Here is a 72,089-nt window from a genome sequence, read left to right as displayed (position 1 = left end):
AGGTGGAGGAAATGGCTCCTTTTCAGACAGACAACCTGTCACAGGTGGGGTCCCCCAGGGATCAATATTGTGCCCAACGCTGTTTAGTATCTTCATAAGCCATCTGGATGATGAGATTAAGTGTACCCTGACGAAGTCTGCTGATGATACCAAACTGAGTGAGAAGTGGACACTGGGGAAGGGAGACCCACCCTGCGGAATGACCTGGATAGGCTGAAAGAGTGGGCTAGCAAGGACCTTATGAAGTTCAATAAGAATGAGTGTAAGGTCCTGCACCTGGAAGTGCATACATAATTCAGGAGTGCAGCACAGGCTGGAACCTACCTGGTGGAGGAGCAGCTCTGTGGAAAGTGACCTGGGGGTCCAGGTGGGGAACAAACACAATGTGAGTGAGCAGTGTGCTGCAGTGGCAAAGAAACCCAACAGGATGCTGGGCTGCATCAACAAGTGCATCACCAGCAGAGACAAATAAGTCATTATCCCACTCTACTCAGCATTTGTCAGATCTGTTCAGTTTTGGTCCCCACTACACAAAAAAAAGATGTAGACAGGCTGGAGAGGGTCCAGAGAAGAGCCGCAAAGATGACTAAGGGACTGGGATGGCTGCCATATGAGGAAAGGCTGAGACAATTGGTTTTGTTCAGCCTTGAGAAGAGAATTCTTAGGACAGACCTTATTATTATGTTCCAGTATTTAAAGGAGATGGAGACTTCTTTTTCATAAGGAGTCATGTGGAAAAGATGAGGGGTAATGTGTATAAGTTACTTTTGGGGACATTCCAATTGGACACAAGAGGAAAATTTTTCACAATGGGATCAGCCACTGGACTAATCTCTCCAGGGAAGTGGTGGATTCCCCAACATGGGACACTTTTAAGATTCAGCTGGACAGGATGGTGGGGCATCTTGTCTAGACCATGCTTTTGCCAGGAAAGTTTGGACCAGGTGATCCTTGAGGTATTTTCCAACCTCATATTCTGTGATTCTATGAAATGCACCTTTCTGGGGCAGGTGAGATGAAGACTGAAAAGGGAAAGCGATCATTTTGAAATAAGACTTTTCCAGACTGATAGGCTTATGTGCAACTGTGTCTGATGTGGATGTGGTCTTCAAGAACTTGGTTTGCACATCCATTTAGCTTTTGCACAAATTGTGCTTGTCTGCTTCTGTGATGGTAATAAATTTGCATGTTTGCCTGTCAGAAAGAGAATTTCGAGGAAGCAGCATTTTCCTAGTTTAGAGACTGATCTAAAATCAACTGAAATGAAAAATGTGTCCCTCCTGACTTCATCAAACAAGGAATTTAACAATTAAACTCTATTTTTTAGTTGCTGTAAGGCCCCCAAAAGAACAACTATCTGCTTGTTTGCTCACATTTTGAAGTAGATTTGTTTCCAGGTGTAATTTTTATTTATTTTCTCTCTGCCTTTGTAGTTTTGCAACTAGAACAGTCTACTCTGGTTGGCAGAAATGATACCCGTCTTGTGCACACGAGAAAATAAGTCATTTGAAAAGAGGAAAAACATTAAAATCCTCAGCAATCCTGGCTGACCAGGGAGGTCCCGGCAGATTGGAAATTGGCCAATATGGCGCCCATATATAAGAAAGGTCAGAAGGATGATCCTGGATATTGTTTAGTTTAACCAAGTAACAAGCATAGGATAAGAGGGAATGGCCTCAAGTTGTGCCAGGGAACATTTAGACTAGATGTCAGGAAGTGTTTCTTTCCAGAAGGGGTTGTTAGGTATTGGAATGGGCTGCCCAGGGCAGTGGTGGAGTCCCCATCCCTGGAGGGGTTTAAGAGTCGGGTTGACACAACGCTGAGGGATCTGGTGGAGTTGGGAACTGACAATGTTAGGTTGATGGTTGGACTGGATGATCTTCAAGGTCTTTTCCAACCTAGATGATTCTGTGAGTGGACTCCCTATCTCAAGACATGCACAACTCCAATAACTCATTAACCATATCTGCCTTTTGGCAATATTGTGTTTGCAGCTGAACATTGTTTTTGTAATATACATACAGATATAACGATGCATACAGTCACTCCATAGGCAAATAATCTTAGCAACTTTCTCTGCTGGTGACAAAACTACAATAAAATTCATTTCGTGCTGAGGTGGGGTGCAGTGTTTATTGACTGCCTTATGTCTAATGATAAGTTTCTTAGATAAGGCTCATTTGTACTACAAGGCAAAGATTTTCTAGTTCCCTTGCTCTGCTACACCCACTCTAGTATCTTGTTGCAATGTATGTTTATTTTCTTAGCCCTTCTCCTCAAAAATAACAGCAGTAAACCATCTCTAATTTCACAGTCCAAGATGAGATTGTTTTGAGTCACAAACAACAGAGACAGAGATAGATCTCTGAGAAGGAACAGCCCCAGTCCTCTTGTTTGAAGGATGTAGGATTTTGGTCCTCGTGCACAAAGATCAGGTCCCAGAACACAGACAGCGAAAATCTAGGGTTTGGAGGGAGAGGAGGGGAAATGCTCCGGGTCCTAAAAGCACTTAATAAACTAAAAGCTCAAAACAAAAATCAAAATTACCTTACAATCCACTGTTGAATAGAATGCTGCATAGGGTGATGGTGACAGAGGAGCCAAGGAAGGAAATGTTCTTCTCCACATGATTTCTTAACTGCTTGCTGGGGTAAATTAATGTCAAGGAACCTAGCTGTTACTTATGAGAAATAAGTTTGTGTTCCCTTTTTTGTGAAGAGGTTGTATTCTTAAATAAAAGACATTTAATTATGTCCTTTGTAAATGACATTTTGTCACATTTCTGGTTACTTCTGTAAGAATTATTTTTTTCCCAGCAAAAGGAAAATTCACCAAGACCTTTCATCAAACAAAAATTACTGCTTTCAGCTTTGTCTACCGAAATAGAACTGGACAATTTGTTTGGACCAGGAAATACAAAAGAGCATCTGGAACTGCTCTTAGCTGGAAGAAATAAATTACTAGTAATATTATAAATATTACAGAGGAATGTCTTCTCACTCACAAAACATGCCTCCTTGTAAAAATGTCTGTTCTGAAAAACAATCACAGCTTTTATTTGCAAAAGTTGAAAAATTGTATGCAGTGATATTTATCAGCACAGGACACCCCTTGTGTAAGATAAAACCTACTGCTAAGGATTCACTTTCTCAATCTTCCCTTTTCTAAAGTAAATGAAATTAAAAACACCCTCCCCTGCCCTCCTCCAAAGATGAGTCCAAGTCTGAGAGCTCCTTCAGAGAATCATGTTTCTGCCTTTCACTGAAACTCTTGGCTCAGTCCTCTTGTAACATGGTCATGCTTGACAGCTTATGTACTAAGAAAAAAGAAAAGAGATAAGCAAAAATTTCCATTCCCTAAGTGTTATTGTAAGTCGTCTCCACCAGTTAAGGTCTGCAAGGCTGCCTCAACAGGGTGGAGTCATACAGTTGCTATGGCAGCTTTGCATATCATCCTTGCCTTTCCATGACAAATGGCAAGGCAGAAAACCCACTCATGGCAATGTTTATCTGTGATGCTGATGGTGCATCATGAAAGCTTTACTGGGTTTTCCTTTCTCCCTGTTCCCCCACACTAACATACATGTGTACAGAACCAGATGTCTGTGATTGTGTGAGGCTCTTGTCGTGTTTCTATTACAGTGAGTGTATTGGCTTTATGCGGCAAGGTTTGGCAGCAGTTGGGTTGCAGGGATGGCTTCTGTGAGAAGACATCAGGAGCTGCCCCCATGTCGGACACAGCCAATGCCAGACAGCCCCAAGCAGACTGCTGTTTACCACAGCTGAGCCCATCAGTGACATTGGTAACACCTCTGTGATAAAGTGTTTAAGAAAGGGGAAAAAAATGCTGTGCAGCAGCCATGAGACAGGAGTGAGAATATGTGAGAGAAACAGCTCTGCAGACACCAGGGACAGTGAAAAAAGAAGGGGAGGAGGTGGTCCAGGTACTAGGTCAGAGATTCCCCTGCAGCCCCTGATGAGGCACGTTGCACCCTGCAGCCATAGAGTTCCATGATGGAGAAATTATCCACCTGCAGCCTGTGGAGGACCCCACACCAGAGCAGGTGGATATGCCCTGAAGGAAGCTGTGACCCCACAGATACCATACACTAGAGCAGGCTCTTGGCAGGACCTGTGGCCCCATGGAGAGAGGAGCCCACGCTGGAGCAGTTTTGCTGGCAGGACTTGTGACCCCGTGGGGAACCCATACTGGAGCATTCAGTTCCTAAAGAAGGGAAGCCCCAGGTTGGAGAAGTTCATGGAGGACTGTCTCCCACACGTGAGACCACACACTGAAGCAGGGGAAGAGCATGAGGAGGAAGGATAATCACAGACAATGAGTGATGAACTGACCACAATCCCCATTCCGCATCCCCCTGTGCTGCTCGAGGGATGAAGGTAAGGAAATCAGGAAAGGAGTTGTGCCCAGGAAGGGAGGGGCAGGGGGAAGTGTTTTGTGGTTGTTCTTATTTCTCATTATCCTACTCTGACTGGTGATAAATTAAATTAATTTCCCTAAACTGAGTTTGTTATGTCCATGACATGTAATTGCTCAATGATCCCCCAGACCCTATCTTGACCCATCAGATTTTAATTATATTTTCTTCCTCTCTCCTGTTGAAGAGGGGGAGTGATAGCACCTTGGTGTGTAGCTGGTGGCCAGCCAAGGTCAACACACCATATATAAAATAACATATAAAGCAAGTAATCTGACACATTATTCGCCAGATGGGGAGAGTCCCATTGTCATGAGCAAAGGAATAGAGAGGTCACAGGATACATTCTTCACAAGCACCAGATAATCTTGGGAAAAACAATTCCCCTTCCGCGTACTTCTTAACGCAAATCCACACCTCACTTCAGATGTTTTTAATATATTTTTGGGAAAAGAACATAATTCCTTCTTGTTTGTGCAGTATCGAACTCTATCAAGCTGAGTCTTGAATAGATATGCTGTCCATTGCAGGAATAAAAAACTTTTTATCAGTAACTACTGAAGAGGAGTGATATACAAATTACTGGCTGTTGTGTTAGGACTGAAAAGTGCCAGAAGGAGTGTCTGTCAGACAACTCATGCAATGCCATGGGCAGTGTTCACTCTGTCAAGTTTTCAGCTTTATAAAAATTAAATTCCAGTACAAGTTTATACACTTTAAGAGGAATACAAATCAAAACAGAGAGGAGAATAGAGGTGGAGATGAAGAAAAATCCTTATAGTGCTCAGCCAGTGGAAAAACATTATGAGCGATCACCTGCAGTCATTTCTAGAGAAGTCCTTAAATTGGCTCAACAGAAGAAACACAGACCCTTAAGCTATTTTACCAGTATCAGGCCAGAGCCTAAAGCAGCTCTAGAATTTATAAAGCTAAATTTATATGTTGATTTATATAGTAGTAGATTAAACTAGTGTCTTAAATACATTATACTTACCTCTCCATTCAAGAAGATGAAACAAATCACATAAAAACCTATTTCGACGACTAAATTAAAAAGCCAAAGACTAGCAAAATCTCCAGGTTCAGGTGGGAGTAGATATTAGCAGTGACGAGGGATTGCATGTCATCTGAATTAAATTCTGTGCTATACCTGTAGGTGAACCAGTTTGAAGAATAACAGTTTCTGGGAAGGGGCTCTAAGTTAGCCATTGTGACCCATAAAAAATAAGATACAAATGATGCACATAATTATCTAATACCCAGTCGTGTGGGTATTTTGTTTGAATGATACAAAACAAAACCTCTATTTTCACTTTTACCTGTGCAGAAAATTTTGCTTGATTTGTTTATACCTTCATTGAAGCAAATACTGTTCTTTTTTCACATGTGGTTTCTGAGTGACATGAGTATGACTATACATAAATATACAGGTGATCAGATTTTTCATGCACAGCTGTGTGACTTATGAGTCTGTCACAAACAAAAAGGACTCAATCTTCTTAGTCATTTTCAAACATGTATTTCTAAAGTCTAACATTTGTCTGTGATCTGTATTCAAGAAAAAAATACCACTGACTTCGGTACGAAGTATCTTGCTACAGCTTTTACAGAGAATTTGATTTTCACATCTCAGCATACAGAATACACAGACTGTTCTTTTGAATGTCTAGTTAAAAGATATAGGACCCTTTAGAAAACCTGATCCTTATTTAGGTTCTTAAATAAGGGAGCTGAAAAAATGTACTTCATCAGCAGTGGAATACCAGTTTCAGCAATGAAACCTCAAAGGTTGCAGGTCCATGTGACAGCTGACAGTATAAATTTACAAATGCAGGAAAACCTCTATACAGCAGATTATGTAGAAAATCAGAGAGGCGGTGTAGGAGTGGGGATTGAGGTAGGGAATATATTTTGCATTAAAGGTGAGATTTGTCAAATTTTAGTCTGACTTGTTTTTGCCATTCCTTGTATGCTTCTCATTTTTGTTTGCTTTATAATCCAACAAGAAATGTTCAAATTGTGCCCATTTTGCAGAATAGATAGGAGAAGCAGCACAGGCTAAGAAGTCAAACCCCATTCACACATTCCCTGTCCAGGCAGGGATTCCTGGTTTGGCCACAGCTGAGGTGAGGAAAAAGGCCCCCAATTCGCAGAAGCCTGGCCAGATACAGATTTTTGGGTAAGATTCCCATAAGGACACTCATTTACAGGACAGACAACTACTTGCTACTGACTGAATATAAGCAAATATTGTCCAAGATGTGCAGGTGCTCCTTTACTGGCTGAAGCAAGGTCCTGATAAACTGTGTGTCACTTTCATGAGGAGTAAGAGCTGCATTACAAAGAAGGAAAACCGTTTGCTCAAGTGAACCTTAATATGGGAATGTCTTCTTGGCATTCAGTAAAATTTTATTCCTGTAGAGTATTTGTAGGGTGGCAGATACTTCATTCTGTCACCGAATGGGATCAATCATCCCACAACAGTGACTGGTCTCCATTGACTCCATAGGGCAGTCAGGTGATGTCTTCAAAAAAAGCCATTTTTGGTCTGCTGGGGACATCTGAGAAGAAACCACCCATAAATTATTTCAGAACTGTTTTTATGCTACTAAACTGCTTTAAAATGTAAGAGACTTTGTGCCTACCTCCAGTCCTGCAGTTTGCATGACAGCACACCCCTCAGCAGCATAATATTTTTTTTCCTCTCTCAGGACACAGCTGAGCCCCATAGAAGCCAGAGTAATGATGAAGCAGTAAATCCAGCAGCAGCTCTGAAAGATCAAGATGTGAAATCATACAGGTCAGAAGGTGGGAATAGCTAATATCTGAACCTGGTTATATAATCTCTATTAAAATATAGTTTAGATTACATAAACAACGTGACAGAAGCTTTGTGTATACAGCAACTAAAACATCTAGGAACAAAGTTAGAGCTTCTAGCAAAGGTCAGCCACGGACATTTCAGTATGATGATAAAGTGTGAGGTAGTGATGGGAAGGGGAAGGGAAAGGAGAAGAGAAAGAGGAAGGAAGAAAGAGGAATAGAAGAGAAGGAGGTGAAGAAAGACAAGGAAAGACTGAGGCTGAAGCTGTGGTTTAACATTTAGCGCTATCCAGATTTTGTAAATATGTCTGTTCATAAAACGTGTTTGGTAGGTCAGGGTATGTAAGACACAACAGACATCCAACTTGGATGAAAGTGTTATTAACAGCAAGGCTTCATCCAACGAATGATCCATGTGGGCTGATTCTCTCCATCCCCTGCAGCACTTCAGAAATGTCAGTGAAGCCTCCATAGGTGTGGGGGTGAGTCAGACCAGACAACTGGATCTGAGCATGATGACTTTCTCATGACCTATTCTGGTGGCAAATGCATATTTGAGAATTTATGGTATAAAATGGGATTTGTTTCATAACCTTTTAACCATGAAAAATGGGAACAGATATAGTTAGAAACCAGAAATTGCGTGTATTGCATTGTATTTTCAGCCTGAGGTGTGAAAACTGTTTGCAGCATGATAACACCAATTTTAAAATGTGTCAAGATGTAGTAGATTAGAGTCACATTTATATCTCAAACCTTTATCCTCTTGCTACAAGCCAAGAAATTCTTCATTTTCTCCAAGGACTTTTCTCTTCTAATCTCCAATAATTATTATATTAGCAGGGTTTATCAGCAGTTTATCATTACATTCTCCAATTGTTATGTTCTTCACTGACTCTAAAATATTTCACCTTTTTCACAGTGAAATTGTGTCAGACAAAGACTACTACTATTATGAATATTCTCTCACATGCAGTGTAAATAAGCACCTTCCCAACGTAATCAGTTTTCATGAAGATGCACAGTACTATGTAATGAGTGTTGTGCTATCATTTACAAATGAATCATGCAATATCTGAACATGTTGAGACTATGGAAAAATATATGACCCCTTGAAGAATTTCTTCAGCTAGTGAAAAAATGCACAAAACAACTTTAAAAATGGGTGATGCTTAATCAGAGTGATTTTATACTTATTGAGTATAAAGTACATTCAAGAAAAGAATCTGCTCTTATAATGTATATGATGAAATTTCATAGCTTAGTCAGACCCTTGAAAAAAACCATTGCAGTCATTGGAAATGTTATTTACATCATAATTCTTCAAATGAGACCAGGAATGCTATTGCTATCTATACATCTTTTATAGACACATATTTCTTTGCATGGATCAAGAGTTTCAATGCTTTAGCTTAAGAGGGAGTGTTTAGGATGAGGCCCAGCAGCTTGCATGAAACTCTGTTCAAATTATTTTCTACTAAGCAGGATTTTAATAGGAAAGTAGTTTTTTATTAAAATATTTGTTTTCTTTTTATTAAAGACACCAAAAGCCATCAAGCACCGATTTATAGGTCTCCATGGACCTTCCAACCTGAATTATTCTATAATTCCACATCCAGAGACTACACCATGAGAAAATTCACACCAAAAAAAAAAAAAAAAAAGATAAAATGTAGCAAAACAGATGTGAGGATACTCTGGGAGCCTAATCAGATGCCCTAAATCACCACTAAGTACATCTTCAGCAAAAATAATTTGTTAAAAATTCAACAGCTTCCATGAAAGATAGATTACAATTTCTTTTCTCCCTTCATCAAACCTTCCTGTGTAAATGGAGGGAGATGTCCTTGTAACTGAGAATTTTTGCCCTTCAGCAGCTCCTGTTTCCACTCTAAACAAAAGATTATGTACTACCACTTGTCATCATAAATGAAATTAAAACTGCCTTCGTGAACTCAGTGTTAGCAAAGTCTACCCTCCTCCTGCCCCTCACATCTCATAAACTGTCTGAACAATTCCCTTTCTGTCCCAACTGTCTGAGATGAGTGAGGGCTTCAGGAACACAGGAGAGAGTGAAAATTGTGCATACCACCATCGGTAGGAAGATTGTGCAGCACTTCCAAAGGACTGTTAAACTACAGTTTTGCCAATGGATGATCTTAGAGGACACTGTGCCTCCAGTTCACACAAGTTTCATTGTAAAGTTTGTGTTCTGCGTGGCTTGAGTGGAGGAAAATCAAAAATTGTAATTTATAGACTGAAATTCAGTTTCTGGTGTAGCTGGATTTGCTCCATTACTTGCTTTGAAAACAGAATCAAAGCCTTAAACTCCTAGCAGACGCTGACTAGCAGCCAACGCAGACTTAAACATGGCCCAGATGTGTCTGCAGCATGCTAGTCCAAGGAAAAAGCCAGGAACAAAATCACCTTTTATTGCAGATTGAGTTTCTATGTATTATGGTCGTCACAACTGACTGTGGGGTGAGACACGGTAAGTGAGAAATGGTGGACATGTGAATTTTAACAGCTACCTCCTTCTCCAGAGCGAGGGATAATGCCAGACCAAAAGCTGATGTTCAAAGTATTCATGGTATTGGAGGTGACCAGTCTGTCCTCTCACAGTCAGGGTCTTTAGGTCTTTATATGCTACTGAGGGAGCTGCACGCCTTCCACAAAATGTGTTGGCCAGCTCTTTGAAATGATCCTGTTTACAACCAGCATCTTTTTCTGCTGCTCACACCAGCTGCTTTCCAAGCAGGAGGTAATTTTGTGTAGGCAGCTTGACAGCTTAGTGGCAGGAACGATTACATCAGTGGAGAATAAAATACATAGCTGAGTGGTATCAACCTGCTGTCAAAAGCTGCATCCACAGTCCGTTATCTCTTCCAGTTGTCTCAGACAGACGTGGAGCAAGTGGCAGGAAAAGCACTGATCCAGGCAGAGAAAGGAGAAGGAAAGGTAGTAACCAGTCCTTGAGCTCCTGGGAGAAACAAGACTCATCCAAAATAGGACCTCTACAGTGTCATGGACATAAAGTGATAAACCCAGTGTCCTCTGAGTGAGAGCAGAGCAGTGAGTGAATATGGTGGAAATCTGACAGATAAAGTGCAAATTGTCCTTTGGTATTTACAAAACCATACAGCTAATGACAAAAAGGACAAAACAGCTCTGCGTCCGCTCACATGGTAGTGGGAGCTTTGCTGTAGTCACTTGTGTCACCTGGAGACAGGTTGGTATTTGAAGAGACTTTTACAGTCATACAGTAGCTATGTGTGACTTTTCCAGGTTAAGTTCCACAACAAATGTTAGAGCAGAATATTTGCAAGCACAATATTGGTTAATCTACTTAGGAGAGTGCTGAGAGAAGTATATTCTTGTTATTGCAGTGTCTTCCATATACTGTACAGGTAATGACTTATATTTATTTTGTGTTTTGAATATGCATTGTTCATACAGAATGATATATGCCTAAATACTAACTTTAAGTCCTGCTTGGCACAATGCTATGTAATCAGTCAGAAATATTTAACAAGGAGTGATATTAGCTTCAGGCTTGATAGCACGGGTTGCTTAAAGTAGGGGATGAATAACTGTAACTCATAATAAATTCCACTCTTACCAGTTGCAGTTTGTCTTTCATCAACACTGTTGCACAGAAATCACTTATTTATAGGAAAGACTAAATGAAATTCCTTAATACAGATGAGAATTCTGTGATTCAGGCTGATTAAAGGGGGCGTGTTCTGTTATGCGGAAAGACAATTTAAATGACCTGCATGCATTACACCCTGGAGGAGGCTTTGTAGTTAAGAATCAAAAGGAAAAAAGTTCTCTTAAGAAATACCTTGAAGGAGCTCTTTGTATAATCATGTAAGATACACCAATATTGATTTCCATAACTGTACATGCACTACAACCATTTGCATGACTTAATCTGGCCTGCAATTTTGCGCTGCAATTCCAAAACCTAATAAATAATCCTGTAAACAATGAAGGAGAGCAGAAATACCAATATTTCTCAACAACCTTTTGCGTATGGAAGGGCCATTTCATTTATGCTCTCTCAGCTGCCAGCCTAAGGTCTGCTGTGCAAACACTTAGGACTACACTGAATCTTATGTACTTCTTTTCTCTAACACCAGCACAGATGCAAACCTGGTATATAATGCTCCAAGCCTCACACTGATTTACCCTGATGCTACTTTACAGTGCTCCAGCATGAAATTCACTTTACCTGCTACTTCAGTTCCCTCTGCATTACCAAAGCTGAGACACATTTTTTCAGTGGAAGCTAAACTAGTGCCTTGCTATCTGGATGTGGTAGTATTTTACACTTGTTGTGCAAGATAAAGAAGAAGCAGATTTGTTCATATTAACCACTGCAGTTAAATCTTTAGTTAGTGACCAAAAAGAAATTGTTGATTTAAAAAGTAATTTTGTCTGAGGTTTTTTACTTTTAGAACAAAATGTGGTCTGCTGACAAGAGTGAGCCTGTCCTTGTGACTACAAAACTCCGTTAAATAATGAACAGACTGTCACAACAGAGGTCACATTTGCAGAATGAAAACCTACCATGCCATTAACTTGTTGTAAACTAAACGTAAGTGACACAGTTCTTCATCCTCAGCAAGGACTTGCCATTGCAAAGATGTTATTAACATACAGAGCTCTTGTTTACAACTTGTTGTTAAAATGTCAGTTAGTCAATCAACCTTTATTCTTCTTTGCCTTTAGCTGTTGCTGCTGAGCTGCTGATGAGAAATGAAGAGACACTGGCTTAGGGTAAACAAAGGAGACTTTCTGATGGGTAGAAACTTCCTCTTTTCTTTTCCAATTACATTAGAAGGTTTTGTCTTGAATCTGTGTGTCAGCAGCTGCAGATATGATGAGTTGTGTTTGGCCATCTACAATTAGGATCTGAATAACCCAGATTTTTACTGCTCTAAAATCCAGAGGTTTTAGGCAATGACGTGACCTTCAGGAATACAGAACAAAAAGGAGAAAGGAATTTCTGGAAAATGATAATAAACAGATTGTTTTACTATGCTTAAATAGATAAGGAGACATAAAAGCTCATAGAGCATATATAACTGATGTAAAATTAATTAGAAATAAATATTTTATTGTAATAAACAGTGAGGATTGCAGATCACAGGAAAAGAGGTTTGTGTTGAGAAGAGCACTCCCTTTAACACTAGGGCCAATTCCTGAGCTTTGATTTGTCCCCTCTTTCAAACTGCAAAGAAGATCTGGTGTTCCTGAGCTGAAAGTGATGCCAGAATTTGAGAATAGTGTAATAAAAGTATCATAGAATTTTCTTTCATATAGAAAGCACCCCTACCGAGTTTTCTTTTGCCTTCAGCTGAAAACAGAAGTCCTGTTCTACTAAACATTATTTTGATTTATCAGTGTTTTGGAGAAAAAAAAACATAACAAAAACAAACCACCTGATCTCTATATTAAGTATATCACAGAAGGCTAACAGTTCACCAAGGCAAGAGACCTTCACATAATTTAAACTTTTATTTCCCTAATGAAGTCCACTATATGTTGATTTAAACAAGCACCAACAGAATAAGTGTACAGAGGTTTGATCTCAGCCATCAGTCAGACCACATGCCTGGGCGTTCACTTCCCCCTCCCCCCCTGGTGAAATAGGGGAGGGACAAAAGATGAGAATTCGTGGGTTGAAAACAAAAATAAAGAATTTATTAAATATAACAAGAGAACAACAGTAATGATAGTGAGTTCAAAAAGAAATGGGTAAAATGCAGCAGTGCCTTACCGCGCGCTGCGACTGACCCCCAACCCCAGCAACTACACAGCGAGGAGCAGACGCCAGAGCCCAATCCCCAGCGAAAATCCCTCATGAGAGAGAGCCCACCCACCTAAATCCTTGGGCATGACATCACATGGTATGAAATACTCCATTGAAAGTTAACTCCATCCTGGTCAAAAAAAAACCCTCTCCTTGCCACGGCCTTTCACATATTATTAAGGAAAGGCTAGACAGTTTTATTCCCTGCAAGGTTTAAATTCTTCAGAAGTCAAAACTTATTTCAAGTCAAGTTTATAACCATTGTGCCTTCCAGAGATCTAAAATCTCGTCTTCTTTTGTAGTTGCTTGGAGTGCAGCTTCTTCCCTGACAAGAAGAAAAGGCTGGATATGGGACTAATCCTTTCTTTGACAGTATTTAATGGAAAGGGGAAAAAAAAGACCTTTGAACACAGCTTTACTTATAAAAATGTTAGCTGCTGCAGCAAATTCCTATCAAGACAAATATGTCTGGGCTGTCATTTTCCATGATATTAAGTGTTCATGAAGTAGTGTTATTAAGATTATGGACCATAGTCTATTAAGACTATAGACTATGACTATCAGGACGATATGAAAACCCAATATATTGTGATCTCTGACTAAATACTGTTATTTAGCCTCCTCAACAGTGCAGTTTATGACAGGTTTTAAGAACTCTGTTTAATTGCTTTAATGCTTTGACCACTCCTGTGTACATACAACGTTCAAAAAACATTAACCATTGTACTTAGTGTTTGGCAGATAATTGCTCTTGCAGGAAAACTTTTTACTAAATTTTTCTACCTCTTTTAAAACTCAATGTTGTTAGTTGATAACAAGAGCTAGAAAGCTAAAGCATAGAGGGAAGGGAACAGGAGTATGCATGGCAGCAAGCAAATATTCTGTCAGAAAATGTCCTTCAGATTAAATCAGAATTTTCAATTATTCTATCCTTCAGTTTAACATTCTTTGTCAATTCCATCGCATTGGTTGATGTGAGATCTAAAACAGCCTCTCCTTTGTAGCTTCAGTAAGGCAAGACAAAAACAATGAACTCAACACACTTCAAGAGTTCTATGAATGATCCATGTCCTTCAGTCTTGGTTTTGTGGTATATGAGAATATTAAACCCTTCATCATCTACCAGTTCTGTGTAGCAAATAAGTATAACATGTATTTAAAAGCATAAGAAAGAGGCTTCTTCATGTTTTCCTTCTGACTGGTGATACATAGATGATTCTTACCCTAACTGGTCCTTTTTTTCTGTTTGCTTCTTATATTTCTGGAATTAGCATAATGATTTCTCAGACATCTAGAAAGGGTGTTGTTATTTTTATCCCTATGGCAACTCAAAGGTTCCTCATTTTTCTGTTCAGATATTAATCTAGTCATAAGGCTTTCCCTTTTCCTCTTCCCTTCCCTTTGCCTTTCCTGTTCTCATTTACCTTCTCTTTTCACACATACTGTCTCTTATTTTCACATACAGAGGCTTTTATCTGCCCTCTTCAAAAGTAATTTACAGCACCTTCATTAATTTTGTAAGATGATGTTTGAAGGTATTCTTTCTGTTCTCTCTGAGGTATCTTCACACCATCCTTCTCTTGCAGGATGCTATTGCTTGGTGACAGAGCAATGCCGAGACCATCTGTGAAGCCAGAGCTCCAGAATTTGTAAGTGCTGGCCTGAGACTCTACCTTTAACGTGGAAATATCAGTAGGAACACATGTCCTCTGCCTCCCTGGGCTCACAGATCTCTTCTGCTGTGCTCAGGGTCTCTAGGCAGTACTACCAGTGAAGGGAGCAGATGTGACAAACCTTCAGGGACACCTTGGGTTGGGATTCTGGACAGCAACATCCTTCCCTTGTCTAATGGTCAGTTCTGGAGAGATGTGTCTTTGCCCCCCTCATAAGACTCTTTAGGAGGGGCATTTGTCCAGTTTTAGTCATTTGTGGCTCTAAAAGGGAACAAAGACAAGACCCTCTTTTTTCTGGTAAAGCAGATGATAATTCCTCTGCCCACAGAAAAAAAAAAAATAAATTATTTTGACACAAATAGCTTCCAAGCACATATGTTCCAAGAGAATTACTTTCCCACACATGCTGCACTCTCCCTCTTTTACTGCTAACAGAATCCCATTGCTTGGTGCATACAGCCCCAGGATATTTTCATGAATAACTCATAAAAAGCAGTCAGCCTCCTGAGAAAAGTGTTTTTTCTAATATAACCAAATAGCTTGACTTTGTAATGTTTTAGATTTGCAGCTGAGGCCCTGTAAGCCCCCCTAATTATTGTCAGTAGGTGAGGTACTTGAGATCAAAGAATTAAAAATTTACATGCAATTTCCTTATGGATAACTGTCATAAAAAACAATATATGTCTGAAGAGTGTATTATTATAATGCAGTTATGTTCAAGATATGACACATATAGAGAGTCCAACAGGTTTAATTTTTTTCTTTTTTAAATATATGGTTCAAAGAATATATAAAACTATTTGGCATAAAAAATCAAAGATTCAATAGCAAAGACCTGTCTAGCTTCCTGGATCTTTATTGTGGCCATCCAGGGCTAGAGGGTATTGCTTCAAACGCCATTCTTCAGCCAACAGCTACAGAGTTAGGCTCAAGGCCAGCAGCCTGCCCTCTTTTTGTGTCAGCAGCAATAAAAAGGAGCAGCCTTTTCCTTCAGTTCCCAAAAGTCAAAAATTCTTTTTTTTTTTATGCAAAATATTATTACTTTTGCTGATGTTAGTAATATTTCGCAGGGCCAAAGCTGACTAAGATATGTGCAATTTTACAAAATAGCAATGTAAATGCCACAGAAAGCATAAGGATGGAGGTTTGGTCATCCCCCCTAAAATACTCTCTTTTTGAAGTATTGAATGAGTCACAGCTGATCCAGAGTCCAGTGATGTCACCTTATCCTGCCAATGAGCCATCTTGCAAATGCAGAGCATGTTAAACACAAATCTGGTTCTATCGCACATTTTTATGCATAATTGTGTCCAAAACCTACAGCAGCACAAGCTGCGGCACACACTGCTGTTACCAACAGTTCTAGCTGCATGTTTCTGCCATACAACTAAATGGAGAAGCACACTTTTTTAACAGAAAATGCAGACGACATATTCTGTGTCTGTCCACCTTGATAGGTAGAGCTAGCCTGGCTACAGAAAAGTCTCCTGGAGACTTCTCCTTTCTTCCACGGTTGCTCAAGACAAAAAGACAGAGCACTGCTAGGTAACATAGATCTTTCTTCTCAAAGATCTGCTTGCTGCCAGGCAGCCTGTGTCACCAGCATCACAGCTGATGCCTTTAGGCAGCTGCTGGTCAGGCAGAAAAAGTGTTTGAAAGAGCAGCTTAATGTTAACTGTAACATCCAAGAGGGTAATGTAGGCAGCAGCCTGGGATATTTTAGTCTTGCATGGCCTACGTTTATGTTTTGTCTTCTATGCCCCATGTATTGCCAGGGGTAGTAAAAAAAGAACAATCAAGACAATCCCCCTATAAGATGAAGAGAAGAGAAATTACAAAGCCGATTTTGAGAATGGTTTGGGAGATCTTTCATATTTATTCTGAATGCACAGGAAAAACCTGTTATTCAAAAGTAGCAAGATTAATGAATCCATCCCCTCAGTCTCTCATTATCACCCTCCCACATATTCTGTCTCCTGTGCCTGCAGACCAGTAAATATGATGTTTTGGCTTATCTAGGAACATTATTTTTATATTGGCCTAACTCTGCAGGGTGTCAAGACTTCTCTGGGCTATATCTAGCCTAAGCTATTATAGCATGCCTAGCCATGATGGCAGCTGTCTCTCAAGCAGATAAGCATGGCCTCTGTTTGATGTAGTTTCTCTTCAGCTCATGGTGACATCAGGTAGTTATTTCATGTGTACTAAAACATCCATGACTGTACAATAAAGTGTGGTGTGACAGAGTGCAGAGACAGGATGGTGGAAGGGACTGTTTGGACTCTTGTCTGTCTCAACATTGCTGCTTCGCGACCACCACTTCCTGGCCTCAGCAGCCTGTTGTTGTGAAGGAGCACGCCTTGAAGGAGACGAATAGCCCCCAATGAAACCACGACATCCACCCGAAACTAGAACAGCAGCCTTGGCAGTGCCCATCAAGCTGCACCTGCGCACGAGCCGGGTGGAGGGGAAACCACGGCGAGGAAGATGTTCAGACCCCTCACCAGCACCACCACCGTGAACACCTGGGCACGCGCGCATGGAGGACCATGCGGAGGCATGTATTACAACGAGCCCCATGGAAATGGGCGGACTAAATCATGGGGACGGGGACTATAAAAGGATGGACTGTGTACTCCTCTCTGAAGATGCTTGATGCTTGTTGCTTGTTTCTAGTTTTTTGTTAAAGGATGCCTGAGAAGTCGGCGGAGCCAGGAGTGCAGACCGTCATCATCGGCATCAAGGCTGAACCAACAGAACACTGCTGGATCCCTGGTGGTGGTGGTGGTAATTAGTTGCATCTCTATCATTTTCTTGCTTAGGGATTCTGACTTTTTCCTTTCTTTTTCTCTCTGTCCTATCACTCTTATCAGTTGTTACAGAAAATAAAGTTTCCAAGGTTGTATGGCATCTGACCTCATTTGTGTCTTAATCTCACTCTTGGGATTGTTTAAGAACCCTCCCCGATATCAGATAGGGACAGATGGTGCCAGAGCTCATAGGCTTTAGACACAGGTCACAGCAGTTGGTCAGAGATCACTAAGGTACACAGGCCTCATCTTTATTGGGTGAAGACGGTTTTAGAGACAGCAAAGAAAACAGAAAAACGGAATAACTGGGAACCAACGTGGAAAAAAAGGAGCATGTAGGCAAACATGAAACCTACAAAAATAAGATGGATGCAAGACCAAGATAGAAGATGTTATCAACATCAATGTCTTCGTCCTCCCAACAAAGAGGAGGAAACCTTCATCATTGTCATCACACTCCTCCCTGCAAGAAACCCAGGATACTGATGGATCCCTGTGCCAAACCCACCAGACCACAGCTGTGAACCATGGGACTTGGGGAAGCATCTGAAGAGCAAGCACAGCAGTGAAGAGTTGTAGTAAATACTAGGAAAGTTTTATGTATTCAGTTCTAACTGCATTATTGAGGCTTTTCAGTATTAATTCATACCATGGGTATTTTGACTGACACAAGTGCTCTCCAGATATAACGCTATCACTCTATATCATTACAGGTTCTGCACATGCACACATCCCAAACTCGTGATGCTTTCTCAGACACTTCCTTTTTTCTTCTCTATATTAAGGAAGTTGAGGGGTTTAATAGTGTTTTATTTGATTTAGTCACTTTTTAATAAGCATACTGAAGCGAGAGGTAGAGGTATACAATAAACTTTGAATCAATACCATGGCTATATAGTGGGTTCCCAAATGAAATCAATTAATATCTATTGCTTTCTACTCTTATTGATTGCACTGAAATTTTACTTGCCCTTCATTTATTCCAAAAAAGAGATTTTCCAAAGCTCCTTGACATTTATCAACAATGATTACCAATGTTTTCATTTTAAGCCAAATTATCTGCTCTTTGAAATCAAAACATATACTCCTGAACAAAAAAGTTATCTATATTTTAGATCATATGAGAGCTAAATTCTAAGTAAAAGACATCTTCATTTATCAATTCCTGACTGCACTGTGACCCTTGCAAAGGTATCATGTAAATGTTATTTAGTGCACTGTTATGGATCATTCATGGACATATGGACTGCTAAGAGAATTGTAAAGTATGTACGCATCGTTGCCAATGGTTAATGACAATCTTGAACTCAAGCTTAGTATTTTCTTGTCCCATCAGTTGAACAACAACATTAATTCAGTTTCCATGGATCCAGGAACAGTTAAACCAACATAAAATATATAATTAATAAATAGAGATCCTCATCATTGTTCTGGTGATTATGAACAGAAAATTATGTCCTACAGGAACTAGAAATGGTGTAGTCTGTCCAATGGGGCACACTGGATGTTCAGATGACAGAGGCATTAGAAATACCTGAAAAAGGCTCATTTCATTCCTATACATAGCTATGTTCCTTCAAATCTATGAGTAAGAAGCACCTTCCTCCTATTTACAGCACAGCTGAACACACATCCCTTTTATACTAACTACAAAACAACATGAATCCATGAAGGCGATGTCTGAATGGTCCCCAAATCTGAAGATCAAATTGGTCAAGTTTTCCTTTATCCTTTTAATCTCAGTATTATTGTCCTTTTACAAGAAGCTAGGCATTTTGTCTTTCTCATCAGTGGTGATTCTAATTTCTTTACAATCTGTATGCCAGTGCATATCCATTTATCTAATTTCTTTACAATCTGTATGCCAGTGCATATCCATTTACTTGGAGCTCTTACTCTATACCTTCTGTTTCCAGGCATTGGTTGTTTTTTTGCGGGGCAGGTTGGCTATTTTTTTGTTACACTTGTGTATTGTCAACATTTCTCCTGGAGAGCTGAATATAGCCCTGGATATGTTCTCAAAAAGTACCGTGGCATTCTGTGATGCATTTCTTTTATGGAGCAAATGCAAGATTGCCATGTGACATCCAGCTTTTCATTAGACAGATGCTCAAAATTCTTGGAAGGTAACTCACATAATAGTGTGAGACTGAAAAATGATGAGGGCTGACCCTTTGTTCCACTCTGAAGATGAATACAAGCACAGGACCAGAATAACTGGTGGCTCCAACTCACTGTGCCCATCATCAGTGCTCTGAACCTGCAGTGCTTACGTCAGCTTCCCTTCCATGAACATGTGGATAGAAAAATCAAGATCAGCTTCTCTCATTATGTGTTATTTACTTGTTAAGCCTGGAAGTGCTGACACCAAAGAAAGTTAAAATAATCACTTATCAATTCCATCATATCCCAGAGGTTGTATTTATGTATACTTCATGTGTCAATACTGATTGAGTAGCTCTGCTTTCACGTTATATAAATAGAGACATGTCTGCATGGAAAAAATACATTTGGAAAAGCCAAGCATAGTATGGACATATGTTATGTTAATGTCCCTTGCTCTAATTAATATTAGGACTGTTAAGACATCATTGTGATTATATTAAAGAGAAAATGACCAAATACAGGAAAACACAAAGGAGATTTTACACCAGTTTAGCTATTTCATGATGTATGCCTGGTAGCAAGTTGAAACATTTTAATATGTCTTGCAATATTGTATTTTATGGTGACAGCACAAATTTGCCATGAAGTAACAGCTAAAATACTTTCAAAAAATGGCCCCAATACACCTTTATTATCATATAATCACACAAGTTAAGGAATATATTTTTTAAAAGTAGCTCGTTAAAAAGCACTTTTATTGGATTCTGGTGTTGCCAAGGATACCAGTATTTATGGTAAATGCCTTCCATAAGCAAGCCTGATTTTCCTGGCACAGGAAGTAATCACAAAGAGTGTGAGCTATATTTGTATTATTTTTTCCTACAATAAACAAAATGTCAATTTGAAGCTTCAGAATCTTTTGTAATCATACCATCTACAAAAGAATAATGTTGAGATCTACCTTGCTTTCACAGCCGTCTGAATTATGTCTAGCAGCTGAAGGAGAATGTTGTGTAATGAATCAAAATTGATTTCTGAGCCTGTGTGCAGCATATCAACCTCTGACAAACATTAAGGCTTCTATTCATTGTTAAAAAGGTGGCACTGATGACCAATATTGTTTTGCTTTCTGCATCCTCACAACTTATTTTCTAGAAGTCTGACTTTCCAAAATAAGTTTCCTTACTATCAACCACATATACCAGTGATGTCCAACAAGAACTATCAGCAAAACTTATTCTGAACTATTAAACATTGGGAATTCCTAAATGGTCATATTTGGGGAATTGACAGTAATTCTGACTGTGGTGACATCAATTCACACAGAATCCAGTGCATCTTGACTAACAGAGACCAAAAGCATGTGGAAGAACATGTGAGTTATAAAACAGTACAAGGAGTCAAGGGAAAATCTCCCTGAAATCTCAAGCCTGACCCACAGTAGGTTGAAGGACAATAAGTTCTGAAAGATGAGCACTGCTGAGATGCTGGTTACATCCATGGTTTAACAAAAGAGAAGGTTCTACATACTTTTTCAGTGTTCGGGTACTCCTTGTCTCTTCTCGGCATTGCATTTACACTAACATTAACACAGCTGTGTGCTGAGCAAGGCAAGGAACTGATTTAACTGAAAATAGCCTGGAAAAATTGAATAGTGAATGCTATTGTCTGCTTTAATCATAGAATCATAGAACAGCCCAGGTTGGAAGGGACCTTAAAAGATCATCTGGTCCAGCTTTCTGTGGGAAAGGGAGCCTAGATGAGATTGTCTAGCACCCTGACCAATTGCATCTTGAAAAACTCCAGCTATGGGGACTCTACCACATCCCTGGAGAGGGTGTTCCAGTGAATGCTTGTTCTTACTGTAAAAAAATGTCTTTCTTATGTTGAGATGAAACCCCTTCCAGTGCAACTTGTACCTCTTGACTCTTGCCTTCTCCATGTGGCTCCTCATGAAGAGATAACCTCCATCTTCTTTGTAGCTTTCCTACATGTAATGGAAAATTGTAATGAGGTCCCCCTGAGACTTCTCTTCTTCAGAAAGAAAAAATCTAACTCCTCCAGTCTTCCCTCATAAGGCAGGTTCTCCAGTCCTTTGATCATCTTCATGGCCTCCCTTTGGACCCTCTCCAGTTTATAAAAGTAGAATCTGAGAACAAATCACTGCAGGAGGAACCATCCACCAACTTTAAGTGAAAGCACACACATTCTCAATCACTGTGACGTTGGCTGTTACTGTAACATACAGTTCTGGAGATATTTGGAGGAAACAAAAACGGAAAAGAAAAAGAAAAAGAAAGAGAAAGAGAAAGAGAGAAAGAGAAAGAGAAAGAGAAAGAGAAAGAGAAAGAGAAAGAGAAAGAGAAAGAGAAAGAGAAAGAGAAAGAGAAAGAGAAAGAGAAAGAGAAAGAGAAAGAGAAAGAGAAAGAGAAAGAGAAAGAGAAAGAGAAAGAGAAGGAGAAGGAGAAGGAGAAGGAGAAGGAGAAAGAGAAAGAGAAAGAGAAAGAGAAAAAGAAAGAGAAAAAGAAAAAGAAAAAGAAAAAGAAAAAGAAAAAGAAAAAGAAAAAGAAAAAGAAAAAGAAAAAGAAAAAGAAAAAGAAAAAGAAAAAGAAAAAGAAAAAGAAAAAGAAAAAGAAAAAGAAAAAGAAAAAGAAAAAGAAAAAGAAAAAGAAAAAGAAAAAGAAAAAGAAAAAGAAAAAGAAAAAGAAAAAGAAAAAGAAAGAAAGAAGGAAAAAGGAAAAAATAAAAAGATTTATGGTTATGATCCATAATCATACTTTTTTGAATGTACTGAAAGTTTCTGACAGTGAAGCACTGTCACAGCTGACGTCACAGAAGTAGTAGCAATATTTCTGCAACATGAACTTAATCTGTTGTGGTAAACTGTTCTCCACTGATCAAACTTCACTCGGAACCATTGGCTTGTTTATAAATAATCCAGTTCTCCTTCTCTCTAAAAAGATCTGATCACAGAACATGTGGGTATCAGTTTCCCTTGGACAAAAGAGGAATAAACCTCTTCTTGACCCAGGTGACTGAGTGGGGAAAGGATCTGCACTAAAAATTAAATAATGTTAGAAGACGTCCATCACTCCCTTTAATTGTATCACAGTCTGAGAATGTAATTCTACTGCAGTATTTGGACAATGTGCTTACAAACTAATGACCTTTCTTCATCAATGCTTAAATCTGAACATAATTTAAGTTAGCCTTATACAAACAATTTAAAGAGAAAGGCAGTTTAAACTATGTGGCTTCTGTACTATCAAATGTTTTCTTACAAACATGCCAGGGTCTTTACTCTTTTTAAAAATAAAAACCAACACACACACACACAAAAAAATGATCTCTCTGCACAAAGATGTGGAAATCTTCCCTGTTTGAGAGGAAAAGAACTTTTACATCTCCCTCCATAGATTTCTGAGAAGTGAAATAAAAATATAGATACATAGTAATTTGGGGGACCAGTGCTTTGAAGCCTGACCCCAAAAATGCTCATCTACCCAACTCAGTGCATAATTTCATATCCCAACTAGTGACTATGGCAGAGCTTCCCAAGGGAAGCTCTACATCTTAGTGCCATTCATGCTTTTAAATCCTGAAAGGTAACCACCTTTATTATATTACAACAAATATCAATCCTTCCATGATAGCTTATTATATATGGGCAGAAAAAAGGCAATATCATTTTAGTTTCTGTATGTGTTATGTCAACTGAGGTCAGCACAGAAGACCAACCTCATGAACTTTAACATTACCAAATCAGAACTGGAGTATGTGGCTGCCATATCACAAAAAACAGCAATATCTATGCATGGCATTTATCTATCTGTTTAAATAAAGCCCTAAAAATCAAACTCCTCCCCAATACATGTTACAAATGTAAGTGAAAGCTGATCGAGCAATATCATTGTTGGGGCAAGAGAAGGACCCATGTTTGCCTGAAGGAAAAGAGCATAATCTAAACATTTTACACCAAGAAAATTTCTCAGCTTGGGCTCACCGCTTGAAAATGTCATTTCAGCTTTTGTTGTGTTGTTCACAAAACCCTATGCCAATACTTTGAAATGGATACTCTTGTTCTGAGCGGGGACCTAAGGCTTGTGTTATTCAAAAGTAATTATAAACCCAGTATTTAAAATGTACATTTTACAAAACAACGTGTGCTTTTACAGTTTTTATTCTGAGCTGAGATAAACAGAAATATTGTGATAAAAAAAAAAAAAAAAAAAAAAAAACAACAAAAACCTCTATAGTTTGCACACAATCCCTTGTGTTGTATAGTCATTAATAATTTGATTACAGGAACACTATAATTTTCATTGGCACAATTAAAATGGAACAACACAAATTCTGTAAGACACTTTGGAATGAGGATATGGAAGTCCTCCAGCAACCATTGAACTAGGTTTTGATTTCAAGGGTGCTGTAGTGATTTGTACCAGCTGAGTTTCTAGCTCATTGTCTTTTGTAATCTAGTTGTGTCTGCAATTTCCATTTTAATTAATTCAGTCTTAAAGAGTTTCCTAGATATGCCTTTCTGCAAAATTCAGCTGCTAATCAGCACTAATGCAATATTATCACTTTCACCCTTGGATTTCTGGAAATCTTGTGTAGTTCTAATAATGCTATGTTTAAATGTTCATCCCAGATGTTTTAACAACCAACTTTCTTTAAAAGAAGAATCCAACAAACTGAACAAGTACTGATCACAGTTTTGAAAATCTATTAATGAACATAGATACACATTGTATAGGTTTGATGATGATCCTTACCCTATTATTTGTGATATAGTCCAACTCTAAATCTTTGCACATTTCTTACATCTTTACAAGTGCATGTAATAATACAAATACTCTTGCCTTTCATCACAACCATAGGGTAAAAAGAGATAGTAAATAACTCTAAGTTTCTTACAGTGATAAAAATATCAAACAGAAACTCCAGATTTAAATTCTGTTTTGTATTACTAAATTGTATTAGAAGTGAGACATCAAAGAAGGTTTAAAATACATAGCCATTACTACAAGACAGGGACATTTATGTGCATGCTGCTCTGTATTTTGTACTTAAGGTCAAGTCTCCGAGACACATGCATTTAACAGTCTTACAATTCAGAGACATGCTTCAGATTTGTGTGTTGTTTAGTGGTTTTGTAAAACTCAACCTGACAACCTGCAGATCAGGTTCCAGCTTCTCAGAGCATTTCAGTACTTGCACAATGCACAGCAGGCAAATAAATCCACTTAAACAAACAGAAGTGTTGACACACTTGAATTTACAAACATGTAGTACCAGGCTGAACTGAGCCTCTGAAATCACTCATTATGTCTGGTTTTGCCATTCCCTTCCTGTAACAGAGAAAAGGCAAAATAAAATACGATTTTTAGACTGATTCTTGTGACAGACATACACAGCTTTATAATCAGCAAAGAGTCTTCTCTCTCTAGCACCTCCTTGGGTTCTTAGGAAGCAAGAACAGAAGTTTTTCTCTGGCTCATTTACTAATGTTGTGTTTCTTCTGTTGTATTGTGTAAGGTTGTCTGACTATAGGGACTGTTCCTGACATTGTATCCCATATGCCAGAACTTACTTTTGAACTAAAAGAACTAATTATTCACTTCTGAAAATAGGGGGGGAAAAAAAATAAAACCAACCACAACCAAAGAAACCTCTAAGAAAAAAATGTTCATTTGGGCCATTATGTATAAATGACTGTGACAGGTAGAGTTGAGGAATGAGTTGTCAGACATGAGCTGGGTAATGTTGGTATTATTTCTGGCTAATATATGATAATTTATAAAACTGAAGGGCATTTTAATTCTTTTGGTCTAGTGGCAGTTGGCAGTCTTTTTTATTTACACAATGCTCAAGGAACTATCTCTGAGCTAGGCAAGTGAGAAAATTATTAATGAGAATGAGACATTCAGTCCCAGTTTGTGTAAAGATCCTACTGCAACTCTTGCCAGAGTTGGAAACACCAGCTGTCATCAGCCTTGCTCAGGGAAGACTTTGATTTAGTGAAGGACTGCTTTATGGCTTTTTCCTCCTCCTTTCGCACTGATGTTACCGCAGACAGCTTGCAGTTTCAGGGACACAACTAAAGCATTTTAAAGAATAAGGATGATTATGGGAATGGTGGTGGAAGAAGTATGTGTATACTGTCCATACATTACTGTCTAGCAAACAAATATGTCTCCTGGCAATTGTTACCATACCACAAAGGCTGTTTGAGGTGTTTCAGGGATAGAGGTGCAAAGCATAGTCAATTTATTCATGTTTGCATCTTGTGCTCAGATGACGGTTCTCAAAAGATGCAAATAACTATGAAAATATCAGATTCAGCAGTGTAATGTCCTTGCAGCCATCTATGCATCCAGATAGTATAAGGCTAGTCAATAAAACCCATGAAGTCTAAGCAGACAGTGAGAATAGGCCAGATAAATTTCTTTAAGTGGATTGTCTCCACTGACTGCAGAGAGCTTAGATGGTCCACCTCATTTCAAGATTCATTACAGGTGTTTGAAGCTGACTGTGACAACTCCAGGAGAGATTTACATGGAAAAGCCTTCATCTGTGTGGATGTCCAAGTAGCAAATGGGGATAGCTAATTTTGACAATAGGACAAAATCACACTTTATCCAATTGGATATTCTGCCTTGAACACCTATGCCATACTTCTCAGAAAAGCCAAAGAGTTTTTAATACATTCAGTCACTTAACATAGCCTTGCACCAAGGTGGAATGTTTTCTGTCTCTACTGATATGGGTTTATAATTTTATTGAAAGGATTTTTATATAACTTCAAAGATGTCATACCCAAACCATGCTAAAGCAGTGTCTCACACTGGGATGCAGTTCTGTGAACTGTGATGGCAGGATGCTCACTAGTGACAGAAGAAAATCCCTCATTCATAAGGCTCAGTGGACTTTTGATTAAGATAAGTATTTATAACAGTGCTGTCACATCAGTTGCCATTCTGGCTGATTTCCTGGTATGTTCACTGATCTTTGCTGTACGTACCTCAATGCACACTTTCAAATTCCACACAAAAAGTGTTTTCTTTTGATCTGGAGGTAATTTCTTCTCTTTCACATTGATGCAAATCCAGAGTAATGGCACCAGCTTAACTTAATTTCTTGTGTTTAATGCAGCAGTTCTATAAATTGGTACTAGACATTTGTGTTTACAAAAATGGTTAATAAAACATTTCCTTTGTGTGTGCTTATGTCTAATCACTTTACCTTTAGAAAGTGATGGACAAGTGTACTGATCCTAGGATTAAAGTGACATGTGCACAGGAGATGAGCTAGAAAAGCTGAAAAATCACATGTAAGAGTAGATTTCTCTGAGCACAGAATATAAAATATTAAAGAACATAATTAATGTCAGAACATTTACCATTTGCAGTCCATTAAGGACAAGAGAAAGAAATATAAATTGGATTAAATGCTCTATATACCAAACAGCCCAGAACAAGGGAGGATATGTGCGTTTATGCAGTGGCCCGAAGCTGAGGTTGGGGGAAGGAATTATCTTAAAATGCATAAGAAAGAAGGGGACTCTGACAAAGAATTAAACACTGGATATTCATGTGGCAGATACCAAGACTCATCAAAGACAAGGAAGGTTTGGTCTTAAAATTTGTCTCTTATGAGAAACTACAACAGAGATGCAGGGTAAGTGGAAAGATTTTATTAACACTCTGCAAGGCCTCTGGAAGTCATTTAAACCAAAAATCTGACAGGTTATCTCATGTTGTTTACTGCATTATACAGCTATTCATAGATAGGTGCTTGGTGATTTAAGTGATTGCCTTCAGGAACTATGCCTTCAGTCAGTAGCACCTCAGAAAATTCAAGACGTCTACCATGTTTCATCTCTACCTGCCTCACCCACAAGACTGAGGAAAGCAGTCTTCACAAAGTCAGAGATACAGGATACAGATACAGATCCACTTGAAACAATTACAAACTCCATGCAGCATTTTTGCAAATGCTCTTTGGGCCCCACCTGGGGCCAGCAGACAACAGGATACTCTCATGTAAGGGATTCCTTGGGGACATTTCGGGATCCATTTTCCTCAAGCAGAGAAGGTTTTTCTGTCTTTTCCTCGTCAGACCCTTTACACTGAAAGAGTTATTCAAACAGCTTAGGGATCCTAGACGGAGGAATACAGACTCAAAATAACTTGCAAAGTTGTAAAGGGCAACTAACAGGAAGAGAAGAAATTTTTTGCCAGTTCTGTGATAAACAGGCAGGATATGATCTTCATCAGATGAGTTTTAAGTTCAACAGTAGGAAACATTTACTAACAGTCATAATAATAAAGTGCTCAGAGATATTTTCATGGGAGTGTGTTGAGTCTCTATTGGTCCAAGGTGTGATTTGTCCAAAGTGACATGGTGATAGCTGACTGTATAGTCAACAACAGCTCCTAGCTCACTTTCTAGTTCTTGCTCTACTCTCTTTCCTAATCCCACTAATTCTTATGTCTAAATACAGCAGTTCTTCACATCTTCACCAGTCTAAAGGTCAGGGCACTACTGTCATCTCTTAAATTGAATATGCATTAGACAGACAAAACCATCAGTGGCCTTAGGTATCTTTCAACATGAGATGTGTAACACTGCAGGCACTTCATAGAATAGAATAGAATAGAATAGAATAGAATAGAATAGAATAGAATAGAATAGAATAGAATAGAATAGAATAGAATAGAATACGTCAGATTAAAGGGACCTAAAAAGATCATATAGACCAACTGTCTGACCACTTCAGGGTGACCAAATGTTAAAGTATGTTGTTAAGGGCATTATCCAAATGCCTCTTGAACACTGACAGACCTGGGGCATCACCCACCTCTCTAGGAAGCCTGTTACAGTGTTTGACCACCCCCTCAGCAAAGAGAGGTCGAGCCTAAACCTCCCCAGTGCATCTTTGAAACATTCCCATGCATCCTGTCACTGGATCCCAGGAAGAAGAGATTAGCAGCGCTCTCTGCAATTTGCCCCCTCAGGAAGCTGTAGAGAGCAATGAGGTTGCTTCTCAGCCTCCTTTTCTCCAAACTAGACAAACCCAGAGTCTTCAGCTACTCCTCATAAGACATGCCCTCCAGCCCTTCCACCAGCTTTGATGCCCACTTCAGGTCCCTTAACATACTGCTTGAATTACAGCATTGCACTCAGCACTTGAAGTGAGGAAGAGCCAATGTTGAATACAGTGGGATAATTCCCTCTTCTGACTGGCTGGTTATTCTGTGTTTGATATCACCCCAGGGTGCAGTTTGCCCTCTTGGCTGCCAGTGTATACTGTGGGCTGAAACTGAACCTGCTGCCAACCAGCACCCCCAGACACTTTCTGCAAGGACTGTTCTCCAGCCACTCCTCTCCCAATTTATACTTGTGCACAGCATTACTCTGTCCCAGGTCCAGAATACAGCATTTTGGTATTGTTAAATTTCACACCATTGATGACTGCCCAATGTTCAAATCTATCTAGATCCCTCTTGTTCCTTAGAAGAGTCAAAAGCACCTCCCAGTTTGGGATCATCAACAATCTTGCTAATCGTGTGTTCAACTCCATCCCAATCATTGGTAAAAATTTTGAACAGAACTGCCCCTAGAACTGAGCCCTGAAGAGCACCACTGCTGACCAGTTTCCAGCAATATGTAGCCCCATTCACTACAACACTTTGAGCTCGGCCATCCAGCCAGTTCTTCATCCAGCACAACATGAACTTGCTCATCCCACAGCTAGACAACTTGTCCAGGAGGATGCTGTAAGGGACAGTATCAAAAGCCTCACTAAAGTTGGCACTAACTACATCCACTGCCTTCCCTTCATCCACTAGGATGGGTGGCCTTGTTATAGAAGGATATCAAACCAGCTAGGCAGGACTTTACCTTTGTGAATCCATGTTGACTGTGCCTGATGTTTGCATTATTCTTTAAATTACTTCCAACAGTATGCAGTATAATCTTCTCCATAAAATTTCTGTAAGCTACTTGAATCAGAAGACAGAGAGGTTCTTCCAGGGATCAGTTTCTCCTGTTCTCTGTTAATACGCGAATCTTTGGGAGGCCCATAATTCTCCCTGATAACAAAAAAGGCATTTTAAATTACTATCTTAGATGGAGTATGTTATTTTTACCTGTCTATATATGACCTAGTTTAAGGTTATAATTAGCACATATTGCAGGATGAGACCTTGGTTTTACAAAAATGGGGGGTCCATCCCTTAGAGAAAGGTCTTTGATGCAACTGGCATTAACTGTGTAGCTCAATTACAGTATGACTCGGACCTTACAGAGTTTGAGGAAGAAAAACTTGAGGCAAGTTTTAGCTCCAAGCCCTTTTCTACCCAGTCAGTTTATGTCAACAAGATAGTAACCTTCCTTAGACTGTTTTAATTGAGTAAAGGCAAAGTTTAATAATTAAATTAACATTTTAAGTACTCTAGTTCTTAAACTACTCTGAATTCAAAAGAATGGCAGAAACTGTAATCAGAAGGCCTCCAGGTGATCACAAGGCCTTCTGAGTCTTAAATCCTTTTTGAGTTAGTGTGTAGTGAGGCCACTTTTCAAACTAAAAGCACAAAATTCCCAGTGATGTTCTACAAAGCACGAGAGGTGTTTATTATCTCCAGTTTTGTATAACCCTTCATCGATGACACCATAGGAAAGTTTGTTTTTACGAATCTGTCTTATGCAGAATTATTTAATTTGTGAGTCTTTTATTTGTCATTTTGTGTTCATAAAATAAGTGTCAGGGCCTTAAATACACCAAGAGGCTCTTCAATCTCTTCTCTGTGCTCAAGGTCAGCTCTGACATGGTGCAGCCATGAAATCTGGAATCAGACTTCCTCAAAAACTGCTGAGGCTTAAGAGAGAGACAATAGAAGTTACCCTTTGGCTCTGGGGCTGTGTTGAGACTTTGGAGCTTGATTCTGGTTTCAGGTTTTTGTAGGTATGCCTGTGCCAAGGCACCTACCTCGTTGGTCCCATCACTGAGGTGAAGATTTGACATCCTGGTCCAGCTTTGGACCTGACTTGTTACTATGAATTTGCCTGGTGATCACTGAACTCTTGGTTGAACGTTGTTGCTCTCAGGAGATTTGGTCTCCTCTCCTTGTTTGGGCGCTGTGGGACTGCGTCCTGATTGGAAAGCTGCTCTCTTTGCATTGCACTCACCCTAGGCTCACCTTAAGCTCATGGTAGATGTGGATGTTTCATAATTTTATGTGACAGGAGAGTATGATTTATTCTGTAAGTCTTAGACATGAGAAACTGGAGGTCTTTCTGGAAGTGGTACTGGTCAGGACCATTTAATTACCCCGCATCACCGTCAAAGGTGGTTGTAGCTATCCTGCAGTCCAAGCACTTGTTTACCCACTCAGCTGACCTAGGTGTACATCAGCTAGCCATACCACTGCTCTAGCTCAATGGGACAGACCTCAGACAAGGCAAGACCTCTACAGTTCTTAACAACTTGCCATTGCTCTCGGGGTTGTACTGTAGACATAATGCCCATTCATTTCCAGGAAAGCTGAATGATAAATGGTTCACTGTCTTCCATGACAACGTCCCATCTGCAGTAGCTGACTCCTTGCTCAAGCAGAAAAATACATATCAACACTCAGGATCTTTAAACTAAAGTGAAAAACTTTTAGATTTGAAAGAAAGCTCAGACTTTACGCAATAAAGTTATTAATTAAGTATTAAAGCGTATTATCCACAGAAATGTGATGGTTTTTCTTCACTTGAAAATGCTGTGCTGTGTACTGCCCGTTATCCAACTAGTTGCACTAGGTGGTGCTAATTATTTTAGTTTTGTAAGTATGAGGTTTTTAATGTAGGGAAGAGCATTTCAGGCCTATGTGGTTCTATAACCATTATCATCAAGCACAAGTTTTGCCTATTTATGCTGTAAATTGTCACAAGCAGATAATGTGCTTATGCTACATTGCTTTACAGCCAAGTTGGTTCCTAGATGTGGCTCCTCTGTGCTACAACAGCTAGAAAATAAAAATCACTATTTAACTGGTTTTATTCCCACAGTAATGTGGGGAAAAATAAAAGTACGGGTATAAGAAGGTGAAGCAGTGTCAAGAAAAATGGCAAAATGGAAACAGCACTGAAAACTGAAGGTAAGGGTGCTCAGCTCCCTTCTCTTTGTCTTAACACTCCTGTCTCTGCATTGCCTCTTTCAGGTACATCTGTCTCTCCTCTGACCCAAAATTATCAAGATCCCATTTCTTCAAGTTAACTGAGGCTGAAGGACCATTTCCCTGCACAGAGCGTTAGGACGCTCATCTGGATGGCCACCTCCATTGGCAGAGCAAGGACGGGTCCAACCAGGGGGAAGGCAGATGAGCTGCCAAAGTGACACTGGGAGAAGTCCTGATAGATGATTCCCCTTTGTGACACTTTCACTTCTCTGGCATGACTGCCAGGAGGCCACTATGTAAATATACACCACTGCCTCAGCCTGCAGATCTTCTTGAAGTTAAAAGGAGTTTTACTATAGGTTTAAATGGATAAAGATTTAAGCCAGTGCTGAGAGCTCTGAGAGTCCCACCACTCTTGTGTACAAAAATCCTGCTTAAGTCTCTTCTCAGACTCTTGCAGAGAGGTCAGCGTCTCCATTTAAAATGTTCCTTTCAGAGGGAGACAATTTCTATACTGTCAGGGTGCAGGAAAGGAGAACACCTTGGTATTTATCCTGAATCTACTATTGCTGACTGCTGACCAAGATCAAATACAGCAAGTGAATACGAATAATCAATGCCCTGTATTGTGCTGAACTCTTACTGCATTCACACATCTTTTTCAAAAATTATTAGTGCAGCAGATTCAGATTATTCTACTCGTATGAGTACGAAGGGGATATGACATTGGGAAATGCAAATGAAGTATTACTCACTCTAATTAACAATATTTTGCTGACTGGGTGTGATGAAACATCCTATTGCTTTACAGACCCACCACCCACACACACATATTCCCTCCCTAGCCAGTTTTCTCTTATCTTGTTTGGACTTTTGAATGGTAAGCTCTTTAAAATAGGAACTTCACATTATTTTGCATGTCTTCATTGCTTCTTGTGCCATAGATATGTTTCTGGAGATCCATCCATGCTACAGTATACATACAGTAATAAACTGAGGTTGTATTTGCAAAATATAGATAATTTCTAAATTGCTGTAATGCAGTCATTATCAAGAGCCAAACTGTGCCAGGGAAATACACAGTCCAGAATTTTGAGCTTCTTTGGCCGAGTTAGTAGTTTTCCACACTCACTTGAAAAGTATTCCTTCTGCAAAGGCAAAAATTATGTAGTAAATAAATATTTTTATAGCCAAATCCATAAAAACATTAATCTATGGGAATGTTTTAATTCCTAGATAGTCTTTGGCCACAGTTAATACATTAAAAACTGCTGATGCAGATCTAGTCTGGGATAACACCCTATGACCCCAGAAGATTTTTTTTTATACTTAGAAGGAAAGTTTCAACCATGGATCCAAACTCCTCCATTACCTAGAGGAAGTGAGGTGAACACTGGATTTGAAATCAATCTTCATGTCTTGGGAGTTTTTGTATTTATAGGTAGAACTACTCTCCAGAAATCTACATCAAAACAGTCTGCACTGAATTTTCTGTAGTATGAGCAAGGAATTTGTTCTTGCCAATGATTAGTTCCTAAAAATCTTTTACTAGACACTATGCTTGTGAAATGATATAGGAAAGAAATAATTTTTAATGAAAAAAAAAAAAAAACCCTCAACAATGTAAGCAAGTTTAAGGTTTTAGCAAAGCTATCCATTGCTTTAATTTCTTACAGGTGATTATAATTCTGCTGATGCCAGAGAGTCATCTCTGTAACAGTGACAGGTTACACAAGCAGAATCATGGGCACTCTCAAAACACCTGCTGTGGTGTGTGATGAGATTAAACTAGTTCATTCCTATCGAAGCAGTTCTCTACCATGACAGGGCATGCAGCCATGACAGGGTATGTAACCAGTTTTTTGCAAACATGGTCATCCTTTATCCACTCATGCATTACCCACCAGAGGGTACACAAACTGCAAAGGGATTACAAATTCCTTCATATCAACCTTAAATTAGCTGCATTTAAGCCACCAAATCTTGATTCTCCTTATTTGATTGTCCATTTTTCTCCAAAATAAAATAATTTTCCCAGAAATAAAATCACCACATTGCAATAATAAGCTACTTCTACATCTGAAGTATGGAAATTTTATAAATGACAGCTTGACAGCCAAAAGTTCTCCTATGTCTTTAACAAATGGTGAGAATACAGAAAACACCTTTATTATTTTTTCCTTAAAAAAAAAAAAAAGAAAGAACTAGTTATTACAATTCACATCTTTAACATTCTTGAAATCTGATGTCACCAATACTGTCACAAAATGCAGTGACTAAACTGACATCCTAAGAAAAATAAAATAGCAAACGTAGCTGCAAACAATTGCTCAGGTTTTTGTTGACTGAAAGGGACAAAAAGGTGGCCCAGCCTTTGGTGTGTCTATCTGTGAATTAATGTTGCACAGCAAGCTGATAATTGGAGTACCTTGTGGATTTATATGCTAGACAATTTTTCCAGTAAAAAACATGGAATCAGTGAATTTAAAACTTTTTGCAAATAAGTATCTAAATGAATGGATTTCCACTTTCAAAATTATTTAAAAATGTATACCAATATTTTCTAAGTGGGAAGCCCAGGCAGGCTTTGTAGTTCAAAATTACTGTCTCTAAAATGTGATTTATGTGGGGGGGGTTATATTTTAATAAATACATCAGATTTGTACTTAAGAGATGATATGTCCAAAGCATAAGAAAATGAAAAATAAGAAAAGTAAAACCATTTTTCATTTTTTTGAGGACTGTTGAAATTTTGCCTTCAAGGGAGTAATTTAGAATGGAAAAAAAAAAAAAAAAATCTGGGATTTTCCTGGGACATATTTTTGTTTCTATGATTCTTACCAGTCCCTCTAAGTTCATAGGCTGGACAAAAGGATTTGCTTTGTACTCCCTATAAACAGTCTGAGCTCAGGAGCTGCAGATGAATGCAGTATGAAACAAATGAGGTCATCTCTGATTGCTCTGAAATATATCTCTCCATGCCAAGGCATGCCCAAGGCTGGATGGGACAGACTATTTCTGCTGGTGGTATACTAATAAAACAGTATACATGGAATGGATCAAGGAAAAAGAAATCTTGGCCAGTTGTGCATCACAAGAATTCAATTTTTTGCTGCAGGCACTCCACTTCAGTCTTTGGAGCATCTTCACAGCTTCAGCTCCAGCTCTTCCCCTCTCCTCCACATCAGCTATCAGCAATAACAATTCCTGATTAATCTCCCCCTCATTCCCCTATCACCTCCACTGAAGCAGTGAAGAAAAATAGCTTCAGTGAGACAGCAGCGAAACATAGAAAGACATGATTGTTCAGTATCAAGTCCAGACACTGACATTTATTGCCAGTGCCTGGGAACAATCATAGCACAGGAAACACATTTAAGAAATAATTAACATTAGTGCTTCTTCTAATGTTTTCCTCTGTTAGGTAACTTGCAGAAGGATAATATACAGAAGTTCCTCCACTGGCATATATATGAGTAGGCTTTGATGCCTTTATTAGAAATAAATGTATTCAACGAATAGAGAGAACATGGATATCAATAAGCCAGGGCTCCTTAACCTGGATTATTTCTTAGCCTGTAGACTTAAATCTTGAAAGGCCATGTCTAGTTGCCTGCAGCATTTTCATTTGCTGTTGACAAAGATAACTGTAATGATTTAAGCTCAGAGGACAACTGAATATCACACAGCTGCTCACTCCCACTTTCACCCCCAGTACTGGGAAGGAAAAATTAAAGTAAAAGGCTCAGAAAATTGAGATAAGGACAGGGAGGGATGATCTCATCCATTACAGCACAGGAGAAAGACAGACTCATTAGGGGAATTAAAAAAGAACATAAATTTTAATACAGACACCAACAATACCACCACTTAACAATCAGAGTAGGGCCATGAGAAGCATTACCACATCTGGAAAACACCTTCCCCCATCCCTCCTTTCTTCCAGGGCTCAGCTTTGCTCCTGATATCTCTACCTCCTCCCCTGCAGTGGCTCAGGGGGCAGGGAATGGGGGTGCGGTCAGTTCCTGCCATTTCTTCCACCTCGGAGGGAAAAACTTCTGGCGTTCCTCCCCTGCTCCAGTGTGGTCCCCCTCTCACAAGAGACAGTCCTCCACTAACTCCTCCTGACACGAATCACTCCCACGGGCATGTGGGTGACCCCCGTATGTTGCAGTCCTGCCAGTGATGAACTACAACAGCGGGGGCTTCTTCCCACAGTGTCCCAGCCCTCCACATGCCACAAATCCACATCTGCTTCACTGTAGTCCCCTATAGGGTTGCGGGGGGAGCTTTTCCATCTCACCACGGGGTACAAGGGAGTCTCTACTCTGGTGCACCTCTCCTCCTTCGGCTTTTTTCCACTGAACTTGGTGTTCACACTGCTTTTCTCTTCACAGCTCCTCTCACAACTCCAATTCCTCCTTCCAGGTTTCCCTTCTTAAACACGTTATCACAGAGGCACAGCCACCATCACTAATTGGCTCAGCCTTGGCCAAACACGGGACCAACTTGAAACAAGGGGAACTTCAAGAAGCTTCTCACAGGGGCTACCACTGTATCCCAGTCCTCTGCTATTAAAAAAGAAACCTGCCACTCACTCAAACCAGGACATTAACTCACGATTAAAGTACTACTAGGAAATATTAATGCAGTCCACTCTCCACACCCTACCTTTTTTAAGATGACTGCAATCAAGACCATATTATTGCATGACTATGGGAAATAAGCCCATAAGAAAGTTTTGAATCACCTCCTGAATTCCAGTCTTTGGACTGTCTGTTCAGAGCAATCTGATTCCTGAAATAGGGTGGTATCAATGGAATGCTGCTGGAAGAACCTGGCCATGCTCAGCACTGTCAGTGTCATTCTCCAGACTTTTCTTTCCTCTTGTTTTGCTGCATTTTCTCTTTTGAAGTAAAGATGATAGAAATGGGCAAGAGAAACTATTAAGTTATTTCAGCCACTCCCTAACTCTCCCTGCCCCCCAGTAGCTTTCCATCAGACCCAGCTGATCCTTTTCTAAATATTTCAAACTGGCAATCTTTAAAAGCTCACTTTTCCAGTGTGAAACAGTGTTAAAGCTAACAATGTCAATGCATCCTTGAATAATGCATTATTCATTAATTCTTGCAATTAATACTAATTAATGTCAAAGGATTTTATTTGGTTTATTACCAAGCACACACCTTCCCAGGCACCTCACTGTACTTGTACTATGCTTTTGTGCAGCTTCTTTAACCTGTTGTCTGAACATATGACATTCAGTAGGTGTTTTAAACTTTTTTTTTTTTTTTAAATATAGAACATCAGCAGTGTTGTCTATAGGTACTGGCTATATCCAACATGTTTTTTCTGTAGACATTCTCACAAATCCTTCTGCCACGTCTGAAAAAAACATACTTGAATCTGAATGCATAAATGACCTTCTGTCTCTATCAGAATATTTTTAAAGAAATAGAGGAGGCAGGGAGAGAACCAGAACCATCCCTATCAGTATGTATAAATGTCCAGGCAGGCTGTTTAATCATGACAAGCTTCAGTAGACTAATCTGATTCTGTGTTATGAGATTGACCTTTTTACCAGATCAGCTAGTGTGAATCAACTCATTTCCAAAAAAAAATGCTACCTTTCTTCTGAACCTAGAGTTCCTCCCTGTACACAATACATTGCCCTTTTTTATTATTATACAAAATATGTAATATTACATAACAATCACTGACCCGTCAAATAAGTACGAAGTTCCAACATCCCTTTCTCATTAACTCTCACAGATTTAACAGGTGCTAAATTTATCCAAAGATGGATACTTTCCTTTTCTCCTTTTGTACTCAATGGAGAGAGACAGAATACAGAGAATCCTATTTACTTGGGTGTGTTCAGAAAGGCTGTTTGGAGCTACTTCTTCTTTTCCATTAACTGTAGATAAAATCCAGGAAAAATAGTTTTCACTAGGATGAAAGTAGCATTGGCTTTATTTTCTCCTAATATGTTTATATAAAATACAAAAGGGTTGAAAAACACAAGCTGAATTAGTGCAGAACAATAATGCTGAACAAAGCACTCAAACACAACACAGTCCTGCAAAAGGAGTAAGAAACAATCATCTAGATATGTCTTTCTTCTGGATTAAAGAAGGGAATTAAATTTGCCTGTAAACTAAATCCCAAGGTTTTACTGTCGTAAAATTCCAGTTCAAAAACACGATTCATATCAAAGGGCTGCATCTCTGATCAGAAAAGAGTTTTTACTAAAGAGTCAATGACACCATTCTGATGTAAAGGCTGAGAGAATTATGGTATTCAGAAAAACTTTCTATCCTCTGTTTCCTATAATTCTTAGCCTTACACACAGTGTGGAAGCTTTCGTTGCTAATTTCCTGCAGGCACCATACCACCAGCACAGGAAAATGTTCTCTCCTCTACAAAGCCATTTATTGAATTCCAGGTAGTCACCTCCTTAAAGGCAACAGTCAGTAAAGCTCATAAAGCTCAGTAGCAACAGTCCTGGTGCCTCTTCAACCCAACACAGCCTGAAAACCTTTGTTCATCCCAGTAATTTCAGAAAATGGCTTTTATGTTGCACAAAGCAAATACCTCTAAATATTTCCAGCCTTTGTTTCAACTGGTCTGCCTCTCCCACCATCTGCAGGGCAAAAAAGTCAAGAAAGGAGTAATAAGCAGTACCCTGCAGAAGAGCATCATTCTTCTGTGATTTCCCATATCCCCATGACATCATTTTAGATCATGTTTGAAAACCCTTCTGACATATTTTTGGTCATCTATCAGACAAAAGCAAACCTTTCTCTCAGCACTGCTCGATCCAGTTCAGTGTTCTAAAACAGAGCAGTTATCTCTTAGGACATACTTTACTCTGGAAGGTGTTTTCCTCCCTAGTCTCCACATTCTCATGTTTACACCAGATGGTCTTAAATCTGTCTGGAATGTCCAGCTTTGGAAGATTTGGCCTGATCTAGGAAAGCACTTCTAGTAAGCCTAACCTGGAGAGAAGAAAATGCTTAGAAATTTGAGACTGTGAGAGACCACACAGTTCTTTCTTCCACAGCTCAGAAACTGAATGCATCTACAAGAAAAGAAACTATACAATGAACTGTAAAAAATGGTGTAAGTGGGGACAAGAGATACCACAGAGTCACGTATTTTCCTGAGCACTCTGTCTTTTCTACATAAGTCAATAAAGTCAGTTGAATGTGAAAAGACATATTAAGGGCATGGTTATATAATCTCCCACAGACCTCCCTGCCTTAGGTACTGTACTGATACTGCCCCACACTTCCCATGGGCTGCATTATAGGGCATCACCTACTGCTACAAGGCAGGGTTACAGGGCAGACTGTTGCATAGTTACAGAAGCTAGTATTTGTCTTGACATATTTTTTTCTCAGGCTGTTGATTTCATCACAGTCAGGGAACATAAGATGATATCCAACCTAATTTAATCTTACTTCATGTTTGGTGGCTATCAGTGTCCTTAATAGCATGCCCGAGTTAAAGCTTAAAGAACTGAGATGATCCAGGAGAAAGAATTGTAAAAAGCAATAATATTTAATTACAAGAGAGAAAGGATGAAGACAGGGATGTTCACCCATTGGATTAGAACCACCAGTGCTTCCTTTGCAGCTCCCAAACTTGAAATTGTGCATCACCAAGTGGAAGCTTCACCACTTTCTCCATTATTAAGAAAGAAACACCAGTGTCAGTGGATATTCAGAAACTGACTGTGCTCCTTTGCTCTTGGAAACTGACTTGTCTCTTCTTTTTCTAAGCCTTTCAGAAAGTAGGACGCCTACCAAACTCAGTTCCTGTATATCAACTTCCTTGCACCTTGCCATATCCAAACTACAGGATATACTGGATCTATTGGCAGCATCTCAACACCAGGCTTGTGCCTGGCTCTAAAAGCCAAGACCAAGGATTCAAAGAAATCCAGAATTAAAGGCACATGAAAAACTCATACATTTAAAGAGGGTATGTTCTTCAGGAAATCAGTGGTAACCATTTTTATAATGTTCCTAAACTCTTCGAAAACTTTATGTTCGAAAAATATCATTTATTACAAAATCAGTGAAAAAAAAGTACAGGATATTAGTCTATTTAAACGAATGCACTTCACAGTACTTCATGGTAAATAATATCAAAAGTTTTTACTACTAAATATGATAACTTTCTTATTTTTGCTGATGCAAAATTATCTTTTCTATTGGTAGCCAATAAGATTATAATTAATGCACATATATAAGACATATACTGAATTGCAGTATATTTTTATATTCAAAGTTTCTTAAGACATAAAAGTAAAAAGAAAAATCATTTTCAGAATAAATATCTTATTTCCCATGTAAGCCCTGTGTAGCATAATTTTGGTGGCAAAGGGAGTTTATCCCTAAAAAGACACCAAATATGTGCTTTATATTGTTTTAATTGTGTTGATGATATTTCCATCTTAAAAAAAAAAAAAAAAAAAAAAAAAGGAGATGGAAAAAAATGTGAGCAATGTTAAATTGGGTTACAAAGCTTTGAAGAAAATTGATGCTATACTTGCAATGAAAATCATCAAAGGGGTTTGGTGAAAGTAAATTTTCAGTCCATACTAAAAGTTGAGTGCCTGTGTTATCTGTGTGACTTTGAAACAAACTGCAACTGAGAATGTTAATTTCCTGTAAAAAATAATATAACAGCTTGAGGGATCAGGCTCTTTCCTGGGCTACCAGAGCCTTTGATTAGGGTTTGGATTGAGGGAGGGGAGTTGAGCATGATATTGTTTAAAGTAATTTCACTCCCCTATTCAGTATGATCTTTCATTATATTGTTTAGCTAAAACAAAAGTTAAACCAAAGAGAAAGGTAGGTGCTACACAGAAAGAATATGTATAAATGAATGAAAAAGTTGAAGTTGACAATTACAGAATCACTATGAGTCTGTCCTCAGAAACTTCCTGCACTGCAGAAGGATCCAAAAAGACGGATTTTTACCACAGATTCTAGGCATTTTAAAATAGTTTCCATATTTTACTGCTGTTCGAATTATTTCTTTGATGAAACATTTGAAAAACATTTCAAAAAAGCAATTACATATCAGTTTTTCATTATCCAGTGGACTTCTGGAGAAGGGCCTGAGCTTCCATCCATTAAATGAGACAAAATAAAATCCTAATGAGGTTTGGATTTCAAGTCAACATTTGCTACAGGTTTTCCTCAATAAATTAAATCTATGTTGAAAAAGAATTCCTGTAAAAAAGTTGTTCAAATTCTGATGGCACATGCAAATATGAGGTACAATGTCTCCACTGCTGCAGATGTTTCTGCTGTTGTAGTGCTGCTGAAGAAAGCAATATTTCTGAAGTAATGCATGGTTTCAAGCTGATTGTCAATCTGACTGAGTGGCAATATCACTGAATAATGTAATATGCCCCCTAACAGGAAATTACTTCATTCCTCCATCCAAATGCACATTATCTAGACATTGATATAATCTGAAAAAACTTATCTCCCCAGGCTGGGTGATAAACAAAACAGCATCTCAGATTTGGAAGCTATTTTACAGTAGAATCATGCTCAAGTCTTCTTAAAATATCTGTTGGGAAAAAAAGAAGGGAACAGACCAAAAAACTCACAGAAGAGCATGGGAACTGTACTCTCTTTTGTCTTAAGAGTATAAAAATGTCATTTTCAGGGCAAAAGAGTAACCATATGTATACATGATATATAATGACATATACACCAATTAGATACATATCTATATATGTGACTTTCATATTGGTATATAAATATATATTTGTATGTAAACATATCTAGTAATGTATGCACATACATTTATGTATTTATGCATATTTAGACACATATAAATGCACAATTATATTATTATTCATAATTAGATTTTTATGTAGTTAAGACAATTTAGACTTCTATATATGATTATATATTATTATTCCTTACAAATATATCTATGTCTGTATGCAATAAGCATATATACATTAATTAAGCAACCACAACAAAATTTCTCAGAGTAACTTTCTGCTGTAGAGTGAACTTTGGTGTCCAGCTTATGCTGTCAGTTTGATACTGAGTGTGGGGCTGATTCTTTCTGGTAGCTGTGAACATCCACTCCAGTGCATCCAAATGGAGCAGAGTATACACACATATGGACTGAAATAATCCTGTATTAAAAGAGCTAAAAGAAAATGCTACTGGTGCAACATCTAATGCATTTGCTTTTATCATGTACAGGCAGTTCCAAACGATTTGAAATCTAACTGCTGTATCCTTGAGTGGTTTCTCAAGTAGAAAAAACTGCTGAGCCTCACAAAGCTGGCTGGGGCGTGATGCGAAGGGAACATTTGTTTCTTTCCATTTGCCAGAAGGCAATTACCAGTTTGTTTTCTGTTCAAACTGAGCATACAGAATGCCAGTACTAGTGATCTATGCATTAGTCCAGCAAAGACATCACCCAGGAATTGGCACTTTCACTGAGCAGAAACGCAAATGGGGAACAGAGCGGTTTCTCAATAGTATAAGCAGAAGTTTTAGCATTTAACCTCAGCACAGACCACAGAAGCAGCACAGACCTTTTCACTGGTAATCATCACTTACACTGCAATTCATGTTTTCTCATGGAACAAAAAATGCAAATTGAACTGCATCTTGGAAATAGTTCTCTGGAAGACAATATTGCAGAACTTCGTTCTCGCAACTATCTCTGAAGTCCTGTTCTCATAAAAACACTTCATGAAATAATATTCCCAGAAATATTGGTTGGAAAATGAGCTGCAAAAAGCATCAATGGAACTGATACAGACATCAGCAGCCTCCCCCAGAAGTAATAAACAAAAAATCCAAACGTTTCACTTGTGTGTGTGAGCTTAACACGTCAAACTGCATGCACATCTGTGGTGGCTTAGCTGTGGCAAAGAGCCAAACACCCACCCAGCTGCTCACTCCCTCCCACTCCTCAGTAGGACGAGGGAACTCTGGATCAGCATAAAGACTGGGGCATTGTTTGTCCTTTACTGTCTTGGGCAAAACACATCTGACTTGAGGAAATTAATTCAATATTTGCCAAAGAAAATAAATCTGAGCAGTGAGAAGTGAAGGCAAACATCAAAACAGATCTTCTGCCTTAAATACTTCTTGTAAGAGGCACCCACAGTTGAAGGGCTGGGCTGTGTCCTGTAGGTGGGACTGTTGGAGCTGGCTGGAACCAGCTGGAGCTGGGAATGACCATCCTGGAGCATCTCCTGTCCTCCTTCCACAGAGACCACCCCTGCAGCCCCACCACGACCAAAACCTCGGCAGTGTAACCAGTACATCTTATTGTCCAGCAAAGGTAGACAACAGACAAGACATAATCTCCATCCCCACTTCTAGTCTCAGGACAGACAAGTACTTTTTCATTTCTTCTAGATCATCTGCAAAACCTTCCCCTGTTGTAGGAGATCAGGTTTGTCAGGCAGGACCTGCCTTTCATAGACCCATGCTGACTGGGCCTGAGCATCTGGTTGTCCCGCATGTGTTGCATGAGTATCCCATTTCAGTATTTCTTCCCTCTCCCAAGTCAACAAAACAGGAAGGTAGTATATGTGTAAATAAATTAGAAGAGACCTCATACTTCCTTTCTGATATCTTTTTAAACTCAGCCTTCTGTGTTTTAGTGTGTCTTCCACATTAGATTGAAAGTTAAGTACTGTCTTATGTCCTATTTCCACCTGAGTGAAGAAGCTGGAATTTGGAGGTGCTCTCTGGGAGCAGCCTGAAATTTTTCACAGGGCAGGACTGCAGCTGAGCTCTTGTGAGTGCACCCCTGCAACTGTACCCTGACTGGGCAATGAAAAGGATCTTGCCTTATGCCCGCTTTGGAACAAGAAGGAATCTGTGCTGTTGTGTTGGGTGACTTCTTGTTTCCTTCCATATTTATCTTCTAATTAATCCATGGGATCTCTTCCAGAGCTGAACAACTGGTGTTCCCATAGAGCCCCCCTGTGTCAGAAAATAACATTATAGTGATGGAGTAATCTTTATAGAAGATTTTAACAAATAGGCACCTAGAGCCTAACTGTAAACTATTCCAGTTAAAGATGCTAAAGATGATGAGCTAACTGAGCAGGGTTTCCCTAGAGGTGTCTGACCACAAAGATCTCTTTCTAGCGATGCTGATGTTTTTTTTAAAGATCTTGAATGTTGGCAACTCCTTGAAAGGAGATTCAGCCTCTTTCTCTCATTGAAATACTTAGAACTAAACCCAAGAGTCTGGAATTCCCCTTAGCACTGAGATCATCCTAATATAAAGCATCTTTTGGCAATTGAGGCTGAGAGATGCTCGTGCGCTGTTTCCAGTTGGGATTTTAGCAGTTTTCACAGCCTGGCTTCTCACAGTGGATACTTCAAATGTTCCCAGTGAAGCAACTGAATAATCAGGCTAGGTCTCCTACAATGGAACAAAGACAATCAGAAAAGATGGTCTGTGATGAATGCTTGCAGGATATTCAAAGTATGTGCAGGATATTCAAAGTATGTGCCTGCTGCTCTTCAGGGGCTGACTGCAGGAGGGACAGGAGGGAGAAAATTTCGAGCTGAAAGGTTAATAAATTTGATAACTTATTATTAGATCAAAATAATTCTAGGCCATGCCTAGCAATTAGATATCCAAAACACCTTCCTTCCTACACCAATGGGAGAGAGTGACCAGTATTTTGTACCTTGATATTTGGAAGGAGAAGCTGGCTGCCTTACTGGATGGTCCTGTCTGTCTCACAACTACAGATTCCCTTTTAGCTGAAACAAGAATGGCAATGAATGAGGTACCAGGGAGAGATTCAGGAGTGAACGTATTCTTGTCTAGTTCTCTTCGCCTTCTTTGGTGATGATGCAGTTGATTGCAAGGACAGTTTTGAACTGCCAGTTGGAGGAAATCCAAAGAATTAAAGAAGAAAAGTAACTTTTAAGCTACCCAATCTACCAACTGTGATCCTTAGGCTATGTGACATGTATTACTGTTGGTTTGGGCATAAAAACCCCAATGCTCTCACACTAGTGAATGCAGAAGCACTATAATTTTTGCATGTCCTGTGTAATGCATGCTGTACAAAGTAGTCTCACGGAAATCGGTGGGACCAGCCTGCAAGAACAAATGTCATTTTCAGTCCCATGTATGATTCTCTTGTATTGAATGCCACATTGCCAGGCAAACAATCTGGTCACAAAGGAAATGGGTTCTCATTATTTTTTAATTCATAGAGCAATTGCTGTTTCATGTATGATATATAGTGAAAACTCTACAAATTTAACTTGTAAAATGTGGGCAATTATGAAGAAGTGGGATGCACAGCTGCTTTACCTCAAAGTCATGATGCTCTATTTTCTTTCCTGCCTTTTGGTTTCTCAGTTGCACCATGATAATGGAAAGAGGGAGAATATTCATCATACATACTATTTCGTGGAAAGATGAAGAAAAGAAAGTAGGCCAGCAATAGAGAGTAACCTCTTTTGTACTCAGGACAGATTTTAAAAATTTATATAAATTTCTCAAATTAATAATACATTTCCTTTGAAATGGTCCTAACAAAAACAGGAAAGAAACTCTTATTGTCTTTAAGAGCACGATTCTGGCTCCAGAGAGAAAAACAAGGTTTGATATATGTCTGACAAAGCTCTTCTGATATATGCAGAGAAGGGGGAGTAAGGTGAAGGAAAAGAAAGGTGGTTGAGGAGAGGAGCAAGAAATAATAAATGAAAGACAGAAAGTATTTTAATGTCTTGTCATTTTCAACAGCATGGTTTTGTGGATCCGACACAGAGATGTTTGCCTTTGCCTTCGCCTCAAAAGTTTGCCTTTGAGGGTATATAGGAAAACATTTAAAAAATCTTCTCCATGTACTTTACACTGATTATGGAAAACACGTACCTAATTAAATAGGTTTGAGACTGTGAGAAGAAATATTATGAGCAGGAGGAATAGTTTCTTTCTGAGTACCTCTGAGAACTCTTAAACAAAGTATTTTTAGTGTGGCCATAAATACATGCATTGCTGATACAAAACACAGATGTATTTGACTCTGTATTTGAACTGATATTGTTATTGAGAGTGATTGAGAACAGATGAAGAATTAGTCAGAGGCTGGATGTTTTAACTATTCACAACCCCTCCTTATTTCTTTGATTCCTCTACTACATATTTGCAGGTCAAAATACCATTGTGTTTCAATCGCATTCATTGTGATCCCACTGAAGATTTATTTAAGCTGTTATGTACTAGTGATACCTTTTTAAAAAATCACTATGTAAACCAGCTACAGCTTTGAAAGTGTTTTGAAAACTGACTTCAAGTCTGGAGAACATTGAGGTTGAACTGTGAAACATGATGCATATTTTAACAATTTGCAGTTATTAGATATACTTGAAAAATTCAAGTAACTTACTGAGAATAAATCTCTGTGAAGTAATTGTTTTCATTTATGAACTGCAAGGTACTACAAAGTTGAAATATTTTTGAAGAATTGTCAAAAGTCAGTTATCTCCAGATGATGTCATTCAAAAAGCATTTGCATGACTGGCTGTTTCTGCCAGATGACCCAGACACCAAGTGTCCCTGGGAGTCCACCAGCACCATGGCATTGCTTATGATCACTTCAGCCGACTGTTCTTATGCCTGGAGGATGCTCTCCTTAAAGGTGCCATTTGTCTTTCAGAGAGGTCTGCCTTGGATCCCACCTACCTGCTCCCACTGACTAAGTCCAACCCGGCTCACCTGAAGTCTAGGCATTGTACTTTGATGAAAGATTTTTATTTTCTCTTTTTGTTATTTCAACTTTGATGTGCATGTTCATGTAGGATTCCTTCAGAGGGTTCTTGCCTCTTTACTCATAATAAGAAAAGGCTCTGTACCCATCCATTTATACTCTTCTAAACAGCCTAACTAGTAGCTACTTCTAAGCTTTGATCTTTCCTGGATTTCAGTATGCTAGAGTCCTAATTTTTAGATTAAGCTATATTTATGCTTTCCCCACATCAACTTCTGTAAAGTCAAGACTCATCAAAAACTTTTACAAGGGCATGTAGCAATAGGACAAGGGCTAATGGATTTAAACTGAAAGAGGGTAAATTTACACTAGATATAAGGAAGAAATTCTTCCCTGTGAGGGTGATGAGACACTGGCACAGGTTGCCCAGAGGGGCTGTGGCTGCCCCCTCCCTGGCAGTGTTCAAGGCCAGGCTGGACGGGGCTCTGAGCAACCTGGGCTGGTGGAAGGTGTCCCTGCCTGTGACAGGGGGTTGGAACTACATGATCTTTAAGGTCCCTTCCAACCCAAGCCATTCTGTGATTATGAAGAAGTGGTATCAGTTATTTTTTATCAGGTTCTTATAATCAAAGTCTTCATGTTTCTATTAAGAAAAAAATCATCCTCCTTAAAGTGATAACTTAGGTATTTTTCATGATGGTAACTTAATTAGATTACATGTCTAATTTATTTTATTCGTATTTATCCTCTTTACTTTTTCTATTTCAAGCTTTGTAGTGAAACTGACAATTTAAATGGCAGTTATAGACATACATATTTTCCCAATAAAAAGAAGAAATCAGAAGCTGAACATTTGTGAGAAATATGGACCTGAATGATATTTTCATATTTTCTTCACAACTGGCTATTTAAGGAAGATTTTTTCAGTCTCGTGCAGTGTTTACAGTCAAAAGTGAGTTCATTGTTCTTTCCTTTGATAGCTTCTCAATTTATAGTTCACAGGCAAGTTCACTCCCTAGTTTCTATTTCTAATGCAAATTGAATATATTTAGATGTGTATGGTGTCTGAGGAATGTTTGAAATTAACAAACACATACTGTAAACCAGTATTTTTAAGAATCATGGTAAAACATATTTGTTTCCATCTTTGGAGAATCACTTTTTTTAAAAAAAATCTTGACTTCTGAATATGTACTACATGAAAATGTAGACTTCATTACATATATAATGCAGCACCAATCACAATTTCTGAAAATTCTTCCTGATTCCTTAGAAATCACAAGAGAAGTATTTCCCCTGCATTCTGAACACTGCTTTTGTTTTCCTTGTCTTACAGGAGGCAGAAATGAGGATGCTGCAGTCCAGGCAACCCAGCAAGGAGGAACTAGACAAATGACCAGACTAGACAGGTGTTTCTTGTGTGGTTCTGGTTGAGGCCATATTGCTGGGGTCTCTGCAAACCAGAGCGTAAAAGCTTTTTTTTTCACCAGTTTGGAGGGAGAAACAAAGTCCTTTCCATTTTTTCTTTTCAGATGAAACTATCAAGAAAATTCAAATGGAATTCAGGATATCTTTAGGATGGGCTGAAACTGAAAGTTTTCTCTGAAATAATTTACTGACTCCTTCTCTTGTTCAAAATTTGTCATTCAAGCCACATGGACTTGGGTGTTTGTAGTGATTTGAGCTCAGAGGACAACTGAATATCACACAGCTGCTCACTCCCACTTTCACCCCCAGTACTGGGAAGGAAAAATTAAAGTAAAAGGCTCAGAAAATTGAGATAAGGACAGGGAGGGAAGATCTCATCCATTACAGCACAGGAGAAAGACACACTCATTAGGGGAAGAAAAAAAGAACATAAATTTTAATACAGACACCAAAAATACCACCACTTAACAATCAGAGTAGGGCCATGAGAAGCATTACCACATCTGGAAAACACCTTCCCCCATCCCTCCTTTCTTCCAGGGCTCAGCTTTGCTCCTGATATCTCTACCTCCTCCCCTGCAGTGGCTCAGGGGGCAGGGAATGGGGGGTGCGGTCAGTTCCTGCCATTTCTTCCACCTCGGAGGGAAAAACTTCTGGCGTTCCTCCCCTGCTCCAGTGTGGTCCCCCTCTCACAAGAGACAGTCCTCCACTAACTCCTCCTGACACGAATCACTCCCACGGGCATGTGGGTGACCCCCGTATGTTGCAGTCCTGCCAGTGATGAACTACAACAGCGGGGGCTTCTTCCCACAATGTGCAGCCACTTGTTCCAGTGTGGGGGCCCCCACAGGCTGCAGATTGGCTTTTGCTCCACTGTAGACCTACATAGGTGGCAGGGGAGTGGCCCTGAAATCTCACGACAGGGTACAAGGGAGTCTCTGCTCTGGCACACCTCCTCTTCTTCATCTTCCTTTATTCCACTAACCTCAGCGTTCACACAGATGTTCTCCTTGCAACTTTCCTGGCAACTCCAACTCCTTCCAGACTTTCCTTCTTAAATATCTTATTGCAGATATGCAGCTAATTGACCTGACCTTGGTGCAAAGGTGGGTCTGACTTGGAGCTGGGGCAGCTTTGAGAAGCTTCCTACAGGGGCCACTGCTGTAGCCCTCTCCCCTGTTACCAGAAACCCTGCCACACACAAAAACCAGGGCAGTGTTCCTCAACAGGAATTCACTTGTAATTTATTACTGTAATCACAACAATGGTGGAGAGAAGGGAAACAAGCTGTCACAGTTATTTGCAGTTTCCAAATGTGGTTGAGTCCACCACAAAAGGCTGTTTAACAAGACATATAGTTACAGATGAGATGTAAAGCGCTTTTATAGATTCAAAGCTGAGACGTGAAACAAAAACAGGAAGACAAATGACTGCTTTTTAAATTGGTTAAAGCTCAACAGCAGCTACTGCTGAAGCCTGTGTCAGATCTGGCTTTTCTTCCTGAATTCATTAACAGTCCACCCACCTCATTCCAGCCCCAACACACAACAAAAAGCAGCAATCAGTGAGATGAGAAATTCTGTACATTCGTTAGGTTTCTAAGACAAGACAAAGCCATTCTGTACATTCTTTAGGTTGTCCAAGACAAGACAAAGCCAAGACAGTATGTTCACTGGATAACTCCATCACCAGTTTAATTCAGCACTGGTGAATTTAGTGCAACATAATATGCACTAAAATGAGATATTCAGTGATCAATACTGGAATGAAATATAATCACATAAAGAAAGCTGTGGATACCACTCAAGGGCAGGTGGTGAAAACCTTTGTTCATTGCTAAGTAGTGACTGACTAATGAGAAAAAATTGTCAGTGGAGTAGACTACAGTGGCAAAGGGTATGGTAAATATTGTTAGATACCAGATTAATTTAACATTTAGGGGTTTTTTTTAATGTATATAGCAAAAATGTGAGAAAGATGCTAGAAATAGTGATAAGAAGACTTGAGAAAAGCAGGAGAGGAATGGGAGGGCATGACAAAAATGTACAGAATATTGGATAGTGTTTTTTCAGTACTTCAGGAAAAAGGGAGAGTTGCAAATTGCCCTTTCTTACAGAAGATGAGACTACCTACATGCCATTGTACAAAGTAGCTCACAGACCACTCAGGCTTGTATAAAACTGATAGAATACTACATTTTGCCAGAGGCAGTAAGACCAACTTCAATATTTGTATCTGTCTTATCAAACAGGTTCTAGCCTTAGCAAGAGGGCTCTTCATTAACTCAGGCAGTCAAGCACCATTTTATCAGAAGAAGAACTTGCAGTAAGTTCACTTTGCACCCTGTGCATCCAGGTTAGAGGATGTGCATAGCATCTGTGGTATGAACAAGCAAAAGGATTTTGAAGTTACAAATGGAAAAGTGTTTCTGCTTTGCCTTCAGAACAGACTTTCTAAAAAAAGGGAATGAAAACATTTTCCTCATCCTGCAAGAATTCTTGACATTTTCACTGGTTTGACTCATGATGAAATTTTAAACCTTAAAAAAATCTTGAAAAGCCAAAATCTGGTTCAAACCCAGTCAAAGGGAGTCAATCGAACACTTTGTTTCAATTATTCTGAAGTCTTGTTTTTTCATCGATAGTATTTGCTATAGATCATGTTTCAACTCCAAAGAAGCATTTGTTTTGTGTGTTCTGAAAGCTGTTCTTGAAATTGAAATGTTCACTTTTACACTTTTTTTTTGGTAAAGGTAATCTCACTGAAAGGACCTTTATGCCCAATCAGTTTGTGTTTTAATGACTTGAGTGTTTTCCTCTGAAAAAGTAATTTGAAAAATATTCGGCCAGCTGTGCTTCTATTGATGTGACTGAAGGGTACCTTTTTGCAAGGTTGATCTTCTGAAACATTCATCCCATAATCAAAGGATATTGAAGGGAATCTTGTATATCAAGTAAAATGGGAGGAAATTTAAGTACCTTCTTCTTGGCACAGGCTTTACAATTACCTCATCATATCTTGGCACCCTCAGAGAGATAGTTTAAAATCAAACTCCTATCAGGTACATAAAATATGTTTTGATTTACAGAGGTACATATTTGCTTTGGTTGCACACCTTTGTAATGTTAGCAGTCTCTAGAGTACAGCTTCATTTGCTGACATGTGGATATAGCACATCAAATGAGTCCCACAAGAGTTCTGAAATCAAGTGCCATTCACAACAAACACACCCAAATATCTTTTGAATTGTGTTCATTTTTGATTGTGTTCAGTAAATTTGTGCTGTGTTTGAAAACAGGAATAGGGCAAAGAATATCACATCAATAGTGTGATTGTGTTACTGTAAAGGACAGACTCAGGTAACTTGGAGACATTCAGTTTTCACAGAAACATGTTGAGATTATCCCACATCATCTACACTCTGAAGTAGCGCTGCCTTCTTTGCTCTTTCTGACTCAGTTCTTCAGGATTTGTTATTTTCCTTCTTTCAATTTCCTTTTCATTTTCTTCAGACTCTAAAAGGAAAACACTACAGTGTAAGTTACTCCAGTTTTGACCTCAAACATTTATTTCTTCATTTGAATAATAATTATTTACACAATGTGGGAATGTCTTTATAGCACAGTTAAAAAATAAATAAATAAATACATAAATCAAAAGGAGACAGTTTAATGTGAAAAATTTTTAAAACTCTACCCTCCTGCTGAGGCCTAGAAGGTTACAGAAAAAAAAAAAAAAAAAAAAAAAAAAAGGAATACAGTCATTAACTTTGTTAACTTTGTTCCTAGGATTTGCTATAGATTGAAGTTCTGTTCTAGGAAAAGAGCCTGCCCAAACCAGAGATTTTTAATGTTCTTTTATGTCTTCAATTAATATAATTGTTATCTATTTTCCTTAATCCACATGTGAAACATTAAATTATAGAAATATTAATCACCCAAATAATTGAAATTTATGAGTTGCATAATAACAGTTTTGAGGATTTTTTTCTCAGTTTGTTTATCAAATACTTTTTTAAAATAAATTGACTGATAAAATAAAACAAAAAAAGCCCATAAGAATAAACTTCACATTTACTTTGACTCTGATCAAGAACTCCCTGATGTTTCTGTTTCCCTCCCTAGAGAGACAACAGGAATTATACAGTTCTGCATACGGCAAAGATAACCAGTCAATTAGAACAATCATATCAAAGGTTAACTCCACATGAGAACTAGCTAAATGTGTCCTAGTTTTTCAAATATTTGAATTTTAAAAATGCCCAAGATATGTTTAAGCACGAAAGTAAAATTTGACGAGATGATCAGAAGATCCCTGGAAGTCCACTAATTAATGATCCTTTCCCAAACTTAAATCACTTTAATTTAATTCTCAGATGTATCCATAGTTTAAATATATATATTTGACTAGACAATAATATAAGTTAATAATAAAAGAGTTGAAGATTCACTCATCAATCTAGCATATATCTTCTGACTAAGGGAATTTAGGAAACCTGCAGAAAGATACAGGGGACTATGGAAAGAAAGATGACTGGTTCACCAGATCCCAATTATAGACATTGCGCACTGAATAGTTATAACTAAGGCCTTGGTACACCATGCAATGCTGGAGGGTCTCAAACTTCAAGTTTATACACTATAATGGTACCCAGAAATTAGGACATTAAGGTAATTTGGACAATCATCTTGGGTCTAATTTGATTGTCAACACAGGAAAACCTCTTTTTTCTGTAACCTTAAATCTTTACAGTGTTCAAGAATCACACAAATAAATTTCTGTTCTAAACAGAACAGACAGGTTTGGCCAGCACATGGACACTTGCAGAACTCTACTTATATTTCCTGGCTTAAGCAAGATCGACTGTACAGAAAGCCAGGATCTGTACCTGGGTTTAGTATTTCTCATCACAGGTCTAAAATCTTCTGAGTCAATGAGCTGGACTCAGAAGGACAGAATCACAGATGAAATGACAGAAATACAGGACAAGGGAATGTCTCTGAGGCTCAAAAGTGTTTGTCTTTTGAGCAGAAGCTTTGGATTTCCTCTTAATTAAAAAGTTTCAACTCCTCCAACTTTGAAATCTGAGAGAAGCTTTAAAATAAATAGAGGAAATATTTTTTCCTGAAGATAGTATTTTTGCTAGTAATAGGCATCTTTTTTGCCACAGCCTCATGCCTGTGAATTTTCTGCTTGAAGATACCTGTTAAAAACAAAACAAAACAAAACAAAACAAAACACAAACAAAAAAAAAAAAAAACACACACAACACTGGAGCACTTAGCAAGGCTAAAGTTGAGGGATGAGCTTGGATTTTCTCAACATTATTAATTAAGACATGGAAGAAGAAAATCAGTGCTTTGCAAAACACAAAATTTTCTTCTAATTAAAAGTTTCAGAGACATACTAAAACAATTTTCATGAGCAAATGATACATATCCAAAGAGGCACATATTATTTTAGAGGAAATTGCAACTGGCAAAATTTAAGCAGCCAAACTCCTTCATATTTGGAAGTCAATGGTAAAATTCTCAGTGGTAGCACTAAGGACAAGATCAGGACAACAGCAGGTCCTTTTGAAAATGGCATCTTAGGAGAACCCCACTGGCTATGTGACTACACCACACAGAAGTGGTACCCATTGAGTCCCTTGGCAAAGCACTCGGTAAGTAACAAAAGGCTAGGAAAAGAAAAATAATTGGTGAACATCTAGAGAAACAAAGGGCTTCACATATTCCAAACACTACATCAGGAATGGCTTTCATGTGCAGAACCCTGAAGTGCATCTTTCTGACATTTTTCTCCATCCAGGCAAGGACGTCCTGCATCAGCTGCAGCAGGCTGAAACCTGCCTTGCAAAAATCCCCTCTGCCAGCTGTATGGTGCACTGCAGTCTGCAGCACAAACTGTACATGTGCTGCCAGTTCATTGTAGGTCGTGTTTTGCTCTGTTCTCATTGCTTATTCTGGTCCAAAGAAACTGTACGTGTATAAGGTTACCAGAGCAAAAGTGACAACTCCCTGATATATTCCCCACACCCTCTGCTGATCAGAAACTGTCCTGGTTCAGCTAGGATAGGGTTAAGTTTCCCGTGTTGGGGGAAGGGATCTCCAGCCGGGTTATTCATACCAAGCTGAGGTCAGGTCCGGTGGCAGCGTGGGAAGCTTTCCTGTGTGGCTTTGGTTGTGGGAAGCACACATGGTGGGCTGGATGTGTTCACTGTGGGATTTCTCTGTATATCTTTTGTCTTGTTTGCTATTATTGCTGTCTATTGTTGTTGTTATTGCTATTGATGTTGTTCAGATTGTTTATTACACTGTTGTATTAAATCTTTCCTTATTTCAACCCCAGGCTTTGTGCCTCACTTCCAGCCTGACCGGCTGAGGGTGGGAGAGGGACAATGGCAACGTGGTCTCCAGTCCCAGCAGGGCCTAAACCACCACAGCAACAAATAGGGCACTGCTCATCCCCACTTCTCAACCTCCTGGACCAGCATCATCTGTCATATTCACAAGCCTGAGCCATAGCAGTGATTACCCCTTAGCAAGCGAGCTCCGCGGTCATGGATCACATTTGGAGACTGATACTCTTGCCAGATTGCTCCTTGCACAAATTGGTTCACTTGATGGAGCTGTTTGAGGAGAAATATATTATCCTTAATGAGAAAAAAGGCTCTTGCCCTCTATGAGTAACAGCGTGATCTTTGACAAAATATTGGCTTCCTCCTCAACTTCTGGCAAAGTGCTGTGCTTTTAGTTTATGAATTTGTGTATTTTGTATTGATTCTGCCTCATTCTGATTGCCAGTAATTTTATTTCCTTCATTTTATTATCATTGTGACTGATGTGATCTCTCAAAATAGATGTCATTTATTTTTACTATTCCTATTACTTTCTTCTCAATTTATCTGTTGCTGTGCTAAATAAAAATCACAAAAATATTAAGGTATTAAATTTATATAAAGGCATGCCATGGGATTAATATTCCACAGTTTGATGAAATCATAGATCTGTCCACTGAACATAAGACACTTGTGGATAAAGAGCCTTATATTCACTATAACTGAATGATAAAAATTAACATTCATGAAGCACACACATGTACCAGACGTAGGGGAAAAATATTTATACAATCAAAGCAATAAATATAATTTATCATACTTGAATATTAAAAGAAATTAAGTATACAGAATACTAAGTCCAGTCATTCATGACTATTAACTAATCCTTCTCCCTCTGTCTCAGCCTCCGCCAGTTCTCTCCATCTCTGTGTGACTTTAACTAGAATATAAGAGTGGATCTTCCATGTATGTAAACATAAACATAAATATGTGTGTAGCTTTAAGTATCATTGGCTATGGTTCAGAAAATCTGTAGTCAACAATGCCAAGAAGAATAATTAAGAAATTGCAAATACTGCCCTTTGAAAGTTCCACAGCAACCTGCAAAAGGCTGCAGTGAGGCACAGTTATGGCAAGCTCCTTGAGAAGATCCTTGAATGCACTATCGAGTGAAAGTGTTCTTCTCCCACTGAAAGCAGCTGGTTCCTCCTGGGAACTAATGACAGCAGTGTCTGTCACTTTGGTGAGCAGGCTGCACAGGGAAGAGTTTCAGCAGCACAGTCATGTGTGAGTGTGGGCACAGACTCTGATCTCCATTGATGCCACAGAAACCTATGAGTAGACCAGTGAAAATCTTCAAGCTATTTCAGAAGTATTGCATGGTAGACAGCAGCAGAACCTGGCAAAAGGGTGAGCGAAACTCCACATAAATGCAAGTTTCCTGCAGTGCACTGCTTGTTTAATGAGAAACTGACAGTAATGTATCTACTCTGCCACAGAATATGGATGCCTCATGTGAAAATTAAGACTGACCAGTGTAAGGAAAAGGTTGTTAAGAAGAGTTTCCTACTGAAACCTGTAAAGAATATGAATGGCAAAACTGTAGAATTAGAAAATGCTTTTCTGGCTAAACAACACAGGTACTCAGCAGCTGTGAGGCACTTTCTACCTGGATTGCTACTGAATGTCTGGAAGGCACCAGGAAGGTCATGAGCAGGAGGCAGAAGTAAGATTAAGATGAAGAAGTGTGGAAAGGAACTCCCAGCTACTGAGCAAGTCTAAAGTTACTTGTATGAAGGACAAGTCCATCACAAAACCCTTCACAGAAAGCACACTGTGCTCACCAGTGGGTGCAGCAGCCACTGTCACCAGGATATGCTAAAGCCCTGTGACTTCACTAAAGGCTGAACAGTCATTAATTTCACTCTAATATCTCCTGCTAAACATGGGAAGGCAAGTAATCTCTACGCAAGAGGAAGAGGATCAGCCATGAGCCACTCTCGTTTGTCACCTCGTATCATATGTCTACACAGAATGAATCAAGCATGACAACACCATTAGACTGTAAACTTTTAATGCAGCACTAGAGAAAAAGTGTGTAAGTAAAATCCTGTGCCTGGGAATAGGAACAGGTACTGTGTGTTGTGCAAGCAAAGAGGATCTGTAGCTGCTGCTGCCTGTATTAGCACAACAGCACTTGTTATTAGCTCAGTCAGTGGATTTAAAATGGGATGGGTAGAAAATTTCACAAAATTACTGAGAGGGGTGACAAATGTGGCAAGTGCAAGTATCACCTGAAAAGACAAAGATTGCCTGCTATGAAACAAGGAGACTTAAAAAGAGGCCCAAATGCACAAAAAATAATGAATGCCAAGGGAGAAACACATCACATATATCTGGTACCTCAGATTTCCCTGAAACTGCCTGTGGGAAAAAGAGATGCTGAATGGAAAAAAAAAAAAAAAAAGTGTCAGATTTTACTTTTATACAAGTTGGAGGTTTCCATCCCATAATAACACCAAAGTTAAGACTTAATCACATGGAGAAATTATCAACTGAAAAGAAATGAGTACTAAATCTCATCGAGAAAGGTTGAAGCTACATCCAGCTACTATGGATTTTCAAAATTGTAATGTCACTCTTCAGGAAAATGGTCTTGACTATAATAAGCACTAATATGGAAATTTCCTATTCCAGTTATTCATTTTTGAATAGTTATGTCGTAAATAGAAGTTCACCACTTCTAACTTCTTTAGAGAAGAATTACTTGATTATTCAGCAATACCACAATTTCCACCAAAAGCACTGTTCAGAAAACACTTCAACTGTTCAAACATCTAGAGGATTAGAAATGTCATCTGAATAATAAACACAGTCTTAGGAAATGGACCACATTAAATATTCAGTTGTCAGTTCTTTCCACTGTCAATTTGATTTCTGAACCACACCATGACTAAGTGCACTTTTGTAAGGGGAAAGTGTTAGACAGCTAACCTTCAGGACCAACTTGTTGAGCACCTCTCAGTTTCCTTTGGGGGATATTTTTGGTTCACACTTTCTCATGTAACAGATATTGAGATCCTTCCCACCCCAGCGCTAACTATTGCCACTTCAGCAGAATCGGTTGAATTATACTTTCCAAGGGTCATCCTCTGAAAACTTAGCAGCTAGCAGTACAACTCAAGAGAAAAGAGAAAAAATAAATACTTTTTTTAATAGGCCTTTGCTGCTCCATGCTCTCAAAGGTGCAAAGCATTGCAAGACCAAGGGTGAAAACAAAATTCTAGTATATTCAAAATTGTTTCCCTTTTTCTTCACCTCCAGAAGCTCCAGCCAATGCTCCTGAGTGGGAAAGACATAGTCAGGCATGCAAGTGCTCTGTCTTTGTGTGGGTCCTTCCAGGCTCTGGCAGATTTTGTGACATGTCCCTCCACTCATCTTCTTTAGAAGCAGTAGTATCTTAGCATGTGGAGACTAGCCAATACTGAGGTGGTTGTGTCCTTTTCAATGCCTTCCAACCTGTGCTCTAGGGATTACTGGACAACTTCCATCTTTTCCACATGATTCCTTTCAGGAGCTTTTCACAGCCTGTTTTGTTTAATTCTGTGCTGCTAAGTGAACTGGAGACATTGCCTGACTCGCAACACAGGGGTTTAAGTGATGGTCATGCAGGGTAGAGGGGCAGGAGGGCTAGATTCTGGAGGGATTCTGTGACGTTCTTCTAAAACTGACTTCAGGTTTTCTGGCCTTAGACCAGAGAGAACAGAGTTAACAGGTACTGCAGCACCTCCCTTGTAGCTCACACACACACACACACACATATAGAGTACACTTTGGTTTTTGCAATGCTAGTAAAACTCTTCTGTTCATGCAGGCAGCTCTGAGGCAAAATTATCACAGTAATGGAGTCACCGTTGGGTTTGTACCATGCTTGGCATTGGTCTGTGCCTGTAATTGAGCACAAAATGCAGGACTGCTTCCTATATTTTCATCTCTTTTAATGGATAAAATTCTACCATGCATAATTCATTCATGTAGGCCCATGGGGTTTCGCGAGGTATTTTTAGTGTGAACTATGTTTGTTTAGTCTGACCTCTTAGAAGAAAAGCTCCTCATGTTTTTTTCTCTGCAAAAGATAAGTAAGGAGGGGAAAATCTCTGCATCTTTTACAAGATAATAGAACTTAAATTAATTCTGAACTTAGCAGAGCTCTTGGTCTTCAGGGAAATTTGGCCTGTAAGTTTCATAGGGACAGCTGCTTAGCTTGTGTTCTGAATGTGTTGCACACGGATCACCACAGAGTGCTGCATGTGTACTATGAGACAGGAGTCCTAGCCTCATCGCAGCTTGGAGCTTGGAGCTGTATCTTTCTTTCTGCTATATTACCTCTCTGATGGACAAATCCTGATGTTGGTGCAAATCTGAATGCATTTCTTTTTATTTAGAGGAAACCCTCCAAACCAGAATTTGGTTTTGTCATACACTATTTTTGGAAGTAGGTCCACCACGCTTGAAAAAGCTGGGAGGAGAATTCCTGAGTCTAGTTCCAGGTTGTATTGCCAGCCAGAGAATTACTGTGAACATTTTGCAGCTTTTTTATTGTCCCGTTAAACACATTGCAGAGCTCTTATGAGAGATACAGGAGATACTTCTGATTATCTGGCTGCAACAGTCCTTTATTCTTTTAATCACTCTACATGTTAAAGGATTCTATTTTCTTTCCTGTAATGGTATAGAGCAGAATAAAATATAACTACAGGCAGCAAGACAGGATCCTGAATTCACTGGTAGATATTACCGTATTGGACGGAGTCAGATGAGATCTTGTGAGATACTTAAAACTTCTCTCCTATCCAGTACTGGTAAAGTTCAGTTCAACACACTTCGAACTGGTGATGGTGAACCAACTGGTGGAAATCCAGAGCAAGGACTGCTCTGCAATATGTAGCCCCTAATGAATTGCAGATGAAGCAGGAGAATCTTTGTCTGGAGAGAGAAGAGCCAGAAATACAAGTCTTCGAATATGCAGAACATCGTTTCTGATGAGAAAGTAATAAACTTTCCTGAAGAGTATAGCTTACTGGAAAAGAAATCAGGAACTAAAACTGGAGTAAGGAAGGTCTAGGAAAGAAATTAAGGAAAAGCACAGGGTATAATTACCTACAGAGTCTGTGGGATTGCCTTTTCTGGAGAAAAGTGAAGAGTGTCACTGGCTGATGTCTCAAAACATCCTCCAGCCTTCTTTTTCACAATTGCAGTTTGTGAAGCTATTGTGAAGCTATCTTTTTCTCTAGAATCAGAATCACAGCTAGTTGAAAGAGCCTTCCATAAAGCTCAATAAGAAGTAGCTTGGGGAATTTTGCTGCAGAAACTCGATGGTTTGCTTATCAACAAAAAGTGCTGTAAAACTTCTGTCTCACCTCAGTATTTCATTGCAGGCCAAAAAGAGTTAGCAAAGAAATAAAGAAGCCTATAAATCTTCCATTCTGTAGCACCTGACATCTCATTTGGCTCTGCAGAATAACACATTTGGAGAAGATTCACCTTCTTCTTCATCTATTTCACACCCTGGAGGCCCAAAAGGCCGGAGAAGTAGACCAATGGTTTGAAGCAGTAAAAAATAATTTCTTTAAGTTCACTAGTAGACCTAAACCATACAGACATCAACCAATCACAAAGACCTCAATCTTTGTGAATAAAACAACCTTTCCGTTTAACCCTGTGGCATACTGAAAGGCACAGACTCCCCCGGATGATGAAAAGGAAAAGAAAAGGGAAAGATGGGAAAGATAGGAATGACAGGAAAGACACTTTATTGTTACAGCAGTACATATTTATGGTTTTTTGTTAAAGCTATTACTACCTAGCTAGCAAATCAACAATTAAGCAGTTATCCACTTTTAGCCTATCACTATAAAGACTACTTAAAACACGCGTCACACTGACCAGTCAACCTCTTGTTCACATGCTGTTCATGCAGTGATATTTTCCACAGTTCAGATTCCTCCCCTCCCCCAACTGTTCTGGGGATTTTCCACATTTTGGTGTTGTAGCTTTCCATTGTTTTCTCCACCACGTAGGCACAGCTCAGCAGCTCCTTAACTTACTCGAATTATAGCTCTTTTCCACAGTGCATAGCTGTCTCCCAAGCAGTTTCTTATCTCACTCCCAAGGCCTGCTTTTTAACAAGGCTTTGCTGCTAGCCCAGGGGCCACAGAGAGCTCACAGGCCTATGTCAACTTGCTTCTTTCCCACATAACCCCACTGAGAAGAGGATGCAATGAGCTGATGAGGAGTTAGTACGTCACAGGCCTGGGTGAGCTCACTATTCTTCTATTACACCAAGCCATGTGGGAGCCCACAGGTGCAGAACTCCATGGAGATCTTGCTGGAGATCACATACACTGCTTCCCCGGACAGGTCATTAACTGGCGTATGCTGCCAACCAGGTCAGCTACCTGGTCTCTGGGTCCTGTTCCTCCTCGCTTTCCATGCAGATGCAGCTACCTCTAGGATGGGGTACAGAGAATGTGAGGAGCAGCTGACAAAGCCAGACACATTTCAAACGCCTGCATTGCTTTTCTGGGAACAGAACATCATCTCCTGGGAGATGATTTCTCATTCTCTAACCTCCAGAGCAGCTGAGATATATACATGAAACACTGATCTCTTGTGAGAGGCCAGCGCTCTATCAACATGGCATTCTCCTACCAGGAACAAAATAACTGTAAACCATGAAAATTCAGCGCCTCACCTCAACACTAGACCTACTGGAAAGAAAAAACAAAGCCCAAAGAAAATGCAAGTCTTGTAAGTCTGTAAGCCTGAATTTACAGCATATTTCTAGATCTAATAGTGTATGCCCACCAAGATGCCAGTCTGGTCTTTGCGTCTGCTTTTCCTTTGCACAGAGTTGGAACTCTGGAAGAAACTGACAAAAGGACAGATTTTCCCTGGTTCAGATGCACTTATTTGCTGGAGGACCCACCCTGACACAGGAAAAGCCCCAAGCTCCTATCATACAGCCATGATTGTTCAGCCCAGAGGTAAACTGCAAATGCATTTCAAGGCAAATTAATTTAAATACCCTGAAACCTAAGCTGTGTCACAACTATTGGTAGATACATTCTCTGTTTGTTTTATAACAATATTCCTTCCAAAACCCACCCTGGGTGACACAGCATCCTTCACTTCCTATGAAATGTTTGTCTGGGGTGAGTCATTACAGGGAAAGCTCTTCTTCAGAAATGACAGCACTGCTCTAGTATGTGGTCATGTTGTAAAAAACATGATACAGAGATCATGGAAGGAGAGTGTGTGTTATTGACATGTTGACAGGAAGGAAAAAAAAAGAACAATTTATCTTCACAGTTAATTTTCTGGCCCAGCAGTAAGAGCATTAGTTTCTGTTAGCTGCTTATGCTCCTGATTCTAGTGCTTTGTACCACTGTTCATTTACTGATTGAAGGCGCTTTTAAGAGACAAGGCTGACAGAGTTGCAATGCATCTCTGAAAGTCTCAAGCAGACCCATCAATCATTGTCACTGACCTCAACTAGGTTTGTTACTTTCTTCAGTTCAGAAATGATGAGTAACGTGTTCGTTTGTGCCTGTTGTCATATGCCCCAGACACTTGTCATGCTATAAAAACAGTAGCTTTCAGTAGCAATCTCTTGTATAATCTCATCAGCCCTGTTCCTTAGTGCATATATGCCTTTCTTCTTTTTTCTCCAAATGTATTGAAATGAGCACAAATTAGAACCACAATAAAACTGGCAGTTCAAAAAAAGGGTTGCTCTTCTCAGACCTTAAATACTATGATGACATTTCAGTAAACTGTATTTTGTTGCTTAGGGCACCAGTTTGAAATAATTCCTTCATAACCTCTCATGTTAGGAAATCAGTTCAGCAAAATCTATTTTCAGCTGACAATTCTGAAATAAGAGATCAGAAATTACACCCTAAATTCAAAAGTCTAATAATAGTAAAAAGATAGATTCATGTGAAGCTGATCCGAAAGTCTTGGCTGTATAGTTTTTGTTGTTGAAAAATACCATTGAAGAGCAAGAAGTAATATTTTTTATTGGACTAAATTATGATAAAGATAAATAAATAAATAAATAAATAGATAAATCAGATTACACTTTTTTTCTGTTAAACATGAAAGGTTAAGAGCAGGCTAACTGGACCCGTAACCTTGTATGCTCTTTTCTGGCTCTCAGCAGTGAATCTTTTGAAAGACAATTCTTTTCTGCAAGCTTTACGTCTTAAAGCTGTCTTAGCTTTGTTACTATATGCCTTTGTTAAGAAGCAAATGGAAAATCCCATTGGATTAAGTGCTCTATTTTATCTCCACATCAATATTTCATAAGGCAATTACACTTAGTATGTTCCACTCCTCTTGCTCATTACGCATGGACACACAAGAAGGAGCAGGTCAGTAACTCCTATCCCACACCAATGTGCACCAAATAGCACTAACACTAGCTAGTTCTTGCAAGCCCGAACCACTATTATTCCTCACTTGTTTCCTGTTATCCTTGGCCTTCCCACTCTCCCCACCTACACAGCATTAAAAATGTAACACTTCGAAATACAGCTTTGTGGATCTGTGGGTTTTCCAGAAGCATATTTTGAGCAGTTGGCATTTAACGTCACCAGCACTGAAATAACCACCTCTTCCATAGCACTTTTCTCGACAAATCCCAAAGTCCTCAAGGACTCATGACTCTTTGAGGTTTTTAGATGGGGAAAATGAGGCACCAGTGGATGTGAGATTCGGCAGTTCAGGCCAGTGCTGAAGTTGGAGCCAAAACACAGTTTTCCCTGCTCCTGCCCCTGCACTCCTTGCTGCACCTCAGCTCCTCATGGGCACAGCGAAGGCAACTTCTTCCTGAGGTGGAGCCTCACTGGAATAATTGGTGTACAAACTATGAACAGCCCTGAATGATACTTGCAAGAAGTAGAAATGGTTCTTTCTCCAAACTAGCTGTTCTGGTAAAGAGATTGAGACCCCTCTTCTCAAGACGTTCCCTGCCCACCACAGGCTGAAAACCCTTTCAGGACTCAGCGGTATTTTTCCTCTTTGTTCCATCTCAAGTAGCATGTGAGCAAGGGGACTCTCCTCTGGGATTTCAGAATCAGGCACAAAGAGATCTTGTTCCTTTTGATCAAACACAGCCATATGGCACATAACCCTTTTTTTCCTGCTCTTTTCCAGGGTTGCCAGCCTGGCCCTGCTGCTGAGACACCCCTAAAGAGTTCAGACGAGCAAGCAGGGACAAAGCACTGACAGACATTGCTTATTAATAGAAATACAAGCAACGATGGTGGCCACTGATGGAACACCTCAAATGGAGCAACTATATGAAGTTTTACCAATCCCCATCCTACCTGATCTCTACCTGAGGAAAAGCTGTCACATGCACAGCTCACTGCCTATTGACTTGAAAATGCAAAGCTCTCAAACTAGAAAGTTCTTAGCCACCAGCACACTGCAACCGTTGACTGAAATTGTGTCCACATGCAAACTGTACTTTGCCCTGTGGCTTGCAGGGAAAGCTCAAACCTGTCCTTACTGAGAGGCAAACCCTCAACTACAGAACTGCCCTCAGAGAGCTAGGACAGTTTGTGTATTATGATTAACTTCATCATTAATTAACTTAAATTCTGTTACTGGTTTCAACTGCTTGCAATCATGCATGTGACAAATTAGACAAGACTGATGGAATTAAAAAAGAATCAGCTCTATGTAATGCAAAGTAACCTATCAAAATCTGGACTGCTACCACATCCATGCGTGGTTAAAAACAAGCATGAATATTGCTGAGTATCAGTATGCAATTGTGGAAAGAGACTTTCTATCTTGAAGATGTTTAAATTGCGTCTGACTAAGATTTGTCAATGCAAAAGATGCCATGTGAAAATGTTACTATTTTATGGAGCAAACAGACACCTGTGAAGAACTGCACACTACATAATGTTAATGGTCTGGCTCTTCTTGAAAGAGCCCTCTAACACCATGAACTATGCCAAAGCTGCAAATTGGAGAACAGAAGTGCCCAAGTTCATGGAAAAGGAAAAAGTAAAGGAAGGCCCTCACAGAAAGCTGGTTAAAAAAAAAAAAAAAAAAAAAAAAAAAACCACACAACACAAACACAGAGCAAAATACACAGAACAAAATACTTGTGAATTATTCCATAAGTTAGTCAACCAAAGTTTAAACCAGAGTTTTCAAAATGCTCATGCTTTCCAGCATGACTTCTTTGTTACACCTGACACTGAAGCACAAGTTTTGGTCATGCAGGTAACAGCTGGTGCCAGATCAATGCCAGGTGAAGGTAGCTGCCTTTGAGCAGAGAATGGATGTTCTCTCCTTCTGTAACTTCTTTCGAGGTTGTATTCAAAGCATCAATCATACACATTTTCCAACATGTGAAAAACTGAGTACCCAAGTAAAATTATAATTATCTCATTTCTGCAGTCTGGAGAACAGCTCTCAAGACAAGATACTTTACTCCAGGGTTGTTTTGTTAGCCTTGTCATCATCCCTCCTATAAGAAGTGGATCCCTGAACCCTTGGCTGCATTAGACATTGATACAGCCATCCACATAACACCACACAATTAACAGAATGCTAATTTATACCATGACTCCATATGTTCATGACAATGGTTGGATTTGCTGGATTTTTAATCCAGCAAAAAGCATCTAAGATTTTTTTCAGTGCTACGCAAAGGTGCCTGATTAGCTCTCAATACTGTGAAATGAAAAACAAAGCAAGATATTTTGTTCCTTATTTTGTGCTAATGGATTAATCTCAGAGGGATATCTGTTCCACAAAAGCTTTGAAAGGCAAACAAATTAATTATATGTATCACAGAAACCATCACAACTTCAACATCTAATTAGCACAATGCGGCAAAATTCACGGTGATATGCTGTTCACCATAATCTTCTTTGCAAGAGTTTAATTTCTGTTTTCACAGTAGTGTTAAGGAACACAGTTAATCTCACATTCTGCACAACAAGCCATAAACATTTATCAAGGTGTCAGCAGAGAGTAACAGTTCTATGTTGTCAATATTTAATCTGCAGGAAAATTAAATCATAGGCCATTAGACCCAGTTACCGGGTCAAGAGTTCAGGGCAGATTCTGAACTGGATGTCAGGAAGCTTCTAAATGAAACCTATGCAATCTTCTGCATGTTTTGACCATGGAAACACCACACAGTATTGTATATGCACACCACATATGCACAACATCACCCCAGCACGTGTTCTTGTTTTTAAAAACAGGCTGCATCAGCGCTATTACTCCTGAGCAATCCACATTGCACTTGTGGACATGTTGTCTTGTCCCCATCGCTTACGTGACAGAGTCCAGCACAGGATCAAACTTCTGTTCGTCACAGATAACTCACAGTCAGGTAGCATCCACCACTGCTCTCGTCAGAAAGATGCTCGAGTAAAGTGCTGTGGACTTTGAAAAACCCCCTTGTCAGAATATGAGAATCTACTTTTCCCTTCAACTATTTCTTCCCCCCCCCCCCCCCCCCCCCCCCCAATTTCTTTTTCTTTTTCCCTTTGCGACGTCAAAATGCTGCAAGGTAGTGTCATTCAAAAATTTTTAAAAAAAGGGGGGGGAGAAATTAGATTACTTAATTATTTGTGGTTAGACTTCTCTTTTGCAGTGGATGTCTGTTTGTATTACGATATAACTTTCACCTGCTTAGCATATGCAATATGTGCCTTCCAATTTGGTTTGGGTTTTTTTTTACCATGTCAGGAAAGGAAATCTAGAGCTGCTTTCTCTGCCTGTTCTATTAATCATCCCATGCCCTGCTTATTGCTCATACCTCTAATTTGGCAATAAGGTGACACACATCCCTGGTGCAGGCATTCGCATTTTTACATTACTGTAGCTTGGTAGTTTATTTTTACTTAGGTGTATCCTTCCTAAATAGGCAAGCTAATGGAGGAAATTTACTCATTTCATCACTCATTTAATCTCACAAGTCTCAATTTGTCATATTTTGCTGTGTCTGTTTCTGACACCTCACTTCTGGTATCGGGTAGACATATATTCTCCTTGGAAGTAGTCTGCTGCTGAAACCTCTTTTATTCGAAGTCATCTCTTTGAAACAGCCTCACATTTGTTATCAAGACCTCCACACACCTCCCAGCACTCAAAAAGGAAGCACAAATGTAAAGGATTGTGAATTTTGTAACTTGGCAAATGTTCCTGTAATTTGCTAATAGCTTTTGCTTTCTCAAGAATCATTCACTCTGTCTATAGAGTGCTAGGTGCTGGGGACAGAGTCTGTAGGGAACTTGGGGAAGATGCCAAAGGAAAGTTTCCACAATAGCTCCCTACTTTAAAATCATCATATCCTGGGATCGGTGCAGACCTCTTGATGCCATTTTATCTAATTAAATCTTTGAGAGGAAGACATGAAGTGAATTTCAAGGGGAATATTTTTATTAGGTGGAGTTGGCAGCATAAGGAAAAGTTTTGCTAAAATGTGTGCAAATGCAGTTCTACAGAAAGTGGTGAATAAATATTTGGTTTTGCTCTTAGAAACCTTTGCTCAGTGATACTTGCAGGAAAGATTCACCTGTGCCAGGGTCTGCCTGGGATCTGGGAACTGTATGGAAAAACAACAGTGTGCTACAATGCCAAGTAAGCAGCTGAGAACAAATACAGACACTTAAAGATACTGTCCCTTGTCCTATTCAGACACCTCAATCAAAGCCTTATGCAAATATTCAAAGGCACATTGCCAGGTAAAAGCAAACTCCTGAACAGTTCTGGATGCAAAAGCAGCTCCATTCCCACACCTCAATAATCCAAAAGACAGTGATTTTTTAATCTCTTTTAAATTCTTGAACAAAAATATTTATTTTAACCAAACCAATGATCTGTTTCAGCTTCAACTTCCTTCAACATCATTTCCTCCTTCTACCGTTTATCAAACTCTTGTCACTTTGATCCCAGAAAAGCATAAGAAACTAATCCCACAGTGTTTGCTCGTTCAGCACCTTTTGGGTAAGCAGTATGAGGAAAAATATCACTGAAACAATATTCTGGAAGAGTAAATAGTATGAAAAATTAATTCTTATAACTATTTCTACAACCCTTGTTAGTGCAATGTTAGATTATTCCAAAAGTACTTCCCGAGAAATGAATACTATACAATGTGAATAATGTAGTGAGACAGCAGAAGGAACAAGGTGGGGAATTTAGATCAAATAGTTTTAAACGTTAGCCTGTACTGCTTTGGAATTTCTGTAAGACTAGTTTTATAATAAAGTTACAACTAAAAAAGCCTCAAAAATAGTGAGAACTAATAGTGCAAAGTGAAGTTCACATTAGTCAGTTCACACAAGTCTTTCTTTAAGGCCAGTCATCAACACCTTGTTTTCAATCACATTGAAAGGGGAGATAGCACCTATGTTACACCTACTTATGGACTACACACAGGTTTTCTGTGCTTGCAAGGAGTTCCACTGGTTTTAAACAGAGCTTGCAGAGACTGACAGAAGCATCAAACCAACATAATTCAGCTCATCCATGGCTGTTCTGCTGAAATAATATGAAAAGCTAGAGGACATGTCCAAGACAAAAGTGGCATCTGCATTAGGTATCTGGAGAGGAAGGAAGCTGTCTGGAAATATAACAGAATCCCTCTAAAATAACAAGATGCAGAACACCATAAGAATACTAGAAGAAAAAAACACTATTTAAAAAAGCCGGTTTCTTTATCATCTAGCTGAGATTTATTTCCTTGCAGCCTCCTAGCGCAAAGATAATGTTCACCTTCAGACCATGCAATTTTATAAATTTTTAAATTCTTGTCATTTTTTGAAACTATGCCTGAGAAATTAATTTCATGTTCATCAGAAGTATTCCAGAAGTAGCTTGAAAAATAATGTTTTTAAGGGCTTCACAGAAAGAGATGTTTCAGTATTTGAGAAGCTTCCCTTTCCAATATGTATGCACCAAATTATCTTTCTTTTTTAATCAGTGGAGCAACTTTTCCACCTAAACTGCTATCTCTTCCTATCACTTTGCCTATTTTGAACTCCTCAAGTGTATTCGTTCACTTATGGGGCATGACCAGACAACACTAAAAAATCCATCCTAGGTTTCAGTGGAAAGTTTCCATCAAGACACCATTTTTATTCTGGAGCCTCCCTGATCAACCCAGCAGTAACAACTGAATGAAGTTTCTGCTAGACCGCTGCAAATATCTTTTTTTTTCTTTTTTCCATCAGAATTAAGTTTCTTATCACATATTCCAGCATTTGTCTTTCCTTTCCTGTACCATTGAGAGCCATCTGAAAACCACTGATGACCCTTTCAGGTCAGCTTATTAACCCCAGTTACAGAAGGTTAGGGGTATTATAGTTGTATTAGATTAAATAAAGAATGTGTTAAGTACTTCTAAACCTGCATCCTATTGAAAGTTAAGATTCCAGATTGATGCTATTTTTGAAAATAATCATTGTACTTCTTGTTCAATGGCACAGAAATCCAGCTCCAAGATGAACAAGGTATATCTCTGACTACTCAAAACTCATAGGTTTTGTGCAATTGTGTGCAAATCATAATTACTCTGTCACTTTGTTTATGACTCTGTGTGTTTCTACACTCACATCTTTTTTTTATTCGTGTGCATCTCTCAAACTTTACACCTCCCTGAACACAAATAGTTCAAAAAATATCTGGCTTTGAGGCAAAATATCTAACAGAACTTATTCACAAAAGGTAATAAACACTTTTATGACAGGGGAGAGGGAGAGGAGAGGAGAGGAGAGGAGAGGAGAGGAGAGGAGAGGAGAGGAGAGGAGAGGAGAGGAGAGGAGAGGAGAGGAGAGGAGAGGAGAGGAGAGGAGAGGAGAGGAGAGGAGAGGAGAGGAGAGGAGAGGAGAGGAGAGGAGAGGAGAGGAGAGGAGAGGAGAGGAGAGGAGAGGAGAGGAGAGGAGAGGAGAGGAGAGGAGAGGAGAGGAGAGGAGAGGAGAGGAGAGGAGAGGAGAGGAGAGGAGAGGAGAGGAGAGGAGAGGAGAGGAGAGGAGAGGAGAGGGAGAGGAGAGGAGAGGAGAGGGAGTTCAGCTGCAAGGGACCTACAACAATCATCTAGTCCAACTGCCTGACCCCTTCAGGGTGATCAAAAGTTAAATCATGTTATTAAAGACATTGTTCAAATGCTTCTTGAACACTGACAGGCCTGGGACAATGACCACCTCTCCAGGAAGCCTGTTACAGTGTTTGACCACCTTCTCAGTAAGAAATGTTTCCTAATTTAAACCTTCCCTGCTGCAGCTTTGAACCATTCCCATGCATCCTGTCACTGTATCCCAGGAAGAGATCAGCACCTCCCCCTTCATCTATGTAATTGCAGGAGAGGAAGAGTTATTGAAGCCTCTGTCAACATTCAGCATCAGGAAGGAAACAGACATCACATCATTATGGTGAAATCCTCACCACCCTAAAACCCACAGAGTTTTTCTGGGTCAGGTTTTACCCAACAACTGGAAAATTCCACAGTGACATTTATGTCAGGGATAGCAGATCCCTTGTGTACATTTTCTGAAAAGCACTGTCACTCAAAAATGAGTGGCAGACATGTAAATTCCTTTTGCCTTTCTTTCTGTCCTTTCTTGTGGTCACTTCCCAAGAGGCCACCTGTGCACTCAGCAAGTAAAGAGCCTTTCTCTTCCTTTAGGTAAAGTTTCTTTTCAACATGAAGTCTGGTGTGCAGAGCACTGTTAAGTGCTTGATCAGTCTCCAATAGCCAGGTTATTGATAAAACCAATGCCATATTACATTTGAACGAAACAGTAAAATAACCTTATGCTGTCTGAAATGCTTCTAAAGTTTCCTGTAAGATACATACAATTTAGCAGTTAATAATAGACTAAATATGTGGCATATTAAGTACATTTCTTTTATTACATTTTTTCAGTTAAACCCTAATTTCAAAATTGTGCTTCCCAAGTAACAGTAGGAATTTTCCACCTACAAGAGACAACTGCAGGGGAAAAAAAAAAAAAAAAAAGAAGAAAAGAAAAAGCTTTCAAAATAGCAAAAAAATTTCAAGATTAATTTTTTATTAAAAAATTAAGGAGTTTGTTTTGGTTTGTTGTTTTGTTGCAGGCTTTTAAATCATTAATCCAAATAATTGAATTCTGGCCTAAATTTTAACTGTTTTCAAATTCTAAACTGTTACGTGGTTGTTTTGACTAGAATTGCTGCCTTCAACTTCAAAAATCACAGCTTTTTCTCTAATACAACAGGTATAAAGTGTTTTACAATCCTTTGGGTTGAAAATCACAATGTAAAGATATTTTTGAATTCCAGTGTTTCTGTTCAGTGAAAGAAATCAATTTTAATTGGAATGTGATTAATTACCCCTGGGTGAAATTAAGAAGAAAATCAATGCCTCACAATCAGATTTTATTGCTTGAATATTACACTCAAGTCTCTCAACATAAGGACTTTTTTTGCATTCATACTAAAAGCAACAAAACCAGCAACAACAAAACAAACATCAAAACACACAAGAGAACAAAGGGTTTCATGTAATCCAGTGTTCTGTATTGGTTGTTGTCCTGGTTCAGCTAGGATAGGGTTAAGTTTCCCGTGTTGGGGGAAGGGATCTCCAACCGGGTTATTCATACCATGCTGAGGTCAGGTCCGGCAGCAGTGTGGGAAGCTTTCCTCTGTGGCTTTGGTCGCGGGAAGCACGCACGGTGGGCTGGATGTGTTCACTGCGGGATTTCTCTGTATATCTTTTGTCTTGTTTACTGTTATTGCTGTTTATTGCTGTTATTATTGCTATTGTTGTTGTTCAGATTGTTTATTACACTGTTGTATTAAATCTTTCCTTATTTCAACCCCGTGGTTTGTGACTCACTTCCAACCCTGACTGGCTTGAGTGTGGGGGAGGAACAACGGCAACGTAGTCTCTGGTCCCGGCAGGGCCTAAAACACTACACTTGTGCAATATCATAATACACTTTATCTCGAAGCAAGATTTTAAAACCCTAACCTGAAATCATAATTTTGTTAGAGTACATTTTATTTGTCATAAAAATTATAATTAACCATAATATTCTTCACATGGATATCATCAGAGCAGATACTGCTACACACCTGTCTATCTGCACATGTAGTTGTAAGTTCCAGAACCCAAATAAACTGATTCAACATCTTACCTCTCATACCATTAAAGCTATTTCGTGCTTTCATCATCCATATAATGCATTTTCCATTGTCTCATAGTGACTTTTTTTCCTCTTTAGAAACATGCTGCCACCTAATACACACTTAAAACTTAAGCCTTCCATTATTAGCAAGAGATTGATGTTCCCCATATGAGAGGGACTAGAATTTCTACAGAGGTTACACATCAGTCAGCATAAATTCAAAGACTGAGGCCCACAATTTCATTCATTAAAAAGTTAATATATACATGTATTGTAACAATCATGTATACCTGTTTGTAAGAACTCAGGTGGGGCTTTTTTGTTTGGTTTTTTTAATAGTGTGCAACATAATCCCATGTGTTGATTATATTGCTCCACTCCACTACCCAAAATTATGTAAATTTATGTCCATGCATATGTGCCTGATTTAGCTGCGCATTCTAGCCTGTCCTGGTTCAACTAGGATAGGGTTAAGCTTCCCCAGCAGAGAGAGAGGGGGAAGGGATCTCCAGCCGGGTTATTCATAC

This window comes from Athene noctua, chromosome Z, assembly GCF_965140245.1.
Source record: "Athene noctua chromosome Z, bAthNoc1.hap1.1, whole genome shotgun sequence".
NCBI classification, from domain to species: Eukaryota; Metazoa; Chordata; class Aves; order Strigiformes; family Strigidae; genus Athene; species Athene noctua.
Note: the sequence above shows the minus strand (reverse complement) of the source record.